The 72,089-nt window shown below is 37.5% G+C and overlaps 2 protein-coding genes across 2 annotated transcripts; both read right to left on the reverse strand.

Moving 5' to 3' along the window:
* Window positions 1–32,565: 32,565 nt before the first annotated feature.
* LOC119766046 lies at window positions 32,566–33,040 on the reverse strand. Its single transcript, XM_038250406.1, has one exon. It carries the CDS (start codon window positions 33,019–33,021, stop codon window positions 32,566–32,568), a length of 456 nt encoding a protein of 151 aa, XP_038106334.1. The 5' UTR covers window positions 33,022–33,040.
* LOC119767284 (poly(A) polymerase alpha-like) lies at window positions 32,982–34,399 on the reverse strand. The gene is given in 2 exon segments (XM_038255558.1): window positions 32,982–33,708; window positions 33,793–34,399. Coding segments are annotated over 2 exon segments (1,176 nt in total). The 3' UTR covers window positions 32,982–33,139.
* Between the last annotated feature and the right edge of the window lie 37,690 nt (window positions 34,400–72,089).

Here is a 72,089-nt window from a genome sequence, read left to right on the forward strand (position 1 = left end):
ATATCTGTTTACGTGAAAGTCTCTCTATCTCTTTATCTCAGTTTCATGCAATGGAAACATAACATTTTCATGTGCCACCCCCTCTCGAAAGGAGTTCAGTTCTTTACACTTCCCCCCGGGGGGCATTCAACAGAGTAAACAACAATCGTCTGAAGAATGAGACCCCTATCAGCCTCCTCGTTTATGGATGGAACGACAAAGCAAAACAAACGTTGATATGGCTGGACTGACTGTGTCTGGGGTTTTCGAGATTTTGATTTCCCATATAAATTATAAACGTTTTACAGAATCGAGAATTGTTTTTACATTTTTAAACAATTTATTACAGACTTTTGCTTTCGGAGTGGTTCTGTAACTTTTTTTCTTGGTTAAATGCATTGGATGCAAAAAATGATTTCAAATGAAAGATTTCAAATTGAAATGAAATATTGAAAATTTAAGTGCTCTTTAACTATGATTGTCTGTTTTAAGAAAATGTTACTCCCTAGAATTAAAAAATGTAAATGGGTAATTCTCTACCAACTCACACGAAATCGGGAAAAGTTGCCCCGACCCCTCTTCGATTTGCGTAAAACTTTGTCCTAAGGGGTAACTTTTGTCCCTGATCACGAATCCGAGGTCCGTTTTTGATATCTCGTGACGGAGGGCGGACCCCTTCCATTTTTGAAAGAGGTGTTTTTCAATAATTTGCAGCCTGAAACGGTGATGAGATAGAAATTTGGTGTCAAAGGGACTTTTATGTAAAATTAGACGCCCGATTTGATGGCGAACTCAGAATTCCGAAAAACGTATTTTCATCGAAAAACACTAAAAAGTTTTAAAATTCTCCCATTTTCTGTTACTTGACTGTAAAATTTTGGAACATGTCATTTTATGGGAAATTTAATGTACTTTTGAATCTACATTGTCCCAGAAGGGTCATTTTTCATTTAGAACAAAATTTTTCATTTTAAAATTTCGTGTTTTTCTAACTTTGCAGGGTTATTTTTAGAGTGTAACAATGTTCTACAAAGTTGTAGAGCAGACAATTACAAAAATTTTGATATATAGACATAAGGGGTTTGCTTATAAACATCACAAGTTATCGCGATTTTACGAAAAAAAAGTTTTGAAAAAGTTACTTTTTGCGTTTCTCTTTGTTTCGTCGTCCATGTCTGTCGCGGGTGACCATGAACGGCCATGATCGATGACGACCAACTTTTTCAAAACTTTTTTTCGTAAAATCGCGATAACTTGTGATGTTTATAAGCAAACCCCTTATGTCTATATATCAAAATTTTTGTAATTGTCTGCTCTACAACTTTGTAGAACATTGTTACACTCTAAAAAAATAACCCTACAAAGTTAGAAAAAACACGAAATTTTAAAATGAAAAATTTTGTTCTAAATGAAAAAATGACCCTTCTGGGACAATGTAGATTCGAAAAGTACATTAAATTTCCCATAAAATGACATGTTCCAAAAATTTTTACAGTCGAGTAACGGAAAATGGGAGAAGTTTTAAAACTTTTTTAGTGTTTTTTTCGATGAAAAATATGTTTTTTCGGAATTCTGAGTACGCCATCGAATCGGGCATCTAATTTTACATAAAAGTCCCTTTGACACCAAATTTCTATCTCATCACCGTTTCAGGCTGCAAATTATTGAAAAACACCTCTTTTTTCGCATGTTCAAAAATGGAAGGGGTCGTACCGCCCCTCCGTCACGAGATATCAAAAAACGGACCTCGGATTCGTGATCAGGGACAAAAGTTACCCCTTAGGACAAAGTTTCACGCAAATCGAAGAGGGGTCGGGGCAACTGCTGTGTGAGTTGGCGGAGGATTACCCAAATAAGATTTATATTTTGAAAGTTCTTTCTGTGACTCCTTTCGCTACATGAGCTCGAAAATAAAATTTGTCATATTTCCTAAAAATAATAGGACCTAATGGCGTTGCCCTCCAGACAGCCCCAAATTAGTGCTCCATCACTCAGCCCTTAGCACGCATCCGTCAACCTCCGGACGGAAACACGTTCGAGCGATCTTCCGAAAAAAAAACAGAGTCAGCGACGAACCTCCTAATATTAGCCCCCCGTGCGCAAGCGCGTTGGAGGATCAACTCCGCCGACAGACCGATCAGGCATCAATCTTGGGAATTGGACTAGGCGGATGTACGTCCTCCTGTCTGCGGCACGGGTCTCGGATGCCACGGGGTCGGAAAAGCAGGGCGCGAAACCAACCGACGAGTAAGTGTATCAAAGTGTGTAGAGAGACTTCTCACCCGCGTGAGTCAGCGCGATCATGAGATGTGTGAGTTGTGTTATATCGTAGGGTCTTCATCTTTTGGGACCTCTTCTTTGGATTTGGAGTATCTGCCATAGGGGGGAGGGTGGGGTGAAGGCAGGGGTGGTTGTGAGTGAGAAAATTATGACTGACTGACAGACATCCATCCTGCTTCGGAACGCGACGTGATTCATGTGGGAGCGCTGGGAGCACTTGGGATGAAATGTGGTTGGTTTTCAAAAAGTGAAATAAAGATAAATCCAAAAGTACTTTTTTATGGTAAGAATCGAAAAATGTTTAAAGTTATGGAAAATTGTTCCACAAAGGCATGCATGCTATCCGGTGTCTTATGTTAATTTGTAAGTTTTTTTACGCTCGAATAAATTTTGAACTAAAAGGTAACTTGAAATTGAGTTTAATGGGAACAACTGCCTTCGTGATTAAATTTTGCAATTTTTTTTTGTTTATTAGAATTCGGCCCTTTGAGAGAAAATAAATCAAAATTCTTAAGTGAAAAGTGATAACAATAGAGTAAACTAAGAAATAATTTAGGCTTTTGTAAATACGTTTAGCATTGCAAAGTATTCCAACAACATGAAACCCAACTTTATTGTATTTTCCTTTTATTTTAAGCTTTTAAAAAAAACTTTTTCAGAAAGTTCAAATCATTGAAATTCTATTTTTAAGTAAGTTTTATTATTATTATATTTTTTTAAGGTAAATGGTATTTAAAATATGTACTATGGATTGCAATTTGACTTATCAATATTAAATTTTGTTGTGAAAAGCATTATCGTTCGAGTCATCCTGTTGGATTTCGCAGTTTTTTTTCGAGATTTTTATTTTCCGTAAAACGGAGTGACTTTGATAGACGGGGTGACATTGACAGGTTTGAGATTTTTCCGCAAAATGAAGAGTACAAATTAAATACGTACGGAATGGTTTGGAACCATTCTGACCATGGTAGAGAAGTACTCAAAGTACCTCAAGAAGAACTTTTCATAACATTTTGAAAGGTTTAAAAAGAAAATGTTGATGAATGGCATTATTTCAAACTTCTCAAATTGTCATGATTTTCTCAATGAACATGATATTGAATCGGAAAATGGAATACATTTTCGGATTCCTTGGACAATTTTCCACTAGGAGAAGGTAAACTAATTTTGTAAATATTAAATAATATGTGTTTTTGAAACATAATTCAAAAAAATCTCCAAATTTATAGGCAATTTCAGTTGAACAAATTTCACATGAAATGTGAAAACTTGTGATTCGTGCTTCGAATTCGATTTAAAATGTAATATAAATCGAAAATTTTATGAACAATACTAGATTTAACGAATTTCAGGCGAAATTCCGACTTTTTAACAACTTTACCTAAAATTTATATGTATTTTGTTAAAAAGCCTTAAAACTTAGTTAACTTAATATAAACATTGATTTTTTTTTTTTAAAACTATATCATCAACCTTAGTGATGGTTCATTTAACGTAAAAATGAAGTTTGAACACTTATAATCTGATTTTAACAAGAAAAACTATGACTATCAAAGTCACCCCGGAATTTAAAATGAGAATTTTTAACGGAACTATTTTTCTAAGCATTAGGCCGATGCAAATATTTAAAAAAGTTTTTGTCCCTCGACCCTGGCCGAGGTCAAAAACTTTTAAATAATAAGCCACAGTCTTCACATTTAAATGAAAAAAGTGTTTTAAAATACATTTTACACTAGTTCAGTTGTTTTGCAATCATTAGTTTTCAAAAAATCTACGATTTGACAAAAACAAAAACTGTATCGAAAAAAAAATTGCATCGCAAATTTTCAAAAAATCTTAAGATTTTTTAGTAAACCCAAACATGCTAAAAATGATTTTAAATGCAGGAGAATGTATTTTAATTTGATTACAGCTGGTTGCACTTGAATTTTCATTAAAATTTTGAAGTTTTTTTGTAAAAATTTTTTTTTTGCCCCCTGATTATTTCGGCCAATTTTGAAGGGGGGGTGACAAAAACTTTTAAAAATATTTGTACCAGCCTTATAGAAAATAACTTTTTCCAGAAATAGTGCATAAACTTTGTGTGGCCTACCCCAGTACATGTTTTAAAAATAATAATCTTGAGAAAAACCTTTCCAGTTGGGAAATATTCAAAAAATAAATTGAAATCCTATCAAAGTCACCCCGGTTTACGGTACTTTTTTTTAATTAGGATAATACTTTGTCCTTTCCTTATGTCCTAAAAAATGCATTTTGTGTCATAAATTTGTCCATATAAGTCTCCTTATAATTTTGTGGGCTGGTCATACAAAATGGGCATCTGTATTTTGAGAAGAGATTTCCTGATCGATTTTGTGTCTACGAGATAGTTGTAGGTTATAATAAGAAAAGATAATTTTCAGATAAAATAATTCTGGTTTGTTTATTTGCATTTATATGACCAAAAGTTAATTCTCCTAAATACGCATTTTTTTATTTGTTTTTTTTTTTGCTAAAACGCAAAAAATGGATTTTGGAAATAATTGAAAATATTGTCATTTCGAGATGCAATTTTTTTTTCAATTTTCAATAGAAAATGATTTTGGACACATTTTATTGATAAAATGCAATTCAAGTGCGTTTCAAAGTTATAGGCATTTTAGGTTTTTTTCGTAAATGTTCAGTTGTTAGCAAATTTTATGAAAGAAATGCATCCCTGCAAAAAATATTGTTGAAAAGCTGCGCAATTTTTCTTAATTTTTCTTTATCATAATATATTATATATTATATTGTAAATCAGTTATTGGCAATTTCTGAGATACAGCCTCTTGAAGCTTAAATTTGTCGAAGAAAGAGTTTTTCTCAACGTCATCTAATTAGACATATTTTTTCAACTAGCGCGCGATATTTCGGAAATAATTGTTTCAGTTGATAAAATGTATAAAAAGTTATCTATTGCGACATTTGTTGCTTACTTCAATAAAAATAATTTTGAATTCATATAAACTAGAGTAATTTTTTGCACTTGTTTTGTACTTTTTCAAATATTTGTTATGGTAGATTTTTGAAATTAGAAATTATTGGATTTTTCAATATTTTAATTAAAATTAACTAAGGCCGATGCAAATATTTTTCAAAGTTTTTGTCCCTCGGCTCTGGCCGGGATCGAGGGGGGGGGGGGGCAAATCAATAAAAAATATAAATATTGAAATAACAAGCCATAGTTTAAACATTTGCATGGAAAAGTGTTTCAAAATGCATTTTACACTAGTTCAGTTGTTTTGCAATCATTAATTAAAAAAAAAAGATTTGACAAAAACAAAATCAAACATTTTGAAAAATTTACAAGATTTTCAAATTAACCCATAAATGCTTAAAAATGATTCAAAACACAGGAGAATGCATTAAATATTGATTTAAGATGATTGCACTAAAATTTTTATTGAGATTCTGAAGTTTTTTGAAAACATATTTTTTTGCCCCCCTGATTTTTCGGGCCAATTTTGAAGGGGGGTACAAAAACTAAAAAAAAATGTACCAACCTAATGGTTTAAAACTAATCACGAGTTGAAAAAAGAAGACTTATACTGAGAAAACCTCATTTTTCACCAAAAAATTTAACTCTAAGAGGCTGTATTTCACCAACCAGCAGTCTGATCTACAATGTCTATCAAAGAAAATTTTCGCAGCTTTTTGCAGCTCTTCGAAAGTTTAGCTTTCCTTCATAAAGTAATGGTAAATCAGAACAGTTCTTACCCTTATCCTCCTACAACTTTGCCGAAGACACCAAATTGATCTGAAAATCCTTTCTCAAGATACAGATTGTTTAACCAGCCCACGAAATTGTATCCAGAACACTTGTTTTGAAAAACTTATGATGCAAATCGACACCTTTTCACATAAGGAATATTTCAATAATTAATATATTGATTATTATATGTTATCCATTTTAATTTTTGATATTTAATTTGATTTACCTAAAACACAATTCAAAATTAAAATAGTCGATGATTTTTCGTTAAAATAGTTTGCATTCATAAATTGAAGCTTTTTAAAGATTGTTTCATTATCCTTTTTGGGTTTCAAGTTTGATATTGTTGATAAAGTTTTTTTTAAATATACATCAAAATATATGAATTTACATTGATTTTAATTGCATAACTATTCTATTATATTATTATTGAGACATTCAAAACAACGGAATCGAAATTTCAGGCACCATTTCCCAACCAAACCCCGGAGTCCCACATCGCCTGTCTAAGAGTTCGGAGTCGGTGTGTCGTTCCCATTTGTCGTAATCGTCATCGTCCCGAGCCAGAAGTGTGCTCTTTTTTTCTGTGTTGCCCTCTTGCTCTCGGTTCGTGTGCGGAGGTGGGCAGATGATGATTATTAATTTTATGCCTCGACACTGTTTTTCGGTGTAAACAAACCGAAGCCAAATATTAAATTAATTCAAGTTGATGTTTGACGTGCTGTCGTTCAGAGCCCCTTTTTTTGAGTTGCTGGAGTCTCGCGCTCTTTTGTTGAATGAAAAGCCTCTTTGGGGGGGACCCCAAGTTGTCTGGGGGGGAGGAGGAGGGTTATCATCGCCAAAAGACGTGGTGATCTGCTCTAGCTCGAAGTGGCCACATACCAGTGGACGGCGCAGGTCTTCGCTGGGGTCGTCGTGTCGTACCGATTGGAAAAGGGGTTATTTGGTTCGAACAAAAAAGCAGTTTGGGAGACCAGCGCTCCATACTTGACATTGCCGCTGGGACGTGAGTTGTTGGCGTATAATAACCGCGCTCCGAAATTTGTCTGTCAAAAAAAACGAACTCATGATCGAGATCGGTGCGGACAATGAGTTAAATGGGGTTGACCTGCGGTGAACCTGACCGAGCCGAGAGTTGAGATTCCTGTCACCAGTTCCAAATTGCATCTTCACGACGGCAAGGAGGGTTTACGATTTTTTAGTGGAGTAATGGGTTGTCACGAAGTGCTATTGATCTGCACCATGATGAGGTCTCATGGTGTACGGAAAGTCGATCAATGCAAGATTTATAGCTCCTTGTGGAGTTGCCGTCGTGAACCAACGACGAACGGGAACCTTCCCTGGCTTGGATGAGATTTATGATGGGAGCGAAATAAATCATAAAAATTAGAAGTTACAGTAGCCTTATGAGATTCCCCTTCTTGCTTTTAGGATAGACCTTTATCGCAAGTGAGATGAATAGTTAGCATAGTTTCCCATGAGATCTTCGCTTATGGAATGTTGGTGCTGGTGCCTAAAGGACAATAAAACTACGGGACGTTATAACTAAAGTTTGTTAATTATTAAAATGAATTTATGCAAAAAAAAACTAGTCATGTTTAGGTACCGTAAAACGGGGTGACTTTGATAGGTTTGCGATTTTTCCGCAAAATGAAGAGTACAATTAAAATACGTAAGGAATGGTTTAGAAACACACTGACCCTGGTAGAGAAGTGTTCAAAGTATCTCAAGAAGGATTTTTTCATAAAATTTTAACAAGTTTAAATAGTTAGTTAACTATAGTTAAGAAAATGTTGAAGAAAGTCATTATTTTAAACTTCTCAAAGTGTCATGATTTTCTCAATGAACATGATTTTTAATCGGAAAACGGAATGCATTTTCGGATTCGTTGGACAATTTTCCACTAGGAGAAGGTTAAATAAATTTGTAAATAATAAATAATATGTGTTTTTGAAACACCATTAAAAAAAATCTCCAAATTTATAAGCAATTTCAGTTAAATAAATTTCATCTAAAATGAGAAAACTTGTGATTCGTGCTTAAAATTCTGTAAAAAATGCAAAATAATCGATAATTTTATAAACAAAACCAGTTTTAACAAATTTCAGGCGAAATTTCGACTTTTGAACAATTTTATCTTAAATTTATATGTATTTTGCTTAAAAGCTTATACACTTAGTTAACTAAATATAAACATTGTTTTTTTTTTTTTTCTTAAAAACTATATCAGCTACTTTAGTGATGGTACATTTAGGGTACAAATAAAGTTTGAACATTTTAAATATGATTTTAACAAGAAAAACTATGACTATCAAAGTCACCCCGGAATTAAAGCTAAGAATTTTTAACGTGACTATTTTTTTAAACATTATTGAAAAAAACTTTTATTCCGAAATAGTGCATGGACTTTGTGTAGTCTACCCCAGTACATGTTTTAAAAATAACAATCTTGAGAAAAACCTTACCTGTTGGAAAATATGCCAAAAACAAATTGAAATCCTATCAAAGTCACCCCGGTTTACGGTATTATTTTTAAAAACAAGAAGAACCTTATCGAAATTAAGAATTTGTGTACTGAAAGTCATCTGAAGTAAGTCCGATGAACCGAGACCTAAATTTAAGTACCCTGCTGCAGTTGGAGAAAGTCAAAACCCATGGGGTGGTCCAATTAGCCCAGGTCACCTGATGGCAAATGCAACCACTTTTTCGTCACTCGTTAACTTTTTGTTCAGCAATTTGTGTTGTCTTATCTTTTTGGAAGTGGTTCCGTTTTGTTTATGCGACAGTAAACATGGGATAATTTATGTTTTATTTTTTGGAGACGACGATCCTTCACCAGTCCAGGGAAATGTTGCCAGTCACCAACCCCCAAAGCTTCTCCCTTCTGGTCCCCCACAACAATTGTCTATAGAGATGTCAATCAACACTCTTGTGTAATTTTGGGCTGAAGCAAGTGAAGTCGTCGCTCGAGAGGGTCGTCGTCCACCAATTATGTCTTGCGACCACACTCTGGAGAGGACCTGGGACTCACTCTCTCTCGACAAGAAGAGCAATGATGATGACGGCTCGTTTGGCTACCTGGCTTTTGTTGTTGGTCACCCTCCTCGAATGGACTTGAGAGACCCAGCTCAGGAGCAGTATGCCGAAGTGGGTACAAATTTACATCCACTTGCCCGCGCGTTTTGTAGTAGACGACCTGCCCGGGGTGATGGATCACGCGAGATTTTTTTTTGCTCTGGACGATGCTAAATGCTTAATTTGGGGTTGTCAGATTTGTCCCCAAAAAGTGAAGAGGTCAATTATGGGTGGTGCAGGTCAATTTTAGGGGAGATTTTAAAAGTTGATATGAAACAACATTTAATGATGACTGATAACATTTATTTCTTAAGCAAGATAAAAAGTAAAAAATGAAACAATATTTATGAATAAAATATCAAATAAATATTTTATAAGGGCACATAAAATAATTTAAAAATTAATCAAATTTTCCCGCTTGAAACTGCATTTTTACTCAACTCCACTGTTTCCCAAAACAAAACCATATGACCAAAATCTCCGATCTCGCCGGTGCAAAATAAAACGAATCCTTTCATATTCAAATAAAGCACCCGAGAGAGCGAAGACATTCGCGCACACAAATCAAATCAATCAATTTCATTGATTGAATCATAAATCACTCGAAATTCCACCTTTTTTTTCTTTTTTTGCTCTTCTTCTCCGTCAGCACTACAAACGCGTGTGTGTGAGTATATTACAATGCATTTGTTGATCTTGTGATCCATTGTGAAAAAAGTATAAAATGTTGGCAGGGAAAAGAAGAAAATCACACGTGTGAGTACCTCTCGCGAACCGTTCATCATCACCATCATCGGCGAGAGGAGAAGAGGGGGAGCCTTCGTTTAGCAGGTTTGTTCAGCACACTCCGTCGTCGTTGAGGTGTCCCTTGTTGATGCTTCTTGAAAGTGCTTTCGTTTTGATTCGATATTGAAATGGCAGTTTGTTTACTGCCATCGAGCGCGCGATGAATGATGATCAATCGATGTCCGTCAGAGGCGACCAACCACCAAAACGGTGCGCGTGTGAGAATGGTGGCGCGCGTGTGTGATGAGAGATTTTGAGATTTTTTTGTAGGGATGTTTACGAGATTTTTTACGAAATTTATATATATATATATATATTTTTTTTTTTTGAGAGCAGTAATAATATGCTGTACAATTTTTTTATAACATTATCAATGCGATTTCAATCGCAATTAAAGATTCGATGATTTGGAGATTTGAAGATTTGAAGGTTTCGAAGATTTGAAGATTTGAAGATTTGAAGATTTGAAGATTTGAAGATTTGAAGATTTAAAGATTATATGTACTTAACCGAGTTAAAATGTGAACACCTCTATCACCATCCATATTCACACGCAAATATATCTCTACCAGTTTTAGGGGTGACTTTTTCCACTCGTGATGGCCCTCCACCGGAATCTATACCCGTGGCAACGCGTTCCCTGAAGCGTCCAAAAGTGTGTATTGTGTCGTGTCACAAGTTTACCACGGTCAGACCGGGTTGTCCGTCCACGAACCAAATCGATCATCATCAGGAGAGCAATAGAGACGTTAGACCCAGTGCGTGGCAACAGCGCAAAGGATGAATCTCGAAATGTCTGTACTGTCAGAGTCGATGGACCGTATGAAACACTTTATTGAATAGATTGATGATTGCTTGATGGCTCGGCAAAGAAGCAGTTTGAAAAAAGAGGCGCGCGCGTTTAGGTTTATTTTTTCGTTTATGGTCATTTAACAGGTTATACACTTTGTGGTGGAGGTGAAAGAGGCAAAAATCTAATCAGCAATAAAAAATATATATGTTTTGAATAGTGAAATCGACACACGTCATTTCGGGCTCTGAATGGATCCCCTCTTTTGATGGATCATATAAATGGAAAACGTGCTATTCAAATATTATGATACACATGTTTAGGATTGCTTTTTGGAATCACGCTGCCCTCTTGGGCTTTGTAACAACTTCAGATTTCGGTGTTTCACCTTAATGGTGTTACATATAATTTTTCTGGATGTCATACTGAAAAGTTCGTACTAAAACCAATTCACAAAAAAAGTCATAACCCACCTCTCTTCAATTGCCACTCATATGTAACAGATGGTCTTCACCTTCCAAATTCCACAATTCCAGTCATAAACTTCACACCATAACCCATCATAATTCCCCATCGTAGACATCATCTCCGAAATCCGGAGCACCCATCATCAACGCCCGGTAGACTCCAGGCTCCGCGTGCGCCATCACCAGCCGCGGCCAATGAAACCGAAAGGAAAATCTCACAAAAATTCACACGCTCCAGTCCGGGTGATTCGCATCAGCCTCCTCATCTGCTGCTGCTGCTGCCCAAGATTCCAGCTTCCGATTTTTCTTTCTAATCTTTTGAATTAAACTGATATTAGCGTCGATTACGTCTTGGGCCGGATCGTGGTTCCCTTCTGTTGTTGGGCAATTCTCTGTGAAACTGGCATTATGGCTTTAATTTTTCTCTGAGTTTTCAACTAAACGCTAAGATAAATTTATAAATGATTATTTTGTTTCATGCTAAACTTGCAAAAATTTTGTCAAAGGAGCAATTTTAGGACTGAGTAAAATCCTTAAATTGAATAAAATACAAGCAGACTTCTATTAATAAATTCAAAAAAAGTTAATCATTTCATCAAGTCAAGTGGTTGTCCCCATTTAACATCGCATTTTATTTTTCAATAATTATAAAATTACAATTACAGTTAAATTCATTGGAAATTTATACATTCAAAACATCCATTGGAACATTAACAATGAATTTCACGTAATTTTACATCATTTACAAGTATCATGGCACAATTTAGATATCTCACAATACCTAACTTATTGACCTTCACAGATCTCCAAAATTCGATTTCAATCCTGAGATTTTCAATAGAAACCGAAAAAAAACCGTCCAATTCAAGTAACTTTTCATATGAAAGAAGTTTCAATCTTGCCGTGCTATCTTGACACACCCTGAAGATTGCTGCAAGTGCCACAACTGGCCAAAGCGATTTCAGGTCAGAAAGCATTTGACACACGTACAAGCCTGACTACCGGGACAATGCACATAATCAAGGTTAAACATTAAAACGCGTGTACTAGCCTAATAAAACAAAAAAAAAATTGTTACAAAATGTATTATTTGAAACAATTGAAAATGTGACTTAACGTTATTTTTGGTTTTGGTTTTGGTTTTGGTTTTGGTTTTGGTTTTGGTTTTGGTTTTGGTTTTGGTTTTGGTTTTGGTTTTGGTTTTGGTTTTGGTTTTGGTTTTGGTTTTGGTTTTGGTTTTGGTTTTGGACCCAAAGGCATAGGCATCGTTATTTTGTTGAAAATCATGTAAAATCAGTAAATAAAAGTTGATTATATTAAAATAAATATTTTTCGGACATATATTCAGTTTGCGAGGCCAAAAATTAGCTTCCAGAGAACTCCTCCGCTTCCAGTTGATGCCTGTGAACACAGAAACAGAAGAAACCCACAACACGGAATCATATTCCACCACACTGACTGGGAGCCCGGACTACTCTACTCTCGTTCAGTTTTTTTTCTCCCCCTTCAGTTTTAGACTAATTGCAACGTTTGGGGGCCTCCTCCTCTAGGCACGGCCAGTGTGCTGCGGTGTCTGCGCTGATAGAGGAAGAAACGAAATTATAGACGAACAGGCCTGATGATTACTGGAATCGAGTGTGAAGTTTCTGCTCGGCTCGGCTCCCACCCTCGGAATTGACCGCCGCCGTGTGGATCTTCCTCACGTGGATTCCCCTCGAGGGTAGACTGGAACTTGGGGAAAGAGAATTCCAAGGAGGAAGCACCCACGCCAGCCCGGGCCACGCCAACGTCGAGATCTCATGAATCATCGTCGTCGTCGTCGTTGAAGGAAAGATCACTGTCTACACCGGGATCGATGGAAAGGAAGGAGGTTGGCGGAGGGGTTGAGGAGGTATCGAAACTGTATCGGGTATTTGGCGTGTGAAAACAGTGTTGTTGAAGATATTTACGACCGAGATTGATGTAGTTAGAATTATTTGTTACAACTTCAATGTTCATCACAATTTCAAATCTGCAAATTTTAATAAAATTTTATTGGGCTTATTGTTTATTTTAGATTTAACCAATTTTCTTTCAAAATCATTCTCTGCTTTATCATATCACTGTTAATCAGTCCTTTAAAAGTGTTATCACACACCATCTCACACCATCATCAAAGTGGCGCGTCACATGTAGTGGGGTGAGATCAGTGATTAAAACTCCGCCAGAGGAGGCGTTCACAATCGAGCGACGAAACGAGAGCTGCGACGACATCGCTCAAAAACCATCGCCCATCGTTTATGCGGCTCATTTGCTACACGAGAGTATGAGTTTGTGTGTGTGTTGTGTGGCGCATGCTCCGGCTTTGGGTTTTTGTTTTGCTACAGGCAAACTCAACGCTTGACGCCGCCATATCGCTGGCCGCGAGAGGGATTGGCGACTTGATATCGGAGAAGGCACGCGGCGGCGGCGAGCAGCGTTAGAGGGTGAATTGACTCTCGGAATCAAAATGGTGCTCATCAAACGTCACACGAGGTGATTGCGAGAGAGTGGAGGAAACGAACCTGTTTGGGAGGCAGAGTGAATTTAATAAAATTTAAATCATCTGAATAGAAATCGTAGTTGAATTGTTAATTTGATTTTGGCTAACCGCGGTAAATTTTCATGAAATAATTCGAACTGTCAAAAATCCACCAAAGCATCTACCACATTGATCACACAAAAAACTGTGGTAGGAGAATATCTACCGCGATCAATTTTTGACATTTCGACGCCAACAAATTATTTCAAGAAAATTCACCGCGGTTAGCCAAAATCACATTTACAATACAACTCGTATTTCCATAGCAAATACAATGACAAATATAAAAATTCGAAAAAAAAGAACAATGTTACCAAGAGAAACAATTTAATCCCATCTGTCTCTTCTTTTGTTGTCTTAATTTTACAGAACAAGAACTCTTCTCAATGGCTCAAAAGTTGTGCGTGTGGTCCCTTAAAACATATGAAAATAATAATAATTAAAAATACGAATTTTGGGAAATTACTTTTTTGTGAAACAGAGAATGAACGTTTTTCTTTGTAACTATTTGTTTTGAATTGTACTCATTGAACCTACCACTTTGATCAATAATCAATCGATGGCCCAAAAATAATCGATTAGTAAGTAAGTTAGTAAGTCTGGATGACTCGTTTATGTTAATTTGCAAACTTTTTTTGTTTGAACGGCTTTTGCTTTTTTATCACCAAATTCCATAAATCGGGTAGAATAGCTCAAAGGTATAATCAAACTTGCTCCTGAATAAACTTAGTGTTTTCGATGAATTGATTCGTTTTCTAGTTAAAACCAACTATCACCTTTTTTTATTTATTTTTTTTTTGGTAATCGGACAAATAGTAGCTGAGACAGGACACTTCCAATTTTCGAATATTTTTTGAAATTTCAAAATCAAGCCTAGCATTTTAAAAGTGCAACATAATCCAATTTTAGCCTTCAAGAAATGGTGGGTTTGACGTAGATAAATTTAACAATGATTATTTTTTTTTACATTGATAACGTCAGTTGAAAAATTAGAAAAAAATCAGGTTTAGAATTCTTTATAATAATGCTTTTTTGTGCTAATCCATAAATGGAAATGTTCAACTATTTGTACAAAATATATTCAGGAATACAAAAACAAATCATAAATTGCACAAACTTGAAAACGCGCATCTAGTCGAAAAAAAGTTCAAGTTGCAAAATCGAATATAGAAAACAATGAAGAGTTCATTTCCAATATTTTTGTAAAATCACAATACTTTTTTATCCTAACCCTGCTCTGTGGCCCAAAATTTGAAGGCTATGGAAATTTTACAGTTTTAGAAAAAAAAATAATATAAACGGGAAATTATTTGCTAAAATGTAACTATTTTTTATGAAATGTCCTCCTCACTATTAGGGCGTCCAATTTTCTCGGGTTTGGAATTTCCCGGGAAACGGGAAATTGAATATTTTTGAATCCCGGGAATTTTTTGAAACAGTCATAAAACCTAAGTTTTTCATTATATTTGTTATGTTTTCCAGCCTCAAATCATAGAATTATTCAAAACCATTGATTGGTGATAATCTACACTTCAATCGAAACAAGGACAGCAGCTTTTAGATAGATTAAAAGAATCTGAAATTGTATTATGTTTGTTCTTTGGTGTGCTTTGGATTTAAAATGAATATTTTTTTATACATTTTTATTTAAATCAAATAAGTCTCTTAAATTTATATTTCACTTTTATTTTTATTTTTTAATATGGCATGACTAGACAAGTTTTAAAAAATTCTTTGAAAATATAAAAAACAACATAAAAGTGTGTTAACGGTTCTTGTTATTTTTTACATTTTCAAAGTTTTTTTAAAACTAGTCATGTCATATTAAAAAAAATATACCAGTCAATATACAGTTTCAGATATGTTTAGAACTTCATGTTTTATATAAAATATACTTTACAAATTATCTTTAAATCACTACCGCCAACTTGGAAAAATCTGAACTACAGGTACATTTTGTTATTCTGTTCGTATTTTAACCAAAATCAATGAAAAAAAATCAAAACATTATGCACACAATTTGACTTGAACAGCAGTCTAAATTCTTTTTTTTTGTCCTGATTTGCCAAAGATGCTGCTGTTTGATGAAAAATCCAAGAAAAATCATTAAATATGTTGTTTATTTTTTCAAATTTATGATCACAAATATATGTAATACCCTGTCTTTAAAAAATATAAAATATTTAATGCGCTAGGCATTTTGCGGATCTGTAAACTAAAATTTTACCGATTTTCCCTAATAAGATTAATTATTGCTGAATACAAATTTGGATGCTTTAAAATTCTTTTTTTTATAACTAAGTATTCAATTGTTTATTTATTTTCACAACCAAATCTGACTACAATACAAGTTTTTGTCATTTGTCGGGAATTCCCGGGACAAAATATGAAAATTCCCGGGACTCGGGAATTCCCGGTTTTGGAAAAATCCCGGGAAATTGTCCCTGGAATTCCCGGGATGGACGCATTACTCACTATCTACAACTTTGCTGAAGAAACCATATCGATCAGAAAATATGGTCTTATCTCAACTTATATTTCTATGAAAATCAGAGGAAGTCAATATTTTGTAATTGAGTAGGGCCAATTGAAATACCATTTGAGTCCTGAGAATTTTCCCGATTAAAAATTTGTTTAACGATGTTCAGCATAATTTGGTGCTTGAACTAGTAACCAACTCAGTGAGTAATTTGATTTTTCTTAATTTGAAGTTCATTCAGAAATGCTTCTAGGGGTTTTTTAATACAGTAAGAAAATATAGTAGAGAGTAACAATTTATGTTATCAATTGAATAAGTGAAATGTTTGTTACGGAACTAATCTGTAATTCTGATTAATTTTAATTTAATTTGTTTTTCTTTATTAAGAATTCTGAACGAAATTCTAGAAGTACAAGCTCAAATATCAATTACTCATAATAATCTCGAAATACCCATAAAACTCATCACGGTGACCCTGCACTTTCCGATCAATCTGCAAGTAAAAGGAGGGCATCCATCACCTTCATCCGCAATCCGGTAAAGGTCCAGCGAAAAATAAATCGCAATACTCGCTCTACAAAACACTTTATATGGCCATTTTTTGTTGCGTCCCCAGCCAACACCGATTCGTATTTGGCATGGAATGCGTCAATTTATTATCAATAAATTATTTTTTAATTTGCCTGGTGCAAAAATGTTTTTCGAGATGACGCGATGACGATTGTCGATGCTAAGCCCTGGATTGCCGGCTGCTGCTCGGGGTGAATTGTGTCCTTAAGTGCTGCTCACCTTTGTCACAGGCAAGTGGATGCCGTACTTAAAAAAAATGTTGTTTATTTATATTTATTTTGGCAGACTGTTTGCATACCAATTTTGTGAAATGTGACATTGTTGTCTGATTATCTGCTACCAAATATTGAATGGAAAGGACAGTACAGTTCCTTTAAAAAATAAACCAAAAAACGAATCTGACCTGCCAGCAATCCCCGTTGACACCGAACCTGTGCCCACAGAAAAAAATGTGACGAAAGTGACAAAAATCTTCCACTTGTGTGGCAGCAGCTCTTTATCTGTCATCTTTCTCGCCGGGTCCGTTTGCTTGTTACAACCTGTAAAGTGCTGGTTTTCGTTGTTTTTATTGACGCCATTAAGATACATGTGAGTAAAATTAATTCCCGTGTCGTTCGGTGAAAAGTTGGTTGCCCTCTCTTGCAGGGGGAATTGATGCCGCAGATGGAATCAGTCGTTTTTTGTTGTTGTTCGGATTACCCGCCAAATTGTGATTACCGGTTAATGATGGAAGGACAAATTGCAGCACGTTATCTTGGGTTGAACATCAGTGTTGTCTCACTTTAAGTTTCTTGCAGTTTTTATTATGAAATTTTGCCTATTTCAAAAAATATATTCTAACCGCAATTCGCACTAAGCAGCTAGGTAGATTCTGTATTAAATATCCTATCGATCACTAGTTGCCACACTTCATCACATACATTTTTCCCCCGAACTCTAAATGTTGATAGCTTCTCACGATTTTTCACCCCCAACATAACCTGGTCATCGATCGAACCCGCCGTCCTGCTTCGACCCAAAGTGCACTCGTAAAACTCCCAACAAACCTTCCAATAGCGCACTTTTTTGCGCGACCCAGAGCCTCATTTGGCCGCGATGATAAACGATCGACATACAAAATATTTGTTTTTAAAGGACTGAAATTACACGTTTCGCCTAATGGTTACACATCAATATCAGGCCCGCGAGGGTCTTTTTTCGCAAAATCCCAAGCCAAGAAGAAGGCCTCCAGGGTATGACTTCAGAAGTGGCAGCGCGGACAAGTCCGCCGGGCTCGTTTAGGAACTCTTCTATAGGAAGTAGCTGGGTTGGTGTTGGCCCACACAGTTAGTTGCAGTTTGAGTGGGGTGAGGAGGAGATAAATTTGCTTTTGATTTCATGAAAAATGATTTGGCGTGGTGAAATATTGGTTGTCCGGAAGAGTTCTTTGAAGAGTGCGATTCTCGAAGTACTGCAAAGTTATTAAGGGCATTCAATACCTTAATCAGTATCCGAAATTTCTTCTATTTAAACTTTATCTAGTTTCAAATAAAAAAGACAACTTGGCTTAGTAACATCTTAGTTCGTGATCGGATTGACCCAGGAAGCAGCAACAAATCAGGGCTTTAGTTTCCCAGGATTCGAGAGCATCCCACAAGTGTCCATAAGAAATTGTGTCAAGACGTGCTACCGATTTGCTAAAGTGCAAAAGCATCCAGCCTTCCGAGCGAGCTCGTGATGAATATGAATGAGATAAGTGTGAAAAATATCATTTGAGAGACATACTTGTACCCTAGCATCTAACTAGAGTGAATTTATACTTGATTCATGTTTTTTTTGGTATAGGCAGTATGCATTGATGTTATTTGAGACAATCACCTGCCTCTAAAGAGTACTAAAGAGAAAACCCTTTTTTCCTCACAATTTAATCAAATGACATAGGAATAAGCAATGAATCATGATTTCGTTTTGTCGTGCGATTTAAAAATGCTCGTTCTGAATGTTTATGCATAAGGCTTGACTTTGCTAAATTTAGCAATAACATGCAAAAATCAGCTTCGGGCAGCCTAAATCTTGCAGAACACAAAGAAAAATCAGCTGTTAATAACATTAACTTCAAAATGTTTAAAATGTGAAATCCTAAAAATCATACATCGATATCATATACCACAAGTATACTTCAATTTCCAGCAAAAGTCTATTATCTGCACTCCCACGATGCACCTCAGAGCAAACCGTACACGTGAACCGTGGCCACGCGGCCCTCCGAGCATCCTCCATAATTTGCGAGCGCGCGCACGAGACTGATTGAATTAGGTTCGGAAAGGTCACTCTAAACGGGTTCAATGATTTATGGAATCGCGCCCGCCCCACATTGGCTCCCTCTGCCGCTGTCTGGGTCCCCAGATATGATCCAAAATAGCTCCAATTTCGCACATATTTTATCGCAAAAGGTGCTCTCCCCGTTGAGACCCCTGGGAAACCTATAGCGGCGATCCCGGCACTTGCACTGGCCCGCTGTCGTGATCAATTGAATGCAATTTATTACGAAATGGGGCTGAATTATAGATCGTTCTCGCGCGCCGGTTATGACTTTGATATGTAATGTGATGATCCGCCACGATCATGCGCACCACCTTCTTCTTGTAGGCTATTAGAGGGACCTCTTGAACCAAGACCTTGGCGCAGACGTAAGCCCCGGAAAGTGTGTGTTGTATAATTTCACCCAGCGATACAGTTACCGACGGACGGACGCGAACTCGTCGTGTGAGAGCTTTGCCAATTTTCGTGAGTTCTCTCTAGCAGGAGATGTATTGAGTGCATGTTTTGGTTCGATTTTTCCTCACCCTCAACCCGAAACGCCTAGATACGTGCTGATCAATATTTCACGGGAAAATTTATGCTTCATTTCGTTTGTAATAAATTTACGGCAATTTCTCTGGCGGTGGTGCTGAGAACCAGAAGAATCCGAGGTCGACCAACGAGCGTTGAAAAGATGAACTCCCTCGCAGTCTGGTGGAACAAGTCGCGATGTTTTGGTCAAATTGATTATTTTCAATGTACGCGTAGTTTCACCTAATTTCTTGGCTAAGGTGATAGGAAGGAAGATTTATTTCATTTATACATATCACATTAAAAATGAATTTTGCAAATTTAGTTATAGATTAGTTGTATTCTAAACAAACAAAAAAAAAAGAAATTGAACTGATTTTTTCCCAAATCTTCGAATTCTTAATTAATTTGTGTTTGGTAATTTTCTGCCAACCTACAACACAAATTCTACACTGAAATAAAAAAATAGTACCCAATTCCTTTATTCTAGGAATTTTGCCTCTTTTCCTTATTTAGTAATCGGGTTTTTTGGATTACTTAATAAGGAAAGGAGCCAAAATTCCTAGAATTTAGGAATTTGGTACTTTTATTTTTTTTCAGTGTATGTGTAAATATGGGTATCCGGCGCCGTCACTCCGTGCCGTTCTCAAACACTTAGGAGCTCAGGGCGACGAAGTCCTTGTAGTTAAAAGGAAGACACTAGTGGTTAATACTAGCAATAGTGGCCGACAGCTATAAAGTGAACTTCGTTTTCGTACAACACAACTTATTTTTTTCTGGAGCAATTCCAGCCCAAAATAGGAATTCTGATACTTGTTTACTCGACCTTCTTCGATTTCTATGAAACTTTGTAGACATGACATCCCAAACTTACATAATTCATTTTTGTGTTTATAGCTAGTTGCTCACTAGCATTACATTTGAGAAGGGCGTATGTTATTTAAATAATTTTGTTTTTCGTGATTTAAATATTTGTTGTAATTTACCACTACACTCAAACCCCGATGGTTTGACACCAACTATTGTCAAACGAACGGGGTCACTTTTAAGTTTGACACCCCTTTTACACGGAGTTCACACACACTACCAAACGTTTGTTTTGATAGTGTACGTGAGCGCCGTGTAAAAAGTCACAGTTCGTGTATTTTTTTTCAGAAGGCCTGATTTTAGGTCAATCATCGATACCTCCTGACAGAAGATCGGTACGACCCTTCAAATATGAATAATTGGTTTGGTTGAGCGTCAAGAACAGAAAAATGATGATGTCTGCAAGTAGTAGACGAAATACGTAGCTGTCAAGATATTAAAATATATAGCAGAATTAAAAGGAACAACTCGTCTGTTTGTATTCATAGTTCAGAGCAACATTTGTTATAATTCTAATTTTCCAAGAAAAATCCAACAAGTTCAGAAACCAAATTAATATGTTTGTGGTACATATTAGGATGTAACAAAAATGACTTTTTGGCGGGCATTCAGGGGTTTGTTCCGGTGGGCATACTGAGCCTAAATCCCAAATATGAGCTTGATTGGACGTAACAGGAGCTGGCGCTCCGCCCTTCAATTTTAAATGGAATTTAACCCGTAAAATATATTTTTCAAAATGTCACTTTTGAGGCATTTTGCCACCATGCGTTTACCAAAAACATCACTGGCGTGTAGGCCAGATCCTTGCGCATCTTTTGGTATATAACTTTGAAGTTTGGAGCATCCTGGAGCTCGGTACAGACCTTCAAAGTTTGGCATATTTTCGAAAATCGGTCCCAGCAAAATCAAATGGCGTCTCGGGCGTCGCAAGGTGCGACGCATATCTTTTGCCGGGGCCGATTTTTCGAAAAAATGCCAAACTTTGAAGGTCTGTACCGAGCTCCAGGATGCTCCAAACTTCAATGTTATATATACCAAAAGATGCGCAAGGATCTGGCCTACACGCCAGTGATGTTTTTGTAAACGCATTGGTGGCCAAAATGCCTCAAAAGTGACATTTTGAAAAATATATTTTACGGGTTAAATTCCATTTAAAATTGAAGGGCGGAGCGCCAGCTCCTGTTACGTCCAATCAAGCTCATATTTGGGATTTAGGCTCAGTATGCCCACCTGAACAAACCCCTGAATGCCCGCCAAAAAGTCATTTTTGTTACACTCTAGTACATATAACCGTTTAAATCCAAATTCCCCAGAAACTATGGAAAAATATTAACCTATTTTGACAAAGTCATCAATTTTGCATCAAATTGACAAAATCAAGTTGATGTGCGATTTTTAGTTTCCAAAACTTTGCATTGACGAAAACAAATGTTTTGCCTGATTTTTTCTGGCATTTAACATTGGAAATTTACAGAAATTTACAATATTTTCAAACAAATTCCAACATGTTCAATATGATTAACATCGCAGGTAAATGCATTTTTGATTGTTATCAGTTGATGAAACATATATTTACAATGAATACAGAAATTTCTGAAAATAAAAGTTAGGAGAGTTCATAACTGCCTTATTGATATAGACCCTTAGGAAAATTGCACAATCATTGACAATTGTATAAGTTGGGACACCAAATTTGAGTTTTTTTTGTGGTATTACAGTTTTTCACGAAATTTGGCAGGAAATATTGGAATTTGTTAACCAATTTTGACAAGATCATTTAATTACAATTAAAAAATAATGCTTTCACGTGAAATGACAAAAATTACAGTTGTATAATTTAGTATTGATATACCTAAGGAGTTTTCTTTAAACATTGAGAGTTTATTAAGTAAGGATATCAAAAAAATGTAATTTTATAATGATTTTTCTTTTAATTTTTTTTAATGATCTGGGAATGAACAGATTTGAAAAGTTCATTCAATTTCGTTAAATGACATATTCTTCAATTTTTGACATTTCGTCGCTTGTGTGTTATCTTGCGACACGTCCTTTCGTTTTACAGCAGACGTGTCACAAGATAGCACACAAGCGACGATTTGAGGAACGAGAAAATGCAGGATTTTAAAATTATTTTGTAACTTTTTTTTATGAAAAAACATTTTTTTCGAAATTTTCCCAAATCCCAAACAATTACAATTATTCAATTCAATTCAATTGGTGTTTATTAGAATTTAACAGTTCTGCTCCAGGATGTTACATTTGCAATTCAGAGATTTGGAGAACCTTTCAACTGAGATCAATTCATTAGCCTTTACAGGGAGGGTACATGTTTCTAAGTTTAGATGTTGCTAGCGGCATGCTCAATTACAATTAAAGGCTTCAAATTGTAGAAAAACACATTTTTTTGTGTTCAAAACTGAAAGGGGTCGAACCGCCCCTCCATTACGAGATATCGAAAAATTGTGCTCAGATTCGTGATCTGGGACAAAAATAATCTCTAAGGACAAATTTTCTAGAAAATCGACGAGTTTTCGAAGAGTGTCCCAATTTTAATATTTTTATTTTTAGCAGTTAAGAAAGGAGTTCTAAGACGAGTTTGATTAGGAACAATTTGATGTCAATGCTTGATCTGTCACAATGAACAAAAAAACTTAACAATTAATATCCTTTTTTCCTTTCCGACATACAAAAAATCTACCTCTACACAAATTATTTCAAACCATCTCGCATTAGTGTGTGACCTTTTGAAGTTTCGGTTCAGATCCACCCGGGGCCAACAATATCCAGGAAATTAGCTTCGCTTATCAAATATCATTCATTAGCGCGCTTTCCGAGCCGAGCCCTGTGTGTTGATCCGCGATGTCAAGAGATCACTCTACGTGGTTGAACCTGTCGGCGCGATGGGACCACCACCGAAAAAAAGCTCTCGTTATCAATTAGTGCTGGCAGGTTTAAATTGGCCCACGGTTCAGGACTTGATTGAAGCCGACGGTAGGGGCGGATGACGACTCCGTGTGGTGTGTGTGTGTTGTCATGAAAGCGTTCTATTAATCAGATGGATCACAATCGTTTGAGCGGGGTGAGGAACGTGTTGGTTGATGAATAATCGGTTTTGATTAGGCAGGTAACGCCTCTTTGGTAGAGAAATGTGTGCGCTTAAGAGGACATGGGTTGACTCTGGGTGGTCACATGAGTCGTTGTTGGAATAGTTGCAAATGACGAAATTTTGAATGTTTTGCCACCTAAGATCACAATTTCAGATCAGTATCGCAGAAATTGAAACATTCATAACTTTTCAATAAACTTCTTGAGACCTGAGTCAAGTTAATCTTCACACTTTCGCCCAGCTTCCCCCCTCCCGAATGGTTGATTAAGAGCAAACACGAAAGTAGCGAAATGTAATAAAATCCCTTGCACGACTCGTGGCACTTCATTAATATTTCCGCCGAGCCGTGCGCGACCACGGTAATGAGAAACCTTTCATAAATTCATGTTGTTCTCACCTTACCGAGCCCATTTTCAACCGATCCGGGGCCGCCAAGGCGACTCGTGCGGCTGAAGGCCCAGGCTAATATCTTCATTTGATTCAATAAAAGCTTTATTTTTCTTTCATGTTCAGCAGCATCAGCTCAGAGTTTCCCCCGTGGAGAGCCCGCGTTCTGTACCACGATGGGTGCATTTTCACCTGATATATCTTCGGTAACGAGCTGAGATCGCGAACCTTAATGAAATATCCCAGGCCCCCCTTTTCCGGAGACCTCTGAACCAACTTTGCTGCTAATAAATGAAGTGATTCTGATTCAATTTAACCCCCTTTCCGAAGCGGCGACGAAACGCGCCAATTGGGTTGTTATCGGGGCTAGCGAGTGCTGAAAAATGGGGCTATTAACGGGCTCGAGGAGGGGGAGAAGGTAAAAAAACTAATAAACTTCAAGGGTACAAGGTTGGTGTAATAGATTTGCTGTGCTCTGAGACAAATGTAGTTCTAGCGGAATGATTCTGGCACACAGAAATTGTACAATCATTCAGAGGTATTTCGTTTATGTTAGGAAATTGGATTTAAAAAACGCGAATAGATTATGATCATGTACCCATTATAACGGAAAATTAGTCCGAATTCCATGGTATTCCAGCAAACCAGTACCTTGCCAAATGAGGAAGATTTGAACTACTTGACTATTTGTCGTTATTACAGCATTTCATTTTAAAATATTGTAATGAAGATCTTATTGTATGTTATTGTGCCCTCACGCAAACAAAAAATTAAAAAATCAATGAATAACTTGAACAGTTGATTGCAAACCAACATCGAAAATCTTTTAACGAGCAATTCCAGCTCAAATCAGTAATTTTTCTCGTACTTTTGTACCCGACCCTCCCAGATGTCAATGAAACTTTTCAAACATGCTATCCTAGGTCTATTTAAGCCATTTTTTGTGTATATGGAGCCAATTGGACTCGAAAATGACATTTGAGAAGGGCGTAAGTTATTTAAATATTTTATATTTTGTAATTTAAAAATTACTGAAACTCAAAGCCGTTGCATTGTATCAAAAAGTGGTCAGAGACAAACTTGTAGGTAATTGGACGAGCATTTGGAAAAAAGGCATCATCCATAAAGTATGTCACGCTCTAGGGGGGGATGGGGGGGGGGGGTCTGAGTAAGTGTGACATTGCATGTTATAAGTATAGGAAAAGCGTGACAAAGGGGGGGAAGGGGAGGGGGTAAATTTTGGCCGATTTTAGCGTGACGTACTTTATGGATGAAGCCAAAATACACTGAAAGAAAAATACACGCCACTTCTATGATATTTTACAATTTTTAAGTTTATAAGGTAATTTAATATTGCGCAATTCTCACTAACTTGGACTTCGCACTAAATTATTGCTATCGATCGCACTATTGCGACTTGTCAAACTGGCCTGGGAAATTTTAATTTTCTCAAAAAATGATCAAAGCGAGCCGATGTTGCTCACCTGTCAATCGCAATTTTAAAGTGCGAATGTCCAGTTTGGTGGAAACTGCGACTGGAAATGTAAATAAACAACTACTGGTTGCCTAGTTTTTGGAAATTTTGTTGTCAAAAGTGCGAGAGAAAAGTGCGGGCCAAATCCAAGTTACAGTGCAAGGATCAATAGTTATGTCACGATTTTTTTCGTTCTAGATTTTAAAGAAAGTAGGCTAAGATGGCTCTCCTAAAAAATACACAAATCATTTACAAAAACTGTTTTTTTGAAAAGTGGTCTAAACGTCAAAATTTTCAAAATCCGTCAAAGGCAAACTTATGGAAAATTGGACGAGCTTTCCGGTAAAAAAAATTTCAAGACTACAAAATTTAGTCTGTGGATTGCCTTCAAATTAATTTTGTCATTTCGTAGAGCTTGAGTTGGGCTACATTGTCCTTTCATTAAATTTAACCAAATTTCATAATATACCTGGGTAATTCTCCGCCAACTCACACAGCAGTTGCCCCGACCCCTCTTCGATTTGCGTGAAACTTTGTCCTAAGGGGTAACTTTTGTCCCTGATCACAAATCCGAGGTCCGTTTTTTGATATCTCGTGACGGTAGGGCGGTACGACCCCTTCCATTTTTGAACATGCGAAAAAAGAGGTGTTTTTCAATTGCAGCCTGAAACGGTGATGAGAAAGAAATTTGGTGCCAAAGGGACTTTTATGTAAAATTAGACGCTCGATTTGATGGCGTACTCAGAATTCCGAAAAAACGTATTTTTTTTATCGAAAAAACACAAAAAAAGTTTTAAAAATTCTCCCATTTTCCGTTACTCGACTGTTAAAAATTTTGGAACATGTCATTTTATGGGAAATTTAATGTACTTTTAGAATCTACATTGACCCAGAAGGGTCATTTTTTCATTTAGAACAAAAATTCTCATTTTAAAATTTCGTGTTTTTTCTAACTTTGCAGGGTTATTTTTTAAAGTGTAACAATGTTCTACAAAGTTGTAGAGCAGACAATTACAAAAATTTTGATATATAGACATAAGGGGTTTGCTTATAAACATCACGAGTTATCGCGATTTTACAAAAAAAAGTTTTGAAAAAGTTGGTCGTCATCGATCATGGCCGTTCATGGTCACCCGCGACAGACACGAACGACGAAACAAAGAGAAACGCAAAAAGTAACTTTTTCAAAATATTTTTTCGTAAAATCGCGATAACTCGTGATGTTTATAAGCAAACTTCTTATGTCTATATATCCAATTTTTTGTAATTGTCTGCTCTACAACTTTGTAGAACATTGTTACACTCTAAAAAATAACCCTGCAAAGTTAGAAAAAACACGAAATTTTAAAATGAAAATTTTTGTTCTAAATGAAAAATTGACCCTTCTGGGTCAATGTAGATTCGAAAAGTACATTAAATTTCCCATAAAATGACATGTTCCAAAAAAAAAATACAGTCGAGTAACGGAAAATTGGAGAATTTTTAAAACTTTTTTAGTGTTTTTTTCGATGAAAAATACGTTTTTTCGGAATTCTGAGTACGCCATAAAATCGGGCGTCTAATTTTACATAAAAGTCCCTTTGACACCAAATTTCTATCGCATCACCGTTTCAGGCTGCAAATTATTGAAAAACACCTATTTTTTCGCATGTTCAAAAATGGAAGGGTCTGTACCGCCCCTCCGTCACGAGATATCAAAAAACGGACCTCGGATTCGTGATCAGGGACAAAAGTTACCCCTTAGGACAAAGTTTCACGCAAATCGAAGAGGGGTCGGGGCAACTTTTCCCGATTTCGTGTGAGTTGGTAGAGAATTACCCACCTAGAATCCAGGGCTGTCTCATTGCTCCCTTCTCTTTTCAGCCCTTGGGTAACAATGAGATACTGTGAATTCTCTTCATTAAATTTTTCAAAATTCATGGTAATCTTACAAAACATGAAGTGGAAATGATTTTTGGCACATTTATTGAGTTTTAACTTCATTGAACCAAAGATATAAAGTTGTTTATTATAAATATAAGTTTTTTTTTATGATTTAACTACTTTGTAGTATAACTTTTGTCAATTGAAGTTTCAGTTTGGAAAAATTTCCTTTAAATGTCCTAGATGTTTAGCTAGAATCGTATTGATTTTCGTAGAGTGTCTCATTATTCCTGCCAAGTGCGTCTACAATGTGCCAGTTGAATAACTCTGGCTGTAGAGGTTGGATCGATCTCATATTTTGGTAAATGTTAAAACGATTTAATAGAAAGAAAATGCAACAAAAAGCTCATTATAAATTGCTTATGAAAAAATTTCAAAAATCATTAAAAGTTAAAAACCAAAAGTCTTATTGTTGACTACTCTACTAACATTTTCCCTGAATATGGTGGAATTTGATGAACTCTACTCTGAAATGCCAATCTTTGAAAATTGACCCAATTGGGTCAAATGAAATTAAAATTATGCTCAAATACAAGTCATCCAACAGTGTTACTTGTTCGAGGGAATCGTATTGACATGCTACAATAATTGATGTAGATATTTTCATTTTGGCCAAAAACTTACCTCAACTTCAGACAACTGTCAAAAAGACAGGATTTGTTCTAGAAACGAGATTTTTCAACTAAGTCATGTTAAAATGTCCTTACACAACCCTTTTAACAGAATTTAGATGGTATCATCAGCTCCACCAAATTTAAGCTCGATCAGAAACCATTGATTTTGAGTGCTTATACGTGTATTTTAGGTGTAATTATCAGTTTTTTTTATTTCTCTGAACACAAAAAAAAACTATTTGCGCAAAACACTATTTTATAAATTCGTATTTTTTGTAAATATTTCAGAATCAGGGATGCCCAAAGCGTTTGAATAGCGGGCCCAATTTGAAGCCCAAATAAGTATGCGGGAAAATTGTGAAAAAATATATGAAATAATGAAACTTAGTTATTTCAATCTTTTAAAATGAAAAATACATCTATCAGTTGAAGTTTTCCGAATTTCCTGATATTTTTTGGTCTTTTTGTCATTTGAATATGATATAACAAAAATTTATATTTTTCCAACAGTTTTGATCAAAAAAAACTTCAAATCAGGTGGTTCAAATTTGATAAAATAAAATAAAATAGCAAATTTGCTATTTCCATGCCTCATATATGTATATTCCATTTGAAAAGACGATAAAACGAAAAAAAAAGTTTTAAGATAAGTTTTTCCAGTTTTGACCTGAAGTTCGTATGGAACTAAAATCAATTTACATGGAATTTTCACTCATAACATCTTCTTAGAGATAGTTTTCCAAAACCCTATAATATTTTCTTATTTTTGAGTTTCCTATAGGTTTTAACCGTGGAACAACTTTGTACAACATTGCAAAGCGCTAGGAATTAATTCCGAAAAGATACAGGTATTTACACGCTATTGAGTTCAAAAAGGTTCATAACGTTTATTTCAGAGTATAAAATAAACAAGCTGTAAATTAAATTAAAAAAAAAACAAACAAATAAATACTTTGTATTCATTATCGCTTTCGTTACATAGCACAACAATTCAAGAAATGTGCATATTTTGTGTTTTTATTATATTGTTTTCGTTCGGAAGCCCTTAAAAAATACTTTATTTGAGAAACTCAGTATGATCGTAGGAGCTTTTTATAACAAGAATGAGTTAAATATCAAGATTTTTGAAAATTGGCAACATTTTTCCCACTAAAATAGACATAACTTTACTGAAAATGGATAAAATATCAAACTATTTTCTGCAAAACTGTTCTTCATAGTGTTTACAACAATAATACAACATCAGTTTTTGCATTCTGATATATCAGTTTATTTACCAGAGCAAATAGAAAATATTTTTAAAGAAATAACACAATTTTACACCTCCTGATGACTCTGGGGCTCAAGTTATGGATCGATTTAAGGTGTGCTGTGTCAGGAATATATTTTGGGATCTAAAAATTGATATCTTGATGGAAATTTACATCTTTGTCCTGAGTAAGACCGAGATTTTGGGCTGTTTTTTTAAGGTTTTAGGTGATATATTAGGTTTTTCAACTTCAAATCAAGATTAAATCAGTTTTCACCGACAGAATATTTTGGGAATCGATTTTTCTGACTCAGAATAATCCCCCCAACAACCTCCTGGCGGAATTTCCGAGGTGCATGCAAGTTGCGTAATAATCCCCTTCTTAACCACCGTGTAATGATTTCTGTTCGGGTTTCTATTTTGAACTTTGAAAATAGAAAAATGAAGTGATATTTATTCAAAACTGAAAACCTAGATCACTAGTGAATCTAAATCAAACATCCAGCATCAATATCACGCCGTCGAATAAAGTAAAACAACAAACGTCACCCATTAACTAGGCTGACAAATTTCAGCAATCAGCCCGGTCCGGATCCAAACACCTTCTGCTACAGGCCAGAGTCGTCATCGTCCTCCAACCAACGCAACGGGTCCTCCGGGTATCCGATACATTCAAACGAAACAAATTGGTGTGATATTAGTTTATCTTCCAATATTTCATAACAAACGATGCTTTTATGCAAATTTATCTGTATCAATTTCACACTGTCACTCGCGCCTTGGCTTGAGATGGGTTTCCAGAATGGGCCACTTCTCCGGAGGTGGTGGTGGTGGTGGTGCTGTTTTTGGAATTGAGACGTCTTGTGTTTCTTTCCCATTTGGTCAGATTAGCCAAACTGGAACAGGTCCGATGCGGGAACACGACTGGCCGGCAATTTGAGGTCGTTTAATAATTATCTTAAATCATTTTTATTCCACTTAAGATTTCTTCGGACGCGGAGTTCCTTGAAAAGTTGAACTGGCTCGCAGGTTGTAAAGTGTTTGGTCCTGAGAAGTGAAATGCGTTTCTGCTCTCTTGTCACCGGTTTTAATTGATTTCATAAACCGCAATTTCACAGCAACCCGCATAAACGAGAACCTTAAAAAAACTTTGTGTTAAATGGTTTTCTCACCATTTCAGAGATCGTAACCACTATTTGAAAAATGGTAGGAAAACCTTAAAAATACCATATCGGAAATGGTACCCTACCATTTTTCATAAAGTTCGACCATCTGAATTGAGGGTGGTTAGCAACGGTAACCTTAAAAATCCCCGAACAACGTTTCGTCAAATTACCATTTGTGTAATGGTAAAAATAAAGTAAATTTTCGCTAAAAAGCGACCTTTTTCTCTCGGTTTTTAATGTTTGAGAAATGGTTTTGAAATAGTATTTTAAGGTTGTTCGCACAATTTTTAACCTTGCTGCTACTATTTTAGAAATGGTTCGTAAATGGTTTTTAAGAGTTTTTCTTGCTATTTTTACCTAGCGCTACTATTCTGGAAATAGTTTTCATATGGTTATTTAAGGTTTATCCTACATTTTTTCCCAGTTTCACTATTTCAGAAATAGTTTTCAAATGGTAAATATAAGTTTATCATACAAATTTACTACTTTTTGAGAAATTGTTTTGAAATAGTTTTTAAAAGTTTTTCTTACATTTTTTTACATACCTTTTTTTACAGAATTGTTCACTTTTTGACGGATGGTGCACAGCAATAATATTTGAACTTTAGCGGCTTAAATTCTTGTTGAATGTTGATTCTGTTTAGTTGATCATACTGCCAAAATCGTCCAAAGCTGAAAAAGTAAGAAGAAAAAAATCACAAAGTATCAAGTTGAATATAATATTCAAATATCATATGTACTTATCTGATGATTCAGATTGATTGATGCCAATCGTTTGTTCGCTTGGTCGCGTCCTCGGCGGAACAATATTGTCGGCCGGCTGCCGGCAAGATCTCTTGATTACCGCTCGAATTCTCCAGCACCAGCTGTTCCGTTTTTATCAAGTTCTCCACGGCGCTGAAATGATCAACAAGAAAAATATAAACAAAGTATCTGGTAAATTAAATGATTTGTTTGAAAATTATACCTGCGGACAAAACGTAAACAACGACCAGCCGCACAAACGTTTCACTTCAGACTGTTTTTGCCTGCGCTGTGCTTGCCTGCGCGAAAGCAGGTAACGAAGCGTAGCGAGAGAAGAGAAAAGAGAGAACGCGCAAGGCAAATATTATTTTGCGTTGAATATAAAATATTGATAAATTGATTTAGAAATTTAATGCAAAAGAGATTCTGCATTCAAAGGAAGGCAAGCCCTAACTTTTTTTGAAGATTGTGTTTCCTTTGATGGTTGGTGTAGATTATGCGAAACAAAGAATAACTTTCGCAGACGATCTGAAACTTAATTTCGCCGGGATAAAATGCCCTATTTGTTTAACATATCACACTACACCTCCACATCACCGATTCCGTTGATGCTAGAGAACGGAACCGTAATTCCGCTGGTCAATCTAACTGACCTGACACTGTGAAGATCGACTGACGCTGACCTAGCGGAGAGTTGAAATCGATCGACTGTCGCTGACCTAGCGGAGAGTTGAAATCGACATCGGCATAGGTGCCACGACACCAGTGATTCCGTCCATCCAGTCTAGAAACACTATTTTGTTCTAGCCATAATGTGTTAACATTGTGGAGCAAAACTGCTAGCTCCACGGCGGCCAAAACCCCAACGCTGCCATAATGATACGATCACTCACCAAAACACCGCGAATCAAAACCCGTCGAATTTCGCCCTAGTTCACCCACCACGAGGCGAAGTTGGAACATATGAAGCACAAACCGCCGGCACAAGAGTGGCTGGTGAAGATACCAGCAGAACGAAAGGTCAAGGAGGAGAACGCAGCCTACACCGCAAACGAAGGGTCATCGAAATAGAGAGTCCCAACCAAAATTATCAACTGAGTTGACATGGAAGCGTTGGTTTTGGCTAAAAAAGGCATGTACCTTTAAAATGTCTAATCCTCTCTTCTTCTGTTGCTTGACCATTCTTGGTAGCGCTAAAAAGTCCTTCTGGAGCTTGCGGAGATCGCCGATAAAAATGGACAGCATCGACAGGGCGCTTGGGCAGCGTTCGATTTCGATGTTGGTATGATCTTCATGGTGAAAAGCGCTGCCTTGGCCACTCGTCCACCACGAACAGTTTGATGCAGACTTAAGGAAGAGAAAGAGAAAAGTAACATGACAATCCTGACTACTTTCTCAAAGTTCAAATATGTGTCACTTAATATCGATCCCGCTCGACGGCCTCCTCTAATCTTCGGTTCATCTCCTGTGCCTTGGAAAGTGGCCGAAATTCTACGAGCTGATCTTTGTTACGTCGTCGCTTCAGTGACTTTGCGCCAGCCGACGAAGACGCTTCCGGTTGATCGTGCACCACTGCTTGACCATTGTTGAGCATCAGATCGGATCGCAGATCGTCCCGGTTGCAGAAGCGGTCGACGAGATCCTGGTCGGAGGCTGATTTTCATACCTCTCCCACCGCCTTCTGTTGCTAGATCAACATTTCGCCGTGTACAGTTTCTTCTGAGCAGGTCGTTTGCGCATTTGCGACGGCGAAGAAGTCGCTGGTTTTTGCGCTCCCGCTTGAGCAGGTTCGGGTCGAGGTACTTGTTGAGCTTCTTCCGCCGGACGTGCCGCGCCTCGATCTTCATGCCGTCGCGTGTCGTCTCGAGGAACTTGATGTGCACCTGAAAGAAAACAACTCGGTTAGAGACGCGTTTTTTTTGGCTGTAGAATCGATCAACGCAATGCATGTTTGTGCACGGCATCGGTAAAGTTCTGGATGCTTTCGGTCAGGTCCACGTTCAGGTCCCTGACCGCTCTGACCCCATGAACCAGAGCGAGCAGAGTGTTGTCTGCGCCCTCGCCGCCGTCGTCCTTTTGGTTTTACTCCTGCTGCTCGAAGCACTTCGGGTTGACGTGGGCCAGGTTGATGTGCAGGATTCGCTCCAGGTTCTGGATTAGGTAGCGGATCTTGGACTCCTCGAGGTGGTCGTCGGTGTTGTTCGAGGTCACCAGCAGTACGATAAAGTAGCGATACTTGAAGAAGAAGCTCGGCGCCTCAAACAGCTAGTCCCAGCCAGCCTTGCCGAGCATGATTTCGTCCGTGATCTGCATGCCGTTGTTGAACTCGTTCAGCATGACCTTCCGCGTCGAGCTAGACACGTGGAAGGTCGAGTTTTGCTGCGGATATGCCGGCGTGATGATCGACATCAGGTGGAACCGGTCCTGCACGTTCACCCGCGAATCCCACACTTGAAAGCCCAGATTCACGGTGTCCGGCCGCTTCAGGAACACCGGGTGGGGCCACTTCCAGCGCAAAAACACCAGAAAGAACTTGTGTACCTGCGTGGCCGCGACGACATTCGGGAGCTGACACGTCCTGGCCACCAGCATACCCCACGACACCCAGCATACCCCAAAGTAACCCAAAGAGTTGGAGTAGATTCCATGCTCTGAAAACAGAAAAAAACAGTGAAAAGAAGAAAACCCTAATATTAACAAAAACCCTAAAAGATACCAACCAAAGCTCAACTTACTCTTCGCCCACAGCTTGATCGAACGCAGCGCCAGCCGAAAGTTGTCAATGTTGGGCACCGGCCGTAGGATCTCGTCGGTGGCGCGGCACCCGTTCAGACTGCGCACCAACTTGGGGTCCAGATTCTTCAGCAGCATATCTTCGCGCAGGTCAAAGTTGTCCGGAATCTCCTTCAGCGCCAACCGCGCAAACAGCAAATCAATCTTGATGCCGTCAAAGTTCATGTTGATGACCGGCACAAGCGCCTCCTCGACGGCGCGGCACCCCGTTACCTCGGGTTGTTTCTTCAGCAGCTCGAAGAACGACCCAAAGTAGTCCTGCCGTTCGATGTTGCGCGGCGCCACGCACAACGCGTCAATATTTGTCCCCTTGTAGATCTTCCCGCCGAGCTTCTCGGCCAGCACTTCCGGCATGTTCTTCGAGATGGACACATTGCGCACCCACTGCTTGACCAGCGTTTTCAGCTTGGACAGAATCTCCATCCGGTGGTTCAGCTTGGACTCGTCCTCAAACACGTTGTACGGCTCGAGCGCCTTCTGCAGCTCCACCGTCTTGGTGTGGTCTTCCGTCTTCGGTTCCGCCAAACTGATGGCCGACGTCATGCCCATCAGTTTCGTTGCTGCCAGCCGATGCTGCTGCTGCGGCCGCCGCGTGCTCAGCGAAAAAAAAACTTTGACGGCACAGGGAAAGTAAAAAATCAAAACAAACATTCCTCCTCCAACGCAAGGCTGTATATCATAGGTAGAAAGCCATGCCTCCAACGAACGTTGCACCAAATGCAACACCAAGTTGACAGTGTCATTTTGGATTTGAACTTGATTTTGAGTACCTCCAGCTGACAGTGTACTAATTATTCAGTTCAACTGCGATTACATTTTTTTTTGGTAAACGTAGTTGAACTGAAAAAATCGTATGAAAAAGTGCGAAACGCATTAGCAATGTGTGATTTTCAGTTACAGTGTACACCTACCAAAATAAAATGTGGTAATCTCCGGCAATTCCTCAAAATGATCAACTCACATTTTGCGTGTATCGCCCCGTTTTGACAATTCTCCCCTCCTTCGCAAACGCCCTCCCAGTCACGGCTTTCTAGCAGGATTCTGGAAGAGTTCTCATTCTAACAGCATTCTAGCAGAAATGTTCCACTATTCTTACAGGAGTCTGGCAGAACCAGCTGTGCTAGACTATTTCGTGACTGGGCTCGCGCTGATGCATCTGTCAATCTGTGTCCTGTCACCTGTGAGCAACCGGCGCAAACAATAGACAAAAAAATCTTCGTCGCAAGTCCTGTTAAAAAAGTGCTGTTTTAGTGAATTTCTGCTTAAAAACTGGCTGAAAGATGGTCGAATCGGTGGCAGACGAGTGCAAGAACCCGTTGGACGGCACGCCGCAGAACATGCTGGACATGTTCGCTGCGGGCGATCGGAGCAAAATCTCCAAACTGATTCGGAATTTAGAGGAGGCCAAGCTGACCGAGGACCTGGTGGAGGAGGCGTACCAAAACTGCTGGCCAAATACTAGGAGAAGCTGCACCTGCTACACGGATGTTTGGAGGAGCTGTATTCTGGGGTAAACTTCTTTATGGGAAATCGGGAGAGGCTGATGACGCACCGGGCGACTAAATATCTACCAGAATTTCCAAAAACAGATTCTGATTTTTTTTGAGTTTTTTTTATAGAACATTAAAAAAACGAACACTCAAATGATGGGCTTCGTATTGGGTTATTTGAAGAACTTGAAGAACTGAGAGCGGCGGATCATTTGCCTGATGTAGCTTTCGATGCTGGTGTTTAATAGGTTCGATTTTAGTTGGCTGGATGAGAATAAAGGGGATCAACCACGATTGATCGGATTTGCAAGGAAAGTCGTCGCATGGTGGACAGATGTACGCCGTTAGCGGATTTGTATGCGTCGATTGTTCTAATCCGGTTTATTTGGGCTATTGCTTTGATTGGACCATTTTTGCATCATGGTAGATCCAAACATAGGGCCGCTGTCGCATGCGTTTTAAAGCACGGCGAACGGATTGCTTCCATTTGTGGAGGGTCTGGCCGAATGGGTACTCCACCTGGATTAAGAAAAGATTGGCAGGGACCAAGAATTAGCCTGGTTTTACTTCCACCGCGCATTGTCAAATGGCCCCATTCGAAATAATTCAGGTTTTTGATTGTGTGATTGGGTCCGCTTAAGGAAAATCTCGTGGAAAAGCTCGTGCAAATTCGAGATTCTTCAAATGATAGAAACGATTTTCAAAGAAAGTGCTCCCGTATTGTTAACATCACTTTATTTTTTTGCTTGAGGGGCGCCGAAATGAGGAAGGGAGGGGGGGGGCTACGGGACATTTTGCCTCCCCTCCCTTTCCCCCAATCATGTTTACCCTTGACGAGAAAGGCTGCCCTCCACAAACAAAAAAAAAACGGAAAAACCTTATTACGTTTCGAGGCTCAACTTTTATTCAAAATAATAAAGCTAGAGTAAAAAAAAGCTTCATTAGAAAATAAACCTTTTTGAAAGCAAAATTTCGAACGGTTATTTAATATTTATATATGCACGCAGAAAAATGTTTTGTAGAATCAGCCTGTACGAGGTTTGATTCAACAAAATATTTTGTTGAATATAATCAACAAAATGTTTGCATTGGATCAACACTCAAATTTTGTTGTTTCGAATCGTGGTATTTTGTTGAGTCTAAGCAGATCTTTGTTGATCGAAATTTGACAGAAGCACGTTCAAATCAGATTTTTGTTGAAACAACGTCGATTTTTTTGTTGATGCAACCCATATTTTTTTCAAAATAAGGATAGTCTTTCAATTGAATTAACAAAATGTCGAATTGAAATAAAAAAGGCATTATTAATCGATATTTGCTTTTATTTATTTTTATTGGAAAAATATATTTAAATCTGCTACTTTGAGTGTTGTCCCTTGTTCTGTCCGAGTACTGCTGAACCGCACCTTGTATCCTTGCCTCCGACACCGTCTGATGAAACAACGAGTTGGGGAAATTGCCTTCAATGTTGAATTGGCCATGTTGCCATTGGCGTCCCCGGTGGATCGAGGTTATGTTGTTTTCTGCAGAGGTCTGCAAGAGTGAGACAAGCATTAAAACGGGGCATTTGAAGTAAAATAACAAGAGCTTACCGGTCATGTTCCGTAGATTGTTGATATGTTGGGGAATTTTGTGAAGCCTGCTAAACTTGGTGGCAGCTTCCGCTTGTCGATGATGAGTTGGCTTAGTTGGGTGGCGATCAAATCACCCCGAATTCCGCGCACTAACTTCTCACGTAAAACTTCGCTCACGGCATGCGATGCGATGGATCAAATAACATGAACGTAATTGTCGCACGGCACGAATCAAACGAACTTCGCAACTGATCAAAACCAGGAATACTGAACATTTTGACAGATAGCAACACGTTTGGATAGCAATTAATTTCATTTAAATCAAAAAACATTTTAAAGTTGATTCAACGTCGTTCATGGTAGAATCAACGCAAAAATTTTGTTAATATTTCCAAAAGGGATTGACAAAAAACACAGAGTAAATTCAACTCTAAATTTAGAGTTGTTTCAATTGGTTTTGAGATTTTTTTCAACAAAAAATCGTTAACTTGAAACAACAAAATATTTTGTTGATTCAAATAGGCCTCATTTTTCTGCGTGTGGTACTCGCGTATCGAAGTTGATCATTTCAACTTTAAAATAACGTTTTGATTTAGGATAACCATTTCAGTAACCATCCTCAAATAGTTTTTCAAAGTCATTCAGAAAAAAAATCACCATTGCCAACTTTTTAAAAACCTTAATAAAAATGGTAACTATTTGACAAATAATCATCCAAGTCCGCCAGTTGAACCATTTGAATTTTAAAATTACCTTATGATTTAGGGTAACCATTTCAGAAAACATGCATAAATAGTTGTTCAAAGTTATCATGAAAATTGTTGACCATTATGAACATTAAAATAACTCTATTACGTATGGTAACCATTTAACAAATAGTTATCGAGGTCCGCCAAATAACATTATTACAAATGGTGACCATATTTCATAAGGTTTTTTTAAGTTCCACACTTCAATCGATATAGTTTTCGTTTATCCGGGAAGTAGGGGGAAAAGTTAATTTATATGGTTGAAAATACCACGGCTGTCAGGGGCACCTGCTGAATATCAAAATAAAATTAATGAAAAGCCTAAGCTTGATAGAGTGCGAATATCAAACACGCACGCACTCTCTCGCTTTCTTGCCAGACCCAGATTGTGGCCTATCAACCATTCTGAAGGCGGTTTAAGCACCAAGCTGTTGTTGTTCCCGATCTGGAGAGGGGGAGAGTTTTCACTCCCATCGCGGACGTGGTAATGACCGGTTTTCCCATCGCGGGGGTTCGCCTGATGATCAGCAGGAGCATGCTCGTATGGGATCATCCTCCCGTGAAGAAGACGTTGATAACGTGGTGGCTTGTAATATCAGCCCCGGTTGGTAGAAAGCTTGTGGAATGGGATATATCACCTGAGTCCACGCGGCAAAGGTGGTCCCAACCGATGACCACCACCGATCTTCATGGAAAGGAGATATCACCTGATCACAGCATTGGACTGCAGCTTGGAAGATGTCATGAGATATTGCTTCACGCGTCCACTCATTAACAACTGTTTTAATGGACGAGGATTTTTTCGCAGTTGGACTGGTCGATTCTTCATATTGGAAAATGGCACACGAAGATGGCGGGTTTGGGGTGTCGATCTTCGTTATTTTTTCTATTCATCGATGCTTTCTTCATTCCCTTAAAACTGCATACTTCGATGATCTTTTTTCCTCGATGTCCTCTCAAGCTCGAAGAATCTTTTCTTCGATATGGGAAGTTATGGAAATTTGACAAAATACTGTACTTACTGGTATTGTTTCTCCAGAATATATCTCAAAAGACCTTTTAAAATGTTTTCCTTTAACAATTGACCATCAACTAAAACTTTCTTGAAAAAAAATAATTGACCAATTTTTGACTACTTGGTGAAATATTCGTTTATTTTGTTTGGGGGCCATCCATAAACTACGAGAGCAATTTTCTGAGATTTCAGTCAAACGATTTTTTTGTTTTTTTTTAATCCGGCTGTAACTTGTTTGGTGCCTTCGGTATGCCCAAAGAAACCATTTTGCATTATTAGTTTGTCCATATAATCTTCCATACAAATTTCGCAGCTGTCCATACAAAAGCGATATAAGAAAATTCAAAAATCTTTTTCTTTTAAAGAAATTTTTGGATCGATTTGGTGTCTTTGGCAAAGTTGTTGGTCTGGTAAGTATAAAAACTACTTTGAAAAAAATAAAACTCGGTAAAAAATGTTGGTGATTTTAAATTTCACTTTTTGTCATTAAAACTTTTTTTATATGTTTTAGGGGACATCAAATGCCAACTTTTCAGAAATTTCCAGAACGGGCAAAAAAAATCTTTGACTGAGTTATGATCTTTTGAATCAATAAAGATTTTTTCAAAAAGTCGAAATATCTCTCGCAAAAAAATTTCAACTGTATTTTTCGATATAAAATTGAATTAAGGTTTCCAAAAAAGTGGTTTATAGATGGTCCCTTGACATGGTTATAGCAACACAATTAAAGATGCAACTCTCAATGAGTAATACTCTAAAATTCTGCGATTTTTTCGAGATTTTCGATTTTCAATTTTTTTATTTGGATAAACCTTGTTTCATGCATTCTCTTTGCCAAAAGAAGCTATTTTGCATCATTTGTTTTTCCATACAAACCAGCGAACTGGTCATACGAAAATGTTCTGTCTTGAGAAAGAACTGGAAAAAATAAGTGTAAGGACAAATCTAAAAATCGATTTTTTTTTCATTAGACTATTTATCAATAAAAGTTGAACTCCCAAAATAAGCTTATTTAATTTCTTGAAATTTTGTTACATTTTAGGACATTGCAAATTTATTAGAAGTCCCCCCCTCCCCCCCTAACAACTCCAAAAAATCTCCCAAAAATCATGAGGACAAAGAAAAATTGCTTAAAATTTTCATTGAAAAACAATGTAATCTATTTTTTTTAAATAAAGGTAAAAAATGCCAATTCTGAGAGTTTAGATCCAGAAGAAAAATTTACACGTAACACGTATAGTTGAACATTTTTCGAATATCGTTAAGGTAGTCCCATAAATAAGATATTTTCAGGTATAGATATCTCAAGTTAAAAAAGGTGCAGTGGTAATGCTACAGGCATAACCATCATGACGAAGAACTTCGGACACAAAAGTTAATGATTTTTTTATAGTTTTATTATTTGCGTTTCTTGGCCACAAAATCAATCACGAAACGGATATTTCTTAAGATCTATTTATTTCTGCTCTAAGATCTTATGGTTTTTCTGCTCTAAGATCTTATGGTATTTTGACGTTGGATAACGTCTAAAGTTTTGAAACGCTTCACAGCTAATCGTAATGTCAAGATTTTCGTGCCAGTTGATTTGAAATCATTTCATCAATTAAACTTTTGGCATTGAACAATTTTTTAGAAATATTTTGAAATAATAAAAGCCATTATCAGGACTCCAATTCATTACAGAGAGCCAGTCTGAACCATGTGTTAAAGATTTTCTTTGCGTCACAACAAATTTGAATCACATTAAACGATTTATTCCCACACATTACAAGACTTTTTTCTCGTTTTGACGTTTCTACGGCGTTCTCTCTGCCTTCCTACGGCATTCGCCACCTAGATTTCTTCGTTCCACGAAATCCCAAAACGAAAATCTATTTCATTTGCGTACTCAAATCACTCTCGACAGTCTACGAGGAAGGGACGACACAGCGGCAACAAAGATAGCTGAAGGCGGAGAAGCATCGCGGCGAAGGGGCAGACCGAACCTGGAAGGGTTCAATGTTGTTCGCGATGGGGAAATGTTTTGGCAAGGCTCTTGCCAGCCATCGGCGACAGCCAAGTAAATTTCAACAGCAAGCATTAAAAGCCCTTTTAGGGCTCAAATTGATTACGAAAGAGTTATTCTCAATTTCAATAATTTCGCAATTATCGATTTATTACCCCCAGCGATTTATTACTCATATTGCCAAAAGTTCAAGATGGTATGTCAGAGACATAACCGAAAGACATAGGACCAAACATTTTGAATGAGTTTTGGATTGCTAGTGAAATCTGGGATAAGATTATTGTATTTTGTTTCATAGATTTGTCGGCAAAATTGTCCTAAATGTTCCCCCAAGGTGAATGAGGGCACCGGCAACTCCAGGTTGTGGCCACTACTGTCGAAATGGCCATTTGCAGGTTCAATATCAAAACAATGAATTTTGATACCCATATTGCAACAGCCCGTATGTTTCAGTTAATGTTACCCTGGGCCCAAGAGGAGGTTCAATATCAAAACAATGAATTTTGATACCCATATTGCAACAACCCGTATGTTTCGGTTAATGTTACCCTGGGCCCAAGAGGAACCTGCTTTGAGGGCACCGGCCACTCCACGTTGTGGCCACTACTGTCGAAACACAGAGTAACCCAGAGGGAGCACTGGCATTTAATTTATGGTTGCGTTACGCGGTACATCGCGGTACATCGCCCCTTCAGCAAAATTTTGCTTATAGTAGGCAAACTGACGTTCAAGGCGTTACTTTTTCACAGCTACTTGATGACGTAAGTTGTCATAAATTTTCAAGTTCCCAAAATCAACAAATATCGTTTTCTGGTTACCATGTTTACCTCGTACTGTTGCAAGCAATGCTGCGCCAAGGAAAAGTGTCTGGATGTTCCATATCGAGCAGATTACTACCCGCCGTGGAATCAAAGAATAAGTGCCGGGCGGCCAGCTCGGACAAGTGTAAGTATAGCTTTTACATGACCTGGGCCCATTGTCGAGCTGATGCTGTCTGTCTGTCTGTCTGTGTTCTCCGGTGTTGGCACTCAGCTTCAACAAGAAATTATTGAATCCATCAACGATAACACCACCGAGACACCACCACTTCCAAAATCAGAAACCGAGCTGCGGCTGCCATTCAATGAAAGGACCATTTATCATTTTTATTTTTCCTGAAGATTTACATCTGGAAAAACCTGGGAACCTCTCCAAGAATACAGATCGAAAAAAAAAATATTTTTCAGTTATTCACAAAAAATTACTTTATTCGAAGAAAATACAAGCACAAAACAGGGATTTATGTTTGAAGCAAACAATAAGTTATTTAAACTTTTGGTATGATTCGTCGGCCCAATCATTGCCCTCAGATCTAATACCACTGCACAAATTTGAAGGCAACGACTGGTAAAAGCTGGACATGACTTTTCTGGCTTTCGCTGATGTCACAGTACGAACGTGGCCAATCCGAACTTCGGGTTTCAACCCCAACAGCATACTTTTGCTTCACTGCCATTTTTGAGTCGACGGTTCTGGGGAACACTGTAGTCAAAGATCAAAATATTCTTGTTCTGACTCAGTTGTCAAAACAAACAAATCGTTGCAAAAAACCTTAGTTTACTTTGATGAAAATTTTTCTTCAGCAGACCCGTAACGCTGAAAACATAACGCCTTGAACCGCTATGATTCCAAAGGGTATAGAGTAACGGAGCCAACAATTTTAATGACTTTTCCTTGGAGTGTGCTCTCTGGGTTACTCTGTGGTCGAAATGTCAATTTTAGTTCAGTATCAAAAACCATGAATTTTGATACCCATATTGCCACAACTCGTATGGTTCTGTAAATGTCCCCCGGGCCCCGGGAGAACCTGCTTCGAGGGCACCAGCCAGTACAGGTTGTGGCCACTACTGCCGAAATGGCCATTTTCATGTTCAGTATCAAAAACCATGAATTTTGATAAACATATTGCCAAAACTCGTATGGTTCTGTAAAAGGCCCTCCGGGCCCCGGGGGAACCTACTTTGAGGGCACCGGCCACTCCAGGTGTTTGCCACCACTGCCGAAATGGCCATTATCATGTTCAGTATCAAAAACCATGAATTTTGATACCCATATTGCCAAAACTCATATGGTTCTGTAAAAGGCCCTCCGGGCCCCGGGGGAACCTTCTTTGAGGGCACCGGCCACTCCAGGTTTTAGCCACCACTGTCGAAATGGCCATTTTCATGTTCAGTATCAAAAACCATAAATTTTGATACCCATATTGCCAAAACTCGTATGGTTCTGTAAAAGGCCCTCCGGGCCCCGGGGGAACCTACTTTGAGGGCACCGGCCACTCCAGGTTTTAGCCACCACTGCCGAAATGGCCATTTTCATGTTCAGTATCAAAAACCATAAATTTTGATACCCATATTGCCAAAACTCGTATGGTTCTGTAAATGTCCCCCCAGGCCCCGGGGGAACCTTCTTTGAGGGCACCGGCCACTCCAGGTTTTGGCCACCACTGGCGTAAACAAAATCTTTGAACGAATTGGGGGAAGCTTCCTGACTGAGCCGGCTGTGCATCCCGGGGCCGTGACCAATTACACGAGCTCGTAGTAGATTCGTTGTACTAACCCATACAACAGGGCTACAACCATTTTCACACAGTCTACTAGGTTAAACGATTTTACTCCACTGCCTAAAAGTTGCCTCCGCTGGCGGTTTGCTCGTCCCCGGGTGTATCTGTAGTTGGTCGCAGTCTTTGATGGCCTTTTCAGGTGACGAATTTAGATACATCAATCGAACATCCGTGGAAGGGAAACTCGACGCATCGAACCCAATCAGCGTGTACCATGAAACGGGAGTGTGTATGTATGGTGTGTCATTCTACGGCATTCGCACACAATTTGCCCTCTTCGGTGCTGCTCTCCTCTCTCTCTCTCTCTCTCTCTCTCTCTCTCTCTCTCTCTCTCTCTCTCTCTCTAGAAAATAAAGGTAATTTTTCAGAAGAAATCCTTCTCCGGAAGAGAGAATTTGGGGCTCTCTCTCTCCCTGCTGCTTCACCCGTCTGCGGCTCAGCACTCAAAATAATCCACACGTTGATGCTACCTGAAAAATCACGTAACCCCGATTTTCCCCTCGCTAGGCTCGTTTTACGTGACACACGTAAAAATTACAGATTGTCAAGGGAGACAGATTGGTCGATGCAAAATAAATTGGCACTGGCAACGTATGTTTTGCGCTTGCAACACTGCCAGTTTTGCTGGACGTGAATGGCGGTTGGTGTCCAGCGCGTTTGGTGTCCAAAAACATTGGCCAATCTGTTTGCCTTGACAATCTGTAGTAAAAATAATTTGAAAGTGTACTGGCAAAAAAATCTTTTCACGTTGTTGTTATGTGAAAAGCCTTATGGTATTTTTCCACTAGGGGTTACCATGTAGGTCTTATGTGTTTTGAAATGTAACTTCAACGTTACTCGGGTGCGCCATATGGCAAAATTTCTACGTGATTATTTTAGTATGAAAATTGCTGGCGTTCGGTGAAGAACTGCTGCCGGACTTGGGGTCGCAAAATTTTATCGAAAATGTAACAGATGGTAAGTTAAATTTAGCTTAAACAGTTTTTTAATAATTAATGATTTTTGTTTTTTGTTTCAGATGTCTAGAAGAAGCATATTCTTTTTCGATGGCCATTGCCATTCTGACCGGCATCTGTGGCCGATGTTACTGTGGTGCCACCGGAAATATTTCGGACTTGACCAACGGGTCATGGACCTATGCCGTTTGTGCCCCGGAGAAGTACGAGTAAGGATTACACAACTCGTTCCAGGTCATGGAGTTGGTGTCTGGTCCGATCATCTACGCCGAGTACGCCGAAAAGGTTTCTCCCCGGTCAGCAGAATCGGCAAGCTTTGACCACAGATCTCCGGCGAAGCGACCATTTTCATGCATATCGCCAAAACAACGCAGTCATCAGTTTATTTCCAACAAGAGGCACGGCATTACAAAGTGGTGAACAGTGAAATCGTTTTAAAAAAAATAAAAAGTGTAAATAAAACAAGTTTCTTCTAATTAAATTTAATTCTTCTTATTTCCATCCGAAAAAAAAAGAAACTAAAATCAGAAATTACTACCATAAAGTTCATATAACGTTTACTTCAACTTACATGTAGAAATCATCGTTTATTCATTTAGCTTTTACGTGTGAAACACGTAGAATCAACGTGAAGGGATCTGGCCAAACAAATTCCGATTCTACTAGGTTCACCTGGTAGAAGTTACGTGAAAACCCTCAAGGGAAAACCACTCTGCTCATTGCCCCGAGTAGGCTGTGCCCTAAAGGTGCCCCAACGTGCCCGAAGGTGCCTGAGTGAGCCTGATACCAAGAAAGAAAACAGGACGGTACATAGCAACCGTTTTACAATATTTGTTTATATTGTTTTTACAATCCTGTCAGCGTTGAGCTTTCGGTTTTCCAAAGATTTGATTATCAAGTTTTTTTTATTCTGCTGTATGAAATCTATTGTTGCAGAGTTTTGATTGTTGGTAAGATGTGTTTAATCAAACAATAGAATGTAATTTGTTCAAATACTTTTCTCTTTTAGGGAAAAACAATTGAAAAGATAATTATAAAATTAAACTCATACGGAATTTTTTAATCCAATCCAAACTGAGTGAATGCGTGATGCGTGTGTGGCCTTCGAGCTGGGCGCGTCCTGCCAAAACGGGTCGTGTGATTCTCCCAGAGAGGTTCGGGATAGAGAACCGCTCCCCCTAATGTCGTTTCAGTGGCTCGATCCTCGGTGATCGACAGCCGTCAGCACGAAAAGCTGTGGCAATCGTCTCGGTCCAGCGTTGTAGTCGGAAGTGGTCATCACCGAACACTGAACCTGGTCCTACACCGAACACCTGGTCCGCCGAACACCGAACTGGTCCTACCCAGCTTCCCCTGTTTTCAAAAATCACGGCGATGTCCCTAGCTGGTTCAAGAGCTGTTCCATGTGGCTGAATAGTTAACCTTGCTTATTGTATGTTTCGACGAAATGAACATTATCAATAAAAATTCAATAAAATTTTACGGAAAATTAAAAATCTTTTATTAGGCATTTCAATAATATTGAGGTCTATTTCAACAACAATCACATACATAGCCATTTAATGTGCACAAATCAACGACGAGACGAATCCTACACTCGGGATGACTTATCGGCCTGACAACAACTAAGGCCGGGACCGAGGTTTTACTTCCCATCCGAAGGAAGGCTGGAGCAGATGGGAATCGAACCCATGATCATGCGCTTACAAAGCGGACAGCGTAACCATTCGACGTCCTTGTTTAAACGTCGCCGTTTAAACTTTGAATTCGATGTGCCCAAATGCTAAATAGTGAAACGATTCACAGTGACAAAACTAATTTCTAGACCATAAACGTTATTCTGTTTTCTGTTTCACATAAAAGTACACCAGAAGCATATAACATTGCTTTTATTCCTGAAGAATTTAAATACATTTTAAAATCATAATCATATTAAAATCATATTATCAAATTTCAAAATTAAGCTCTTGCATGCCGTATTTATTATTTTGAAATTGTGCTTCAATCAAAATATCGAGTTTTTTCCAACATCTACAAAAGAAAAATAGGTTCGTTATTTATGATTTAAAAATTACTTTCCGTACGTTATAAAAATAAAAAGATAAGCAACAAAAAATTTCACGGCAAATATATTTTTTAGCTCACAAATCAATTTAACAAAATGCACTTGCAACCAGAAACAGTTCTTCTGACAACTTAAAATGTTAGGGACAGAATCCTGATTACTTTGATATTTTGAATTGGATTTTCTAACTGTCAAAGTCAGAATGAATGGTGCCGAGCATGTTCCTGAAGGTGCCTGAAGGTGCCCGAGAACGTGCCCGATGGTGCCCAGGGCTCTTTGATGAGAGTGGTTTTCCCCTTGAAAACCCTAGTGGAAAAATACCACATAGCTTTTCACGTAACTTCAATGTGAATATTATTTTGAGTGAGATATTATGAGCCGACCCGACTTGTTCAGCATCTTGGTGGCAACTAAGTGGAGTGGAAAGGGTAGAACGCATTTTATACTTCTACTTCGCTTTTACTTCCCCTCTTTTCACAAGCACGCAAGATTTTTCCTCATTTTGCCGTTCCTACTGCATTCTCTCTGCCTTCCTACTGCATTCGCCACCAAGATTTGATCGTTCCGCGATATGCCAAAACAAAATCTATAAATATAGGTCGATTTGTCATTTTCGCAATCATTTCACTCTCGACTTTCAACGAGGAAGGGACGACGCGTCAGCAAATGAGGAAAGTTGAAGGCGAGAAACAGACACGGTAGTCTCGAGCTGGGCCGCAGTTCCCGGTCGGACGAGTCAACCAAACCGGGAATACCTGACGGCGGAGATGCTTGAGCTGAGGATAAAGTTGAAGCGTTCAACGTCGTTTCGATGGGGCTTTTTCTGAGCCAGTGTTTTTTGAAGGCTGTTGCCAGCAATCGGCGACGGCTCCAAATTTTCGAAAAAGTTATTCTGACTTGTGCATTTTTGCAGCAGGCGATTTTTCCCTCTCCGTGCTCACACACACACACACACACACACACACACACACACACACACACACACACACACACACACACAAGCGCGTATGACATTCTACCACACAGAAACAGTGGTTTCATGCTAACTCTGTGGTGAAATGATTTTTATTCGATCTTTTTTTAAATTTTTAGGGAACATTCTTAGAGGGAAATTTTGAAGGAACAACTCTTTCGTGAGATATTTGGTGGCCCTGAAAAGGGCCGTTTGTTTATCAAATCTTCCGCGAGGTGTAGTGCTTCATTCGAGCCGCTTCTCTGGTCAACGTTGAGGAAGATGTCCATGGCTTTGGTCTGGGTCAACCTGCATCAGCACCACGTTCCTAAGTGCTACTTGCGGCGGGGCTTTTGCTTCTTGTCCGTTACACTTGCGATGGTGGAGGAGCTGCTCTTCTTCTTTCCCGATGGTCTGCAGTGGCGATTCGTTCCGAAGTTCCGATCCTTCGGGGTGATGGCGGCCAGATTCGTTTCGTCAACCAAATTTTCGCCTTCTGCGCCCTCTTCTGCTGCAGCTGATATGGCCTCGACGACGATCCAAAAATTATGAGCTGAAGTGGGGCGCAGCAGGCTGAGATTTTGGACTGCACGCGCTTACACTCACATACACACATATGTAATCGCTCGTAAATTTCGAGGTGATTCTGATAGAGTTATCTAAGCCCGCTCTCACGCACACTAGCACGCCATTTGTTTTGCTGGACTGTACAAAATTTAACCTCAATCTTTTTCGTGTACGTACACGCAATACATACGCACGTAGATAACTCTATTCCGAGGCTGGATTTAATTTCATTTCCGTTTTGCGTAACCGTGCAGCAACATCACAGAGGAGCAGCTACATTTTGATACCTTTATTGCCCCAACTCTTATGGTTCCGCCAATTTCAAATTTCATGTCCAGTATCAAAAACCCTGAAGTTTGATACTTATATTGCCGCAACTCGTATGGTTCCGCAAATGTCCCCCCATCGGAACACGCCCGAGGGATCCGGTCATTCCGGATTGTGGCCACTACTGCCGAAATGTCAAATTTCATGTCCAGTATCAAAAACCCTGAAGTTTGATACCCATATTGCCCCAACTCTTATGGTACCGCAAATGTCCCCTTATCGGAACATCCCCGGGGCCTACGGCCACTCCAGGTGGTGGTCACTACTGCCAAAATGTCAAATTTCATGTCCAGTATCAAAATCCCTTAAGTTTGATACCCATATTGCCCCAACTCTTATGGTTCCGCAAATGTCCCCTTATCGGAACATCCCCGGGGCCTCCGGCCACTCCAGGTGGTGGCCACTACTACCAAAATGTCAAATTTCATGTCCAGTATCAAAAACCCTAAAGTTTGATACTTATATTGCCCCAACTTTTATGGTTCCGCAAATGTCCCCTTATCGGAACATCCCCGGGGCCTCCGGCCACTCTAGGTTGCAGCCATTACTGCCAAAATGTCAAATTTCATGTCCAGTATCAAAATCCCTTAAGTTTGATACCCATATTGCCCCAACTTTTATGGTTCCGCAAATGTCCCCTTATCGGAACATCCCCGGGGCCTCCGGCCACTCTAGGTTGCAGCCATTACTGCCAAAATGTCAAATTTCATGTCCAGTATCAAAATCCCTTAAGTTTGATACCCATATTGCCCCAACTTTTATGGTTCCGCAAATGTCCCCTTATCGGAACATCCCCGGGGCCTCCGGCCACTCTAGGTTGCGGCCATTACTGCCAAAATGTCAAATTTCATGTCCAGTATCAAAATCCCTTAAGTTTGATACCCATATTGCCCCAACTTTTATGGTTCCGCAAATGTCCCCTTATCGGAACATCCCCGGGGCCTCCGGTCACTCTAGGTTGCGGCCATTACTGCCAAAATGTCAAATTTCATGTCCAGTATCAAAATCCCTAAAGTTTGATACCCATATTGCCCCCACTCTTATGGTTCCACAAATGTCCCCTTATCGGAACATCCCCGAGGCCTCCAGGTGGTGGCCACTACTGTAAGCGCTTGCGAGAGGAGCTGAGCTCCTCTCGCTTCGGTGGTAGACCACCGACTGAAGCCAGCCTTCCGATTTCCCATGGTTTTGTAGGGAAGCGGGAAGGCTAGTTCCTGAAGACGCCACCTAGTGGCGCTTGCGAGAGGAGCTGAGCTCCTCTCGCTTCGGTGGTAGACCACCGACTGAAGCCAGCCTTCAAATTTCCCGTGGTTTTGTAGGGAAGAGAGAAGGCTGGCGCTCGCGAGAAGAGCTGAGCTCCTCTCGCTTCGGTGGTAGACCACCGACTAAACTAATGCTGTGGAGGGTGGCGTTTATATTTATATCAAAACCGTCGGCCGCGCTGCTTCTGTGATTTTCCCCTCTGCTTGGGGAAGGTGTTTCATTTTTTGGTTTCATTTCGCTTCGCGAAATTTTGGATTGCTACCCTGTATAGAGCCCTAAGACGAAGTTCTTCGTCAAAAAGTCCTTTTTTCAACGTTTTTTGTGCTTGATCTCCTCCTTAAACCGATGTCTAAAAATTGCATCTTTTCTACCTTAAACTGAATGTTTCTTTTACCAAAAAGTGCAATCTCTTTTTTTTCAAAAATTAAAATGATTGTTTTTAAAAGCTCTGAAAGTGTTTCGAACATCACATTAATCTAAAATTTAATCCTGAATTGTTACGTTAAAAAACTGATTTTGGAAGGTTTGCTCTAATGCTTTTGATAAAATTAGTCGTAACAGCCTTAGATTGCGAACTGAAATTTTTGTGTCTTCGACAAACATGCTTGGATTGAAAAGCTCAATATCTTTTAGATAGAAAAAAATCAAAATAATTTATATGTATTTTCAAAATAATTTATGGGTAATTCTCTACCAACTCACACGAAATCGGGGAAAGTTGCCCCGACCCCTCTTCGATTTGCGTGAAACTTTGTCCTAAGGGGTAACTTTTGTCCCTGATCACGAATCCGAGGTCCGTTTTTTGATATCTCGTGACGGAGGGGCGGTACGACCCCTTCCATTTTTGAACATGCGAAAAAAGAGGTGTTTTCAACAATTTGCAGCCTGAAACGGTGATGAGATAGAAATTTGGTGTCAAAGGGACTTTTATGTAAAATTAGACGCCCGATATGATGGCGTACTCAGAATTCGAATAAACGTATTTTCATCGAAAAAACACTAAAAAGTTTTAAAAATTCTCCCATTTTCCGTTACTCGACTGTAAAATTTTTGGAACATGTCATTTTATGGGAAATTTAATGTACTTTTCGAATCTACATTGTCCCAGAAGGGTCATTTTTCATTCAGAACAAAATTTTCATTTTAAAATTTCGTGTTTTTCTAACTTTGCAGGGTTATTTTTAGAGTGTAACAATGTTCTACAAAGTTGTAGAGCAGACAATTACAAAAATTTGATATATAGACATAAGGGGTTTGCTTATAAACATCATGAGTTATCGCGATTTTACGAAAAAAAGTTTTGAAAAAGTTACTTTTTGCGTTTCTCTTTGTTTCGTCGTCCGTGTCTGTCGCGGGTGACCATGAATGACCATGATCGATGACGACCAACTTTTTCAAAACTTTTTTTTCGTAAAATCGCGATAACTCGTGATGTTTATAAGCAAACCCCTATTTTTGTAATTGTCTGCTCTACAACTTTGTAGAACATTGTTACACTCTAAAAAATAACCCTGCAAAGTTAGAAAAAACACGAAATTTTAAAATGAAAAATTTTGTTCCGAATGAAAAAATGACCCTTCTGGGACAATGTTGATTCGAAAAGTACATTAAATTTCCCATAAAATGACATGTTCCAAAAAATTTTACAGTCGAGTAACGGAAAATGGGAGAATTTTTAAAACTTTTTTAGTGTTTTTTTCGATGAAAAATACGTTTATTCGGAATTCTGAGTACGCCATCAAATCGGGCGTCTAATTTTACACAAAAGTCCCTTTGACACCAAATTTCTATCTCATCACCGTTTCAGGCTGCAAATTGTTGAAAAACACATCTTTTTTCGCATGTTCAAAAATGGAAGGGGTCGTACCGCCCCTCCGTCACGAGATATCAATTGCTGTGTGAGTTGGCGGAGAATTACCCTTATATGGATTTTCCTGAACCACCCTAATTTTTAATCACGAGCCACGTAGTCTAGTGGTAACTCTTCTGTCTATTAAGCGGTAGATCAGGGTTCAAATTCTGACTCCTACCAACACAATTGGTGATCTTATCCCTTTTGGATTCGGATGGTTAGTAAAGGGAAGGCAGTGTTTCATCACAAGCTGGACCATATCACGACACCATGTTCTAGAGGTGTCAATAAAGTATGAAGTTATGTGCATCTCATGCACAAGAACCCATACCAGTGTTGAAAATTTCATCCAACGCTGGGTACCTCGATACGGCCTCTATAACAAACCGAGAAAATAATTCAAAAACTGCCACTTTAAAGGACTTTTTATTATTTTTTATTATCTAATAATGTTATTTGTCATTCCGGTCATGTCTATAACATAACCCCCAGGGTCATTCTCGGCCAACTCACACGAAATCGGAAAAAGTTGCCCCGACCCTTCTTCGATTTGCGTGAAACTTTGCTCTATGAGGTAACTTTTGTCCCTGATCACGAATCCGAGGTTCATTTTCTGATATCTCGTGACAGTGAAGAGGTACGACCTCTTTTATTTTTCTGGATTTTTATTAAGACTCGTTTTCGATGATTTGTAGTTAGAAACCGTGAAAACATACAAATTTATCGCCGGAAGGAGTTTTGTGTAAAAAAGAACGTCTGATTTGATGGCGTACTCAAAAACATATTTTTCATCAAAAAAGTTGAAAAGTTGTAGTAAAATTACTGCCATTTCCCGTTTTTTTAACTGTCAAAAATCGTGAGACATGTAATTTAATGTACTTTCCAAATCTGTTTTAACCAAGAGAGTTTTTTTTATTTAGAACAAAAGTTACGTGTTTTTTAAAACTTTGCAGGGTTACATTTACTACAATGCTGTGAGCAAGCAAAATCAAAAATGTTGAAGTCTAAACATAATAGATTTGCATGTATTCTTCAAGAGTTATACGGATCTAAAGAAAAGGTTTTTGGAAAATGTGATAATTTTGACCATTTTTAACTAGTTTCTCAAAGTTTTATCGCTAAATTTCAATCGTATGCTTTGAAAGTGTTTTTTTCGGAAAAATCAGCAAATTTTGCATAAGAAAAAAAAAAAATTCCAAAGGCATCAAAGCCAACCTAAAGTGATCAGTTCATGTTCAATATCTTTAGATCTTGAAGAACAAACATTTTTGTTTATATTTTTCTTTTCAAAAAATCATAATTATAATATGTTCATAGAATTGTAACGAATGCTCTAAAATACACTTTTACATTTTCAATGATTAAAAAGCTAGATCTGAAAACAGGAAACTTTCCACACCATTTTCAATTTTGTATTACTGCTTTAATTACTGCACTTTGGTTTCACAACCCTTCCAAATCTAACAAAATCACCATTTCCTAGTCCACATAATTCCAAACTCCGGTCTCATTTTCCACTCCATTCGGACGCCATATCGTTCCAAATTCGGTCCAAACAAATGATTGCCCGCCGCAATCTTCCAATAAACCACCAACAACCTAAAACTAGCAGCAGCGCCCAATTTTCCAGCACCAGTTTCCCACGTGCAGACCAACCAGCCATCATCAGCGCGGCGACGCCCGGGCTGCGTCTCCGGCAATCACCTGCGGGAAAGGTAACGGAAAAACCCCGCCCTGCAAAATGCAAACCGCCAGCCCAGAGGGGGGAGAAAACAGCTTAAACGTCGCGCATTTTGTAAAATTAGATTCAATTCCCGCCCCACTCCGAAATTCGAGCTCATTTTCTAATTTTCTAGAGCATTTTTCAGCTCGACTCGAACTGAATGAATCATTCATTGCGGAAGGCCCCTGCTGTGCCTTCTGGGGTACTTTGGCTCAAGCTGATTGCTCGGCCACCTGAAACAGTGAGCTTGAGAGGAGAAGGGGGGAACTCGAGCAAACTACAAATCAATAAATTATTGGATCGAAATATTTGATTATAGAAAAATTGCTTTAATTTTTAATTGAACTATTATTTCCCAAACACTTTGGTTTTCGTTCGTTTTGCCTTTGGTTTTTTTTCTACTACCTCTCCTCTTTACTGTTCTTCACTTGCTCGAGACTTACTTAACCGCCAGAGTAGGAGCTTGAAGTTGGAGCTCGAGCCCGCAGCAGCTCCTCCGGCCTCTTCTAGGTCTTTTCTGTGAATGAAACGAAAATTACAGGTTTCATTGGGATCGATCAAATATCAGGTGTTTAGCTCCTGCTCATTGAACTCCGAGCGCGCAAAGAGATCAGGCTTGGGACTAGGGTTGCTCAGTTTAACCCAACTCAACTCAACTCAACTCAACTCAACTCAACTCAACTCAACTCAACTCAACTCAACTCAACTCAACTCAACTCAACTCAACTCAACTCAACTCAGCTCAACTCAACTCAGCTCAACTCAGCTCAGCTCAACTCAGCTCAGCTCAGCTCAGCTCAGCTCAGCTCAACTCAACTCAACTCAACTCAGCTCAGCTCAGCTCAACTCAGCTCAGCTCAACTCAGCTCAACTCAAGCTCAACTCAACTCAACTCAACTCAACTCAACTCAACTCAACTCAACTCAACTCAACTCAACTCAACTCAACTCAACTCAACTCAACTCAACTCAACTCAACTCAACTCAACTCAACTCAACTCAAACAATTTTATTCAAATTACTTTTCGATCATCCCCACCCAATCAGTTCGCTGGGGGAAAAGTCCCTCTGACTCACGGACCTAGGCGTTTTTCCCTCGTGTCCGGCGCTTCTCCGCGGCTGTAACTGGGAACTGCTCGCCTTTATTTTTCACTAGAATCAATTTGGCTTTATTGAATTTTAATTCTTTGGGAACCGAATGCCAGCCGCAGTGCCCGCCGTGAACAGGAATTCATGGTTCAATTAGATAATCTATTGTTAAATATAGAGAATTAGTGCTCGCGTTTTTGAAAGGAAATCGAAATGGATGAGAAAATTTTCGCTCTGACGTTCGGTTTTTTCTCCAAGGGTTGGTTTCTCTGCCGGAGTGCAAAGCCCTCCTGGGTGAGGAAGCAATTATGAGGCCGCGCCGTGTTGATTCGCTGGACGGATAATTAATCAATGATCGAGTTTCGATACCGCTTCTTCCTGCTCTCTGGCTCCTGCGGAATCAAGGTCATTTGGAGAGGTGAGAATTGGAGCGTTTTGGGAGTAGGAAAAAAAACTAGTGATTGTTTGTAGGGTTGAAAATCCTGATCTTGAAACACTCTTGAGAGAAGATGAATACAAAGTTAAAACTGCGTCTGCCCTAACAAGTGTTGCCCAAATCAACACTTCGTTTTAAAGCGGGCAACGTCCCGTGCCATACCGATATCCTTCCGAGAGCTCATCAATCTCAAACAAAACAAAACAAAACAAAAAAGACGCGAGCGCATCATTTTTCCCTGTCCAGCGGCTCCTCTTGATCGGGGCCCCGATAGAGTGGCCATTTGTTACAATCTGTCCGTGGCAAGGTGCTTTCCGAAATGTTAATGATGCTCAAATTATCAGCTGCCCGAAAACAGGACCAAACGCGGTCGTGGACCCATTTATCTTCGCTTGAAGCACCGGGAACTTCGGACTTGGGGCACATTTTGACACCTTCACACGTTCCGGCGGTGGGGGACGCCCCGATCCATATCGGAAGGTAATCAAGACACATATTTATATTATTTATTTAATTTAAACCACCATAAATCATCTTCTCTAGGAAGGTGCTCGTGTTTCGGGGGGGATGGAGGCCTGATTTGAGGCAACTTGGATGAACTAGGCTGTGGAATAAGGAACGAACGAAAACAGAATCAGGTCCATCACTCATGAGATTTTGGACGGGTTACCGGTCGGAGGGTGCATCAATGTTCAATGTTCAATGTTTGCTTTTTGCTTTTGAGCAGTTCTCTCCGATTTCTCTCATTCGTTTTTTCTGTATTTTTTAATCCAACTGAAACGTTTTTGGGGCCTTCGGTATGCCCAAAGAAGCCATTTTGCATCATTAGTTTGTCCATATAATTTTTCATACAAATTTGGCAGCTGTCCATACAAAAATGATGTATGAAAATTCAAAAATCTGTATCTTTTGAAGGAATTTTTTTTATCGATTTGGTGTATTCGGCAAAGTTGTAGGTATGGATACGGACTACACTGGAAAAAAATGATACACGGTAAAAAAAAATTTGGTGATTTTTTATTTAACTTTTTATCACTAAAACTTGATTTGCAAAAAAACACTATTTTTATTTGTTTTATTTTTTGATATGTTTTAGAAGACATAAAATGCCAACTTTTCAGAAATTTCCAGGTTGTGCAAAAAATCTTTGATCCAGTTATGATTTTTTGAATATATTGATTTTATCAAAAAATCGATATATTGGTCGCAAAAATTTTTAACTTCATTTTTCGATGTAAAATCAAATTTACAATCGAAAAGTACTTTAGTGAAATTTTGATAAAGTGCACCGTTTTCAAGTTAAATCCATATTTAGGTGACTTTTTTGAAAATAGTTGCAATCATTCATTTTTTAAAGTGAATGCACATATTTGCCCACTTTTGAAAAAAATATTTTTGAAAAGCTGAGAAAATTCTCTATATTTTGCATTTTTGAACTTTGTTGATACGACCCTTAGTTGCTGAGATATTGCAATGCAAAGGTTTAAAAACAGGAAAATTGATGTTTTTAAAGTCTCAGCCAAACAACCCACCATTATCTGATGTCGATATCTTAGCAACTATAGGTCCGATTTTCAATGTTAAAATATGAAAAATTCGTGAAATTTTCTGATCTTTTTGAAAACAATGTTTTCCAAAAAATTAAACCAAGACTAACATTTTAAAAGGGTGTAATATTGAATGTTTGGCCCTTTTAAAATGTTAGTCTTAACTTGAAAATTTTGAAAATATTGTTTTCAAAAAAATCGGAAAATTTCACAAATATTTCATATTTTAACATTGAAAATCGGACCATTAGTTGCTGTGATATCGACATTACAAAATGATGGATTTTTTGGGTGAGACTTAGAAAACATCAACACTTGCATGGCAATATCTTAGCAACTAAGGGTCGTATCAACAAAGTTCAAAAAAGCAAAATATAGAGAATTTTCTCAGCTTTTCAAAAATATTTTTTTTCAAAAGTGGGCAAACATGTGCACTCATTTAAAAAAAATGAATAATCGCAACTATTTTCAAAAAAGTCACCTAAATATGGATTTAACTTGAAAACGGTGCTTTTTATCAAAATTTCACTAAAGTACTTTTTGATTGAAAATTTGATTTTACATCGAAAAATGAAGTTGACAAATTTTTGCGACCGATATTTCTATTTTTTGAAAAAATCAATATTGATTCAAAAATTCATAACTCGCTCAAAGATTTTTTGCACAACCCGGGAATTTCTGAAAAGTTGACATTTTATGTCTTCTAAAACATATCAAAAATATAAAAAAAATAAAAATATTTTTTTTTTTTGCAAATCAAGTTTTAGTGACAAAAAATTTAATAAAAAATCACCAGATTTGTTTTTACCGTGTATCATTTTTTTCCAGTGTAGTCCGTATCCATACCTACAACTTTGCCCAAGGCACCAAATCGATCAAAAAAATCCTTCAAAAGATACAGATTTTTGAATTTTCATACATCATTTTTGTATGGGCAGCTGCCAAATTTGTATGGAAAATTATATGGACAAACTAATGATGCAAAATGGCTTCTTTGGGCATACCAACGGCACCAAAAAATTTCAGCCGGATTAAAAAATAAAAAATTAAAATTGAAGAAAAAAGACCGATTTCGTAGAGAATTGTTCTTTTTACTTTTTGCTTTTTGCTTTTTGCTTTTTGCTTTTTGCTTTTTGCTTTTTGCTTTTTGCTTTTTGCTTTTTGCTTTTTGCTTTTTGCTTTTTGCTTTTTGCTTTTTGCTTTTTGCTTTTTGCTTTTTGCTTTTTGCTTTTGCTTTTTGCTTTTTGCTTTTGCTTTTTGCTTTTGCTTTTGCTTTTGCTTTTTGCTTTTGCTTTTGCTTTTTGCTTTTGCTTTTTGCTTTTTGCTTTTGCTTTTGCTTTTGCTTTTGCTTTTGCTTTTTGCTTTGCTTTTGCTTTTGCTTTTGCTTTTGCTTTTGCTTTTGCTTTTGCTTTTTGCTTTTGCTTTTTGCTTTTGCTTTTGCTTTTTGCTTTTTGCTTTTTGCTTTTGCTTTTTGCTTTTGCTTTTTGCTTTTGCTTTTTGCTTTTGCTTTTGCTTTTGCTTTTGCTTTTTGCTTTTGCTTTTTGCTTTTTGCTTTTGCTTTTTGCTTTTTGCTTTTTGCTTTTTGCTTTTTGCTTTTTGCTTTTTGCTTTTTGCTTTTTGCTTTTTGCTTTTTGCTTTTTGCTTTTTGTTTATAATTATTCATAACTTTATCAAAAACTCAAAATTAACTAAATTTCAAATGCTATTTAACCCCCATTGCACAGTGTTCGGAATGGCAAAATTAAGTGGAATAAATTGATAACTCCTTTATTTGACGTCCTAGTCAAATTGTGTCTTCGGAAGAGTTGTTGTACTTGGTAAGGGCTATCTTTTGAAGCTATTGACATACAGGGTGACGACCTTCCAGGGTGTCAACCCAAAACTAACTTTGTTGGATGACGTTGTAAGGCTTTGGTGTCTTCGGCAAAGTTGTAGAGGGGAAAATTTCATGAAAGTTTGTCGAAGGCGCCAAATTTGTAGCTCTTAATCTACTCGAGATATACGCCATTTTTGCAAAAATGGTCCAAAATGCACTTTTTGGTGATAACTCAAAATGTTAGCATTTTAGCGGCCTACTATGTTCTGAAGAGTTGTTTATGACATAAAATTACACATCTTTGCCGAAGACAGCAACATGTTTTGAGCTTTTATTGTGGAGTTATAACCATTTTAAGTGATTTTGAGCCTATTTTCAAGTTGCTATGTTTTCAAAATGGCGCATTTTGGCGCAAAACCGAACAATGCACCTGAAAGTACACACTTTCAACTACATTTCTTGAAAATATCTCCGTGTCTATCGGTGTCTATTTTAAGATATCTCAATTTGAATTTGATGGTTTTTAATCAATTTATTTATAATTTTTAAGCGGAATCTTATTGAAAACATTGTAATAATCGGTAAATTGAAGGGTAAATTCAACGATTTTTATGAAAAATACATTATTTATGCTTAAAATTATGACACACATTCTAAAATTATTAATAAAAACATGTTTAGCCCCAAAAAATACGTAAGTTAGAATTTTAAATAATTGTTCGTATTTAAAATTAAGTATTTCCTTTTACATTTGGTAACTTTAGAAGGGTTGTCATAATTTTAAGCATAAATAATGTATTTTTCATAAAAATCGATGAATTTACCCTTCAATTTACCGATTATTACAATGTTTTCAATAAGATTCTGCTTAAAAATTATAAATAAATTGATTAAAAACCATCAAATTCAAATTGAGATATCTTAAAATAGACACCGATAGACACGGAGATATTTACAGGAAATGTAGTTGAAAGTGTGTACTTTCAGGTGCATTGTTCGGTTTTGCGCCAAAATGCGCCATTTTGAAAACATAGCAACTTGAAAATAGGCTCAAAATCACTTAAAAATGGTTATAACTCCACAATAAAAGCTCAAAACATGTTGCTGTCTTCGGCAAAGATGTGTAATTTTATGTCATAAACAACTCTTCAGAACATAGTAGGCCGCTAAAATGCTAACATTTTGAGTTATCACCAAAAAAGTGCATTTTTGGACCATTTTTGCAAAAATGGCGTAAATCTCGAGTAGATTAAGAGCTACAAATTTGGCGCCTTCGACAAACTTTCATGAAATTTTCCCCTCTACAACTTTGCCGAAGACACCAAAGCCTTACAACGTCATCCAACAAAGTTAGTTTTGGGTTGACACCCTGGAAGGTCGTCACCCTGTATGTCAATAGCTTCAAAAGATAGCCCTTACCAAGTACAACAACTCTTCCGAAGACACAATTTGGCTAGGACGTCAAATAAAGGAGTTATCAATTTATTCCACTTAATTTTGCCATTCCGAACACTGTGCATTGTTGAACCCCTCGATAGATCTCTCAAACTCAACAAGGATTGATCTGCTCTGGTATTGCACGGTGCCTCAAATCTCCAGCTCCCAATATCTTATCTCCAAGTGTTACAATATTATGCCTTCACGAAGTGGTCCAGCGCGGGGCTCCTTTAAGACCTTTTGCGTTCCGAACCGGGTGAAGAAAAGTGTTTTCAATTTCGGTGCCGTTTCTGTTCTGGTTATAAATTGCCCTGGGTACAGATTACTCCGAGCCGTCCTCCAAATGGACTCCAAACGCCTCCCATTTTTCATCCGAATGAGGCTCGCTCGGTTTGGTGATTGTAATTCAATCAGCCCTCTTCAACTGCCGTGAAAGGTCTCCGGGACCTGACACCGGGGTTCTTCCGCGGATCGCAGGTTCAAGGCAGCCGGGCAAAGCCGACTCACGCAGATAAAATCTAAGCACACGCACGCAGAACGAGGAAAAACAATCAGCAGAAGGCTCACACCACCGGCAGCGAACCATATTGGATGCGGAGCGGTTGGTGTTGAATTCAGATTAAACGATTTGTTTCGAGATGGTTAATGGGAATAGATTTGGAGCAATTTGTTAAACTGACACTGATGTATTCGGTGGTGATTGTGCTGAACGCGACAGGGGATTACGGTGCGGATTTGCATGGCCAAGTATTGGTGACCTGTTATTCCTCCTATTTTCAAACAAATTTTTTCCAAGATGTTTAAAATAATTCTTAAATTAGATCAAATAAATTAGCTTTCGGTCAGTTAAATTTTATAAGGTATCTAATTTCTCATATTAAAGTTTGGTATTAAATTTGAAATTTTAATTTTAATAAATATCATGATATCGATGTTCCAACATCCAACACTGTTCGTTCAACAACCTTCCAGACTAAAAAAGCGTAACCCCAGTGACATCCAACTCGAAGGCTACCTGTCAACATTTGTCTGATCAAAATTCATCAAATTATCGCACAAACATATTCATGAGCTCGTTATAACACTCGAGCCTAAAATTAACCACTCAGCCACCATCATTTACCAGATTTGTGCCCACAATTATCGCCATCAATCATACCACATGACCTGTGACGTGCTTGAAAAAAAAATTGTACATCACACGAAGCTCAGCCATAATTATGTAAAGTGAGAGTGCTAAATCAATCAATGGGGCGAACAATTTATCGAAACTGAGGCCTCAAACCCTAAACTCCTTGCCAGCTTCTGACGTCAAGACAAGAGACATCGCGCGCGTCGTTCACATTCCACCGACGCGAGGAATTCCTCGAAAATATGTGTCGATCCCAGCCTAACAGGCCTGGGTGTCACCACCTTCCCATTTCTGGGTCGCCCCCAACGCGACCCGCGTGCGGTACGATTTAATCAAATCAATTCAACAGAAATCGTAGAAATTAAACCATGACAATAGAGTTTAACGTTATGTTTTTCTTTCACCCCTCCTACACCCTCTCTCTCTCTGTATGGATTTGGATTTGTTGTTATAACGCTTGTGTGGACATTTCATTCGCTCCGGGAGGTCAACTCCGAGCGAGCGAGCGAGCCCCGATAATATAATGAATAACCGAGTCCGTCCGGTGGACCAACCTGTGCCGTGTGTGTGTGTGAGGGTGCCACATGAGAGTGCGGCTCCTCCGATTTGACAGAGGTGGTTCAAAGTAGTTAACTCAAAAATGTTTTAAAAATGGGTCCTTAAATGCAATATTTTTACAAAAAAAAAAAAGTTGAGCAATTCTCTACGAAATCGGTCTTTTTTCTTCAATTTTAATTTTTGTATTTTTTAATCCGACTGAAACTTTTTTGGTGCCTTCGGTATGCCCAAAGAAGCCATTTTGCAAATTTAAAAGGGCGTAATATTGAATGTTTAGCCTTTTTGAAATGTAAGTCTTGATTTGAAAATTTTGAAAATATTGTTTTCGAAAAGATCGGAAAATTTCACAAATGTTTCATATTTTTACATTGAAAATCGGACCATTAGTTGCTGAGATATCGATATTGAAAAATAGTGGGCTGTTTGGGTGAGACTTAGAAAACATAAATTTTCCTGTTTTTAAACCTTTGCATTGCAATATCTCAGCAACTAAAGGTCGTATCAACAAATTCCGAAGAAGCAAAATATAGAGAATTTTCTCAGCTTTTCAAAAATCTTTTTTTCAAAAGTGGGCAAACTTGTGCACTAATTTAAAAAAATGAAAAACTGCGACTATTTTGAAAAAAGTTACATAAAATGGCTATAACTTGAAAACGGTGCACTTTATAAAAAATTCACTAAAGTACTTTTTGATTGCAAATTTGATTTTACATCGAAAAATGAAGTTGAAAAATTTTTGCGACCAAAATTTCGATTTTTTGAAAAAAATAGTATTGATTAAAAAATTCATAACTCGGTCAAAGATTTTTTGCACAACCTGGAAATTTCTGAAAAGTTGGCATTTTATGTCCTCTAAAACATATCAAAAAATAAAAAAAAATAAAAATAGTGTTTTTTTGCAAATCAAGTTTTAGTGATAAAAAGTTAAATAAAAAAATCACCAAAAAAAATTTTACCGTGTATTATTTTTTTCCAGTGTAGTCCGTATCCATAACTACAACTTTGCCGAAGACACCAAATCGATCAAAAAATTCCTTCAAAAGATACAGATTTTTGAATTTTCATACATCATTTTTGTATGGACAGCTGCCAAATTTGTATGGAAAATTATATGGACAAACTAATGATGCAAAATGGCTTCTTTGGGCATACCGAAGGCACCAAAAAAGTTTCAGTCGGATTAAAAAATACAAAAAAAAATCGAATGACCGAAATCCTAGAGAACTGCTCAGTTAATTTCGTCATAAATGTTATAATTAGTTACAATAGATCCATGATGAAATTTGATGAAGTTCACGATTGCAAAAAATTTAGAGCGTCCAATTTCCCGTCCCGGGATTTCCCGAAAATAAACATTTCCCGTTTCCCGGGAAATTTGTAAATTTCCCGGGAATTCCCGAAATTCAATCGGAAGTATAATTTTTCTTACATTTTTGGAACTATTTTTTTTTAAAATCTCTTAAAAAATAATAAATGAACAAATTCGACATGATTTTGTTTAATTAAATGTGTTGTTTGGTTTATATATAATTAATCAGATTATCAGAAATTATGATATCAGAATCCTTTCTGATAATATTAATTATTGAAGCAACTGGGAATAGATCTTGCTTAATGAGTATTAAATTATTACAACTAGGTAATGTTTTAATAGATTGATGTTATTTCATCAAAACAATGTTAATTCCCTACCTCCAAATTAAAATTGAGATTTTTTTACGTTTTTGTTTACCATGATCAAATGAGATGAAAATCGAATTTGCGCAAAAAAAAAATAATTCAATTGGTTGAATACCTAGTACTAAAGAAATTACAATTTGAAGTAAAAGAATTATGGAGCACTGGTGCAACTACAGGTGTTGGGAGGGGTAAATGTGAAAAAAATAGAAGACCTTTTGTGGAATGATGTTAATTTATCGTATAATTTAAATAATGATGCATAACAATAAAATCATTGAAAAATTACTTTCTATTGTTCGTTCTCAAAAAATGCAAAAATATATTCAAAGCTTGCTTAAAATATTTGAAAACATTGAGTTGTTTCGAGTAAAACCAACACTAAAAAGCTTTACCATTTGTTCAAGAGCTGAAACCAGTATTTGTCATGAAAAACGTAATTTCTGCATGTTTTTTTCTTATTTCAATAAACTGGTCACAGAGGCAAGTTTAAAAGTAATTTTATGATTGTGGATTATGGATTAATTTTACACACAGTTTTGATAAAAAAAAACATTTCTCATCAAAAAATACCAAAATATATTTTCTTGTAGTCGAATGATTTTTTACATGCAGTCAAGCTGTTAATTGATCTTCACACTTTTTTAAACCATTAATAGTGATGTCCTATACAATTTTGTTGCATAATATTAATTAAAACCAATTTTCAATAAATTTAAAATTTCCCGGGAATTCCCGGGATTTCCCTGAAATTGGCTGAAAATTTCCCGTTTCCCGGGAAATTAGTAACCCCGGGAAATTGGACGCTCTAATAAAATTCTACAATCAAACCAGCAGGATCCATATTAAAGGTGCTCCAAAAAAAGCAAAGTAATCCACTTTAACGACCCCCGGGTCTTTTGTGGTCTCTGTTGCAAGTTTCTGCTCATTTCTAGGCGTACGAATGTAATGTGTGGTGAGTCCAATTTGGCTCAAATTGTGCATAGGAGTTCCTTGGCCAAAACAATTAGACCCATTTTTTTGTTTAGAGATGAGTGTGACCCTATCCAAAATAGGATAGTCCAAAAATTGCATTTTTTTACGATTTTCGCAAAAACCAAACTTAAAAAAATATTTCCGAAAAGGCTGAAAACTTATATTTTAGCTCGCCGCGTTGCAAGAAAAAATTGGGATTTTAATGAAATAAAAAACATTTTAAGAACATAGCTATACACGAATTGATCAAATGAAAACATAATTTACTTATTTGAAGATCTTGGAACAAAAGTTCTCTTTACTGGAAATATTTGTCTATGATTTTTCAGAATGTTTTTCGAAACATATAAAAAAACTGTTAAATATCCTTTAACAGCCTTTGAGATATAATTTTGCCATAGAACGGGCAAAAATGCTGCTCTTATTTTTTTTTAAAAAACGTTAAAGGAGGGGTAGGCAAAAACATTAGTGTTTAGTTAAAACGTATTTTATTATTTGGATGAAACATTGTCCATGCATTCCTGAAGTTAAAATAGCCATTTTACTTCAATGGTTTTCCATACAAGTTTCCGTGCAATTGTGCGAGCTATTTATACAAAATGGGCATGTGATTATTTGATAACCTGTATCATGAGATATGATTTCCCGAACAATTTGATGGTTCACGAAAAAAAAATAATTTTTTTATTTGACTTTTTGAATTCTGAATTTCTTTGAGTTGAATTCCTTAAATAATTATTTTCCAACAGCTTTTTTTTATTTTTCGATATTATTTGAAGAACTAAAAATAAAGTGCTAGGGTTCAGGATGGTTTTTAGAAAAAATCCAAAATATTGTCAAACAAATTTTCAAAAGAAGCTTCAAAATGAGATATAAATTTAATATCGAAAATGACTTTATACATTTTTTGATTAAGTGCAACATATTTCAGTAAAAGGCATTTTAAAAATATTACTTTTCCGAAAAAAGTTCAATTTTTGATATTTAAAATACTTTATAAAGGAAAAGAACTCCAGCAAAATATGTTTTCAATTCAAACTAAGTGAATATCCTACAATTTTCTTTTCTAGACATTGTTAACCGTATTGCTGGTTGCTGAGAAACAGCCTCTTACAGTTGAAACTTTGTGAAAAATCAGCCCTCTTTTTACAACTCGCAATATCTCAGTAACTATTGGTTCGATTTTCAATGCTCTCTCCCTTCAAAGTCATCCCGAAAAATCAAGGGGCAAAAAAAAATGTTTTATTTTTCAAAAAACATCAAAATTTTAATGACAATTTAAGTGCAATTACCTGAAATCAATTTAAAAAACATTCCCCTGCGTTTAGAATCATTTTTAGCATGTTTGGGTAAATTAAAAAATCTTTTGATTTTTTTTGAAAATTTTCGATGCTTAGTAGAGCTGGGCAAAAAAGAGCAAGCCGCTCGAAGAGCCGGTTCAAAGAAAAGAGCGAACGAACCGTGACTCACAAAAATAGAATCGCGGTTCTTGTTTTAATCTCCGGTCTTTTGAAAGTACCGTTTCAAGATGGTATGATTTTTGAAATAAATGTAATTTATTGTTTACAAAATAAAAAAAAAAACTTTTCTTTGTACAACTGATTGTACATTAAAGTATCACCGGAATACAAATTTGAACTCTTCAAATTGCATAATTTGTAAAATATTACCAAAAATCTACTGAATAGTTTAGAGATTTTGGAAAAAAATATATCCTTTTGTTCGATTAAACTTTAGCGTTTATAGACTTAATCGATTAAATCAGAATGGAGAAAAGAGTTCACAGAATAGTTTCTCCAATTAAAATATTAGAATTAAATTCTTGCAGAAATAAACACATTTATGTTTGGATGCCATTCAATAACTCGAATGTTTAGGTTCGAGTAGAAATCTTGATATAGAGACCACCTTGATCTATGGTTTTCAAGGGCATCTTCTTGGTTTCAGTTTTATTTTTTTTAAATAATTTTTAAAAGTCCAATGTGAAACAACTTATAAAATCACACGGTTCTTTAAAAAAGCGAGCGAGAGAGCGGCTCTTAAAAAAAAGCGGTTTTGCCCACCTCTAATGCTTAGTATCGCAATATTTTTTTTGACGCAAAAATTTTTGGTTTCGTCAAATCTTACATTTTTTTAAAACTAATGATTGCAAAACAGCTGAACTAGTGTAAACTGCATTTTATAGCACTTTTTTCATTAAAATGTTGAGACTATGGCTTGTAATTTGAATTTTTGTTTTTTTTTAATTTTTTTAACTGATTTAAATTGATGATTTTACTTTTATTCGGTACCTTTAATTGTTCAGAAACATGAAACAGCATAAACATTTGCGGGCCAGTGTACTTACAATCCAGATTTAGCTACATTTTTTTGAATTTATTGGTCCTTGAAAAACTTGATAAAATGAAACAAATGTTCCACCCTTGAAACCTCTCTGATTGATCTGTACCATTTAGCGTCAACCAACTTGTCTACATCTCCACGACATGGCATTCCACAGAGTCTCGACCAAGCAGAAAAAAAGGGATGGATCCATATGGAACGCTGGCCATCTTCAAACGTCCCCTACCAGCCCACAGTTTGCACGTTTTGATGCGCTCTCCGAAATGGAAAACACTTTGACCGCGGCTCATCTCTGCACGCCGATGTCGCCAAAGCCATTACTACGAGATTTGATGGGTGGTAAAAGCCTCAACAAAGTTGCCTCGAACTGGGACATCCTTGGAAACGATTTTTCCCCAGACATCGAGTCTGACCGCGCCGAAGAAGTTGAACAAAGCGACGAACCTTCAACCCCCGAAAGCTCATCTTCAGAACTCGAGTACTCGCGATGCACACTGCTTGTGTTGTGGTGATCTTTTGTGAGTTCTATGCAACTCTTTAGAAGACGAGCGCACACAAAAAAGGCAAATAATGCCTCTTATGATGATAATCACGATGATTGGGATGACGGTATCAGGCCCGGGCTTATGAGTAATGCGCTTACCTTGGCCACTCCACCTGGTGCAATCTGTGAGGTCGCCACACATGATCAGCACCGCACAATCAAAGGGGGCATCTTCGGCGCAAAAAGAGCGAATCGTTTCTAATAACTTCCTAGTTCGAGCATCATCGTCTGCCACAACAACTTGACGGTCTGAACAATGACGCAATGGCTTCGGAGTCGATTGTCGAATAATGTGTACTCGATCGAACAGGTTTGTATGCTTTCAACACCTGAACATGATGTACACAAAATGCTGAACGCGCTGATCTTGATCTGGTGATCCTCATGTTCAAACGTCATCCAAAAGTTCTGGGGCTTCAAGTGGGCTGTATCGAGCTTGTTATCAACAAACTGGATCTTTTCGGAACAGAGCTGAAAATCTCGGTACGATATTTGGGGTGTGATATACAATAAAAGGGCTGCACTGGTTGATACAGGTGAGCTTGGAATCAATCAAACAAAAACAAATAAACACGAAATATGTTCAATAAATTTGTGAATTCGAGAATAAACTATTTGTATTGAGCAATAGCTTTTAAAATTGTTGTCATGATTCACTCGATTAAAATTTCCAAACTTAGTAATCCAACAAGCCACCGCAATAAATTCTCCTCCTCTATCGAAAGGTTACGCAACGAGATTCAGATTAGTCGGCCACCCGATTAATCATCCTATCGACCACAATCCGTTGCAGGAGGGTGGACACTCCGGGGCCAACCTTCCCCCGTCTGCCAGTAATAAAATGTAACAATGATTAATATTTTTCATCGCAGTTCTGTAGCCTCTTAGCTGACTTAGTAGACCTACCCTCTGTTAGCTCAGTTCTAAAAGGTCATTAGGAACTTAACGCGTATTGACGGTCGTTCGGAGAGGGGGCCGTTCATGGAGGCCGCCATCTACTTTGTAACTAATCTTCATTCATGGGAATTAATCTTGTTTGTCTTGGGCGTTAGCGTTGAACCAAGCGTTTTGAGACGCTTCAATTGGTTCGACCTGAATCGATTCGCGTCCAAGCGTCCAAAGTTCCACGCCCTGCTGAAGTCGCCGTCGCGTTCCAGAAACGCACAGCATCCTGCCTAGAAAAGAGCGGCCTGGCCCCAAACGGGTCCCAAAGTTATGACCGCCGTAAAAAGTTCCGCGCGCGCAAAATAGTTAGCAGTTAGGTGTCATGTTAAAGTTGTAAAACGCAAATTAAATTGAACTGTTTTGTGCGCGCCCTACCTTTTAGCGCGGGGTGGGGGTGGCTGAAGCTATTTTCGGATCAACTCCTATTTACACTCTACTCCTATCTGCGCTTGCGACGAAACCGCCACTTGGACAATCCAATAATGACCGTTCACATATTGACGGTCCAGCCGAGTGTGTGCGGTCTTTCGATACTAGCTTTACGACCGCGGTGAGATAGTTTAGTCTTGCAGTTTATTTACGTGTATCTTCGGAATCGGCATTGCCGTGAATGGAGCTGCCCGGTCAACGATGGAGGAGTAATTTGGATTTTGTTTTCTGATCTTGGAATGTGTTACACTTGTTGGTCGATAGGGATGACTGTCATAAAAACAAACTGAAAAACTTTAATATGTGTGTGTGTGTGTGTGTGTGTGTGTGTGTGTGTGTGTGTGTGTGTGTAAGTGTAACCAACCAAACGGGACCACGCGGTCACTTCTTACAAATTGAGTTGTTTCCATGTATTTTTTTAGATCTACATTCTATACATGCAAATAACTCGCATAGGCATTTGGAAGGTGTTGGCTCTGCCGAGCTTCGGTGACCCATTTCTACACTGGCTAGCCAAGCGCGAGGTACTTCAGCTTTATCGACAAGCCCCGCCCCGAAGAACGTTTGCACCAATCGGGTTCAAACGTTATTTAGAACTTCCGAACCCTTGTCAAATGGACAAGGACCCAGCGCGTATATAGTTGATAGTAACAGTATTCCTAATTCCATTCATAGCTCACCAAGCCGTGATGGCCTAGTGATTAGCTTTTTTGCTTACCAATCCAAAGGACGGGGGATCGAACCCCGATTCGAGCGAGTTTGATTTTTCATTCATGTTCAGAGTTTCAAGATTTATAATTCCTATACTTTCTCGTTGGGAGCAGATGGGAATCGAACCCAGGACCATTCGCTTACAAAGCGAACACCGTGACCAGTCAGCCACGGCCGCTCCCTCAACAAACTGAAAAACTTTAATATTTACATAAACTGGCACTAAAATACACTATATACTACATTCACTTCGAATCACTTCCAATCACTTTTGAAATTATCCACAATCTAAACAGCATCCCGAGCAGGTGGAAATAAGTGGAAAAGTTCAAGTTCTGTTATCGTCAGGAGGTCAGAATTTGCTATTAAAACGCCCAGATTAGTTGTTATAATAACACAAAATAAAAACAGAGATTTTTATGAAAATTCACACATTCTGTTATCAAAAATGATTACAAGAAAATTCGACAGCAGAAAAAAAAATTCCCAATAACTCAATTTGGTATTAATGAGATATTTTTTTTGCGCTAGTAAATAACAGATTCTGATATTGATTTCTTATTATTAGCTAATTATAAAATTTTAATACTATTGGTCCGTTCCGTAAATATTGGCTGACGGCATTCAAATGTTGTTCAACATTTGAAAAAAATTTAAAATTTACCAGCGTTCCTAAAACTGGTCTAAAAAGTGTTTTTTGCGCGTAAATCACGTTTTAGAACAGTTTTGAGCACGCTGTATTTTCTGACAGGAGCAAGATAGCACAATACTTTCTTCGGGAAAGTTTTAAAGAATTTTCTCAATTTTAACGCAATTGTGTTGATCTATAAAAAATAGTGGAAAATAAAAATGATAAAAATCAAAATATAAAAAATGGGATTTCCATACAAATTCCCATGCAAAATTGAAATGCAATGTGCAAACAGTGTTCGGGGAAACCCTTAAGAACTTGTTTTTGCAACAACTTACTTGAAACTTTCTTTTTTTTACAATTCCGTTGAATAAATACCGTAAATCGGGGTGACATTGAAAGAATTTCGAGATTTATGTTTTATGTAAATGCCAAAAAATGTATATTTTCTCTATCAAAATGTTTTTTTGAAATACTTTTTTTAATTTGTTTTTTTTTAACCGGGGTGTCTGTCATAATCACTGTGTTTCTTACAAATTTCAGCCTTAAATCATGAAAAAAGGGTGTACCCCATTTGAAATAATGAACATTTGGCATAACGGGTTTTCAAGAAGGACGTTTGGCATAATGGACGTGTGGCATAATTGGTCCAAGACATCAGGGACGTTTGGCATAATGGACATTTGGCATAATGGACGTTTGGCATAACTCGTTCAAAAATCATCTAGGACGTTTGGTATAATGGTCGTTGGGCATAATTATTACTAGATTTTATTTTAGTTTTATTTTATAAGTATTTCTCATTTTCACGAATGAAAATGTTTTGTTTATTTACCTTTTTTATATAACTTTAAGAGATTATTATTATTTTTTCGAAAAATTAGGTAGGGTAGAGGACCCAGTTTTCGCCCTGCTCCAGTTTTCGCCCACCTACTGGATTTAATCGGTATTTAGCTAACTTATACCATTTTTTGGTTGAATTTATTATGCAGGTTTGCATATTCATTCATTTCTAGCTCTAATTGAAACATTCCTAGTGAATTTCTATAGTTTATTAAGTATTTATAAGCATTTAAAAAAAGAGCCTTATTGCAGCCGCCATATTTTTGTCAATTCCGACTACAGTGGGTAATAATGTTAATGAGGGAAAACAACTCATTTTGTCCGAAAATAATGTATCTGAATAATTTATTGCTTCACTGCATGTCTGAATTTCATGAAAATATAGTGATTTACCTGTTTCAAAATTTTACCAAAGGTTATTTCAATAAAATAAAGTGGGCGATTATTGGGGTCATGAAAAAACATGAGATCCAATTTTGTCCAGGGCGAAATCTAGTATTGTGTTTGCAGATTTCAGCTAGAACCAGTTTTCGTTTACCATAAAAACTTATCTAATCGCAGCGAAATGTGCATAAAAATATTTTTGGATCATTCCAGATTATTTTTAAAGGTTAATTATTTATTTTATTTTATTTCATTCATCAGGGTGTTTTGGTAAAAACACCAGTTCAAAAATTAACCTAAACTCAGATATGGGACACCTAGCTCAAACGTGGTAAGAGTTTACTGGTACATTGTAGAACAAATTGAGCAAAGGAGGGAAAAGTAGTTACACAACATCTTTCAAAATAGCACATGTGCTTAATATTTTTATTTAAGAGGTACTCGAAGTTTTCTATTGAGTCAATTCGGGAGCGAATGACCCATAGGGTTCAAGTTCCCCTAATAAAATCAAAAACAACATGGAACTAATTGTTACTGTGTGCCCTTATCTTGGGTGAATAGGGACACATGAGTTCTATCAGGAATTTTGATTAAGTCATATTTTTTATGAGTGCGAACATGTTTTGGTTTTAGTTAGAACCTCAAAATTAGTGGGATATCTGTTAAAAAAAAACAACTTGGGTTTTTTGAATTTCAATTTAAAAATATTACGACAAAATTGTGCACATCAATGAAATTGAGCTTCGGGAACATATTGTGAATCAATAGGAGACCATATTTACTTAGTTTTGAGCTATAATTTTATTTGATTTCTTGATTTTTGTCGTGGGCGAAAACTGGTTCCAAGGGTGGGCGAAAATTGGATTTAGGCGGGCGAAAATAGGCACTTCAGAGCACTTTATTAAAACGCAAAATTTCAACAAAAATGAACTTGTAAATGATAAAAACCTTGTGGAAACTTAAAAGCAAATAGTTTGTCAAAGTTTTACAACAAATAGAACCGAAAACCATTAATTGTCATTAAATTCTTGTCAAATTTCTTAGATTCCCACTATAAAGTGGGCGATTTCTGGGTCCTCTACCCTATCTCTATATTTTTTCCCCAATAGTAAATTGTTTCCTTTTTGAATAATTCAAATAAATCTTTTTAATGAAATTATTATATTTTAATTGAAAAGCTTTACATTTTCCCCTTTCAACATAATTAGCAATAATAATATTTTTTGAATAATTTTTTCCCTTATTTTATATGAAATTCAACTAAAAGATGAAAAAACCTTTTCAAATCATCGACAATTGAGCTAATGCTAATGTTATAATGCAATTTTACCTTCTTTTGATCATAATTTAGCTTGAAGAAGGAAAATCTCTAAATAAATCCACATTTTTCCCTTCTTTTTTTCGAATTCAATCTAAAGAACACCCAGAACTGGGCAGCACTCGTCCGACACGCGAGTAGCGGTAAGATTTACAGATACAGAGAACACAGCTCTAGATGACCGAGAGAATTATGCCCTCGAGTCCATTTCAAGAAAAAGTTCATCCTTCAAAACAAAAAGTGTTGTCTACGGGAATTGAACCAGTGACCTTTCATAGAATAACTCAA

The sequence above is a fragment of the Culex quinquefasciatus genome, chromosome 2, assembly GCF_015732765.1.
Source record: "Culex quinquefasciatus strain JHB chromosome 2, VPISU_Cqui_1.0_pri_paternal, whole genome shotgun sequence".
Taxonomy (NCBI): Eukaryota; Metazoa; Arthropoda; class Insecta; order Diptera; family Culicidae; genus Culex; species Culex quinquefasciatus.

Coding starts and splice junctions, on each gene's coding strand:
- LOC119766046 (XM_038250406.1), bottom strand. CDS start 33,021: ATGCCGTGCACAAACATGCATTGCGTTGATCGATTCTACAGCCAAAAA.